The sequence below is a fragment of the Mytilus californianus genome, unplaced genomic scaffold (genome assembly GCF_021869535.1).
Source record: "Mytilus californianus isolate M0D057914Y unplaced genomic scaffold, xbMytCali1.0.p SCAF_15, whole genome shotgun sequence".
NCBI lineage: Eukaryota > Metazoa > Mollusca > Bivalvia > Mytilida > Mytilidae > Mytilus > Mytilus californianus.
In genome coordinates, this window is record NW_026262637.1 from 21,056,955 (window position 1) to 21,123,064 (window position 66,110).

The 66,110-nt window shown below is 32.3% G+C and overlaps 2 protein-coding genes and 1 long non-coding RNA gene across 3 annotated transcripts; 2 read left to right on the forward strand and 1 right to left on the reverse strand.

The window, feature by feature from the left end:
- The first annotated feature begins 3,882 nt into the window (after positions 1 to 3,882).
- On the forward strand, positions 3,883 to 7,607 carry LOC127725910 (uncharacterized). Its single transcript, XR_007993270.1, has 3 exons — positions 3,883 to 4,089; positions 4,683 to 4,777; positions 6,808 to 7,607. It is a non-coding gene; the product is annotated as an uncharacterized LOC127725910 (long non-coding RNA).
- Positions 7,608 to 32,929: 25,322 nt separating this feature from the next.
- Positions 32,930 to 42,974, forward strand: LOC127725911 (fibropellin-3-like). The gene is made up of 5 exons (XM_052233226.1): positions 32,930 to 33,072; positions 34,492 to 34,605; positions 35,807 to 35,920; positions 37,233 to 37,346; positions 42,500 to 42,974. The coding sequence occupies exons 1-5, from the start codon at positions 33,018 to 33,020 to the stop codon at positions 42,628 to 42,630; spliced, it is 528 nt and encodes a 175-aa protein (XP_052089186.1). The 5' UTR covers positions 32,930 to 33,017; the 3' UTR covers positions 42,631 to 42,974.
- Positions 42,975 to 46,496: 3,522 nt separating this feature from the next.
- Positions 46,497 to 54,303, reverse strand: LOC127725913 (CD209 antigen-like protein C). The gene is made up of 5 exons (XM_052233227.1): positions 54,215 to 54,303; positions 53,487 to 53,578; positions 52,068 to 52,152; positions 48,550 to 48,766; positions 46,497 to 46,633 (listed from the first exon to the last, which is right to left on the reverse strand). The coding sequence occupies exons 1-5, from the start codon at positions 54,258 to 54,260 to the stop codon at positions 46,621 to 46,623; spliced, it is 453 nt and encodes a 150-aa protein (XP_052089187.1). The 5' UTR covers positions 54,261 to 54,303; the 3' UTR covers positions 46,497 to 46,620.
- Between the last annotated feature and the right edge of the window lie 11,807 nt (positions 54,304 to 66,110).

The following is a 66,110-nucleotide window of genomic DNA, read 5'->3' on the forward strand; positions in this document are numbered from 1 at the left end:
ATAAAAAAAAATAATTACCGCTTCCGCAAATGTTTGGGCCGCATGCCGCTCCAAAATTAGTTTCTCCTTGAAATTTTTTTTTCACATAGACTTTTTTCTTGTGCATATATTGCTTCTGTCGATTCAAACGCACGTGTGATAAATCGATTTGTAAATAAAAGGTCAAAAATCGGAATGTCAACATGTAGTGTTGTCAGCTCATTGCCATGGACAAGTAGTTATTGAACTCACAGTTATCCGAAATGCATCTCGTTTTATTATTGAAGACCAGTTCTAGGAGGCAAAAATTAAAAATCTTTCGTTAGATGACCACAATCACATTAATATTTTTACTCTGACTTCCAACAGCTGTTTTGCCAGACAAGCTGGGGCCGAGGGACCACGGCCCCAGCTTGTCTGGCAAAACAGCCGTTGGACGTCAGAGTAATCTCGGACTATATTTGATAGAACCATCATCATCTCCTTAATGAAATTAATATTAAATTCCCATGAACTTTTAAAAATATCACAGAATTATCTTATTTTGATGAAACCCTACATTCCCTTGTTAGTCTTTTGGCATGCAAGCAGATCTCTTTTGTAAGGGTAAATTTAAGAGTTCAAACATGGTGGTATTGGGATTGGCATGCTCAACATAATTTGTGATGTGTTATCAACCACTTCTAGTCAAGTTAAAAGAGTTTTAAATGCACTGCATCTTTTAGGAGCAAAAGGAAAGAGTATATTTTGCTAAGTCAGAATAATCCATGTGAATGTGGTGACAGGTATTTTAAAGAGATATTTTAATACATTGAGATCTATATGCATATCAATATAACTATCTTACTCATCATGCTCATGATGTTGTTGAAATATTCACATCACTCATTATGTTGATCCTAAATATGGATAAATAGTTCCAACTGGATGTCAAGCAGCCAATAAACAATCATTACCATATAATGAAACATCAAAAAATATTGTGCATGGGCATTTTTTGGGATACATACACATATTTTGATTTATTCAACATATGTCAAAAGTAAAATCACAAAAATACTGGACTCCGAGGAAAATTCAAAAAGGAAAGTCCCAAATCAAATGGCAAAATGTCATGTATCCTACTTACATAATTCCTCTTGTTAAACTGCATCTGTAGTGCTTTCTTAATATAAACACATGTATGGATTTAAATGAAAATCCATGCAGACAAAGCTTATTCGACGAAAATAATCAACTGAACCACAGCGTGACAAGAAAGTCGGGTATGGTACAGGCACCAATACATCAAATTATATGCATTAGAGCATGTTTCTCCTTGTTTTTCCATGAAGGAACCCAGTTGTAACATGGAAAAGTAAATTCTGAATCGCAAAATAAAAAAAAATTATACCACTCGCTTCACTTGTAGAGCACTCGCCATATTTCCCTGCAATACTATTACATTAACATGTTCTTGTCTTGTATATGCATTCAATTTGCCACTGAACGTTAAACTGTCACCCGTCATCAAATTTGTCATCATAAAAGTATATGCCTTAAAAGTATAACGTTTTTGACAGCACAAATTATTTTTGTATCATAAATAAATAATTGAATTACAAAATATTCATGAAATATAAATATGATGTGAACTTTTGAGCTTTCATGGTAAAAAAAATTTGAAAAGGGATGGTATGATATCATTTTAAAAAAAATCTCAAATGAAGTTATTCAGAAAGCTCTCTACCATTGTGTCTACCGTGGATGCCGAATAAAAAGATTGATAAATATCGAAACAACGATTTCGCTTACAGAAAGAAAGAAAAAAACACCTGAAAGTGACGTCAAAGATGTGACACTAGACTTCCGTGGGAAAGTTTCCTTTAAACTTTTAATTAAAGGAAAGATATCTCTCAAATAATTTTATGACCGATTCCAAATGATCTTAATTGCATAAAGAAGTTATTTGAATGTCTCTTATTTATTGTACACTATAAATTTATATATATGAACTTTGATTCAATGTTTCCAGGCGTTGTTTTACGTCAGCCGAAAAATATTCGACAATGATCATGACAATTAAAATAAAATATTAAATCAATTCGAAATACTATAATCTTATCTGCAATCATGGTCCAATTATCAAATAGAATATTTTATATACGATGTAATTTGGAAAACTGTGGTCATATATTTTATTTGAAAGAAGTTGTCGATCAAAACTATTAGAAAATAGTTAACAAACATTATATATATATATATGTTTTCAATTTAGACTTATATTTATATATATATATATGTATATAATTGCGGTTTTTATCCAACGCAATCATAGGTTTGAACGTTGTTTTCAATTTAGACTTGTTTATATTTTTTCGTTTGGGCTTGTATTATATTTGCCTTCGGGTTTATATGATCCGTTCATCCTATTTCGACTCTTTCAAAATTCAAGAGTCTATCCTAAATTGAGGTAAATCATATGGCCTTCCAAATACCGTTTCGATTCCTAACATCACTGAAGAGACATTAATTGTCGAAATCCGGATATGGTGTACAAATTTTTGCACCTCATGTTTGCGGTATATGAGGTCTTTTCCGCAAGTTTATTGTTTTCTGTTTGGTAATAAATGAATAATAAGATCTGTTTATTTGGCAATCGCCAATGGCAGTCAGCAGGGTTTAAGAACATCAGTTGTTCGACCTGCTAGTCAAATGCGTTTTGTTAAAATATACTTTTTCACTCTTTTGGTCTTTTGGAAAATGTTGTTTGTGCTCTATTTAGACCCCTCTACCATGAAATTTGTTTTGCATGCACGCGGTTTTTATCCAACGCAATCATAGGTATGAACGTTGTTTTCAATTTAGACTTGTATATATATATATATATATAACAATTAATTGAAATTGGCTTCAGAGTTTAATAAAAGAAATGATTTTGCGTGCGTACTAAAAACAGATGTTATAATTTTGTTTCAAGTTTTTGCCCGTGTGCATAATGTCAGTTAAGACTGAAATTACATTTTAAAATAGAACGAATATTTTTCTATCCAATATTAGCAAGGAATTATAGATAGATGGATAATTTTGGTCACCGAGAGGTCAAGCTTTGCAAACTTGAGCAAAAAGTGCAAAGATTTAGGGAAAATTAATAAACAGCGCAACCTCCGACCATCAAAGTTTAGGCATGTGATTTTCGTGTTAAAAAATGTTGGAAATTTTCACCCAGACAATTCATCAGTTGTTTCAATGTTAGAAACACCCCGTTGGTGCTGTTACATATCTACAGGGTACAATTCGGAAAAGTTTAAAGAATATTTTCCAGTCAAACTTAATTAAATATTTTTGGAGCACATGTTTTGGGGTCAAACAGAGCATACCTTTTGTATTAATTGTTAATTGTTTCTCGTCCTTAATATGCATGAAATATTTGTCACTGGGTGACACTCAATCAATCAATCTACGATCAATAGCATAATCAATAAGAATTAGTATAAATTTTTGTATAACTTTTCGAGTACTTAAGTAAAGGCCTTTTTAGGTTAAAAATCTTACAATTGACTTTTTCGTCAGTTTGAATATGGTACACGTTCACATCATTCCTCGATTTCAAGGTAATATGTTAGTACGGTTAAAATATCACTTAAATGAACATGTAAAAGCTGTACTACTAGCAATTGTAGTTAATCCTTTGCCTTCGAATTTCGTAAATTTGTGTAGGAACCAATCAAATTGGACTAAAATCTATTTGTTTAATATTTGATCAAATGTCCCACCTGTGACAACGGTTATAACCATAGGATGGACGGTTCAATGAATCAATTAAAGGGATAACAATGACATTTTTTTTTCCATCTAACCCACGATACAAATTTTTCTCTTACGCAATTTTTGGTGTTGGAATTCAGAAAAAAAAACCCAGATCAGAAAAGGGTGCAATATATATCTTTAAAATCATTATTTCCCACATCACAGTACGACTTGTCGTTGATGAGACAATTAGATCAAATATTGATTCTGGTTGATATAAATTGTTTGTTTATGTAAAAGACAATGTATAATCGGAAATGAAGATCACGTTACTACTAATAACCATCATTGGACATGCTTTATGTTCGTTTAATTGTACGGGTAAGGTCTTTGAAATGTTTCTGTCTATTTACAAATTGTCACGATATCTTCAAAAACGTCATATTTTATTTTAATACTCATTTAAACACAATTTTATTTACATTCGTTTATTTGTTTGTTTACACTGTATATTAAGTTATTTTGTTCTTGCTATTAAAAAATCCATATATGAAATGCAATCCCTATATTATTTTACCTTTAAAGATCACTGAATAGTAGAATTATCTTTGAACATGTTTTATTATTACATTCGTTTTTTTTTAAACTTTAATCAGTCTGATTTAAATCAGCTGGTAATCAGAGCCAAACAAACATGCAACTGAATACACTTTATCAGATTAAAGGTAAAATAAATTTCAATCCTGGTATCTATGATGAGTTTAATTGCAACGGTAAAACAGAACTAAAATAAAAGTTTGTGACATTTAGCAGAGTACGATATTATCGATTATGTTGTTATAATAAACGATGGGGGCATAGGTGACATTCACAAATATTATTTTATTTTGATAATTTACTCTAAACAATTATACAATTAGACCTCAAAATGCAAACATGAAGAGTATTTCTTAAGATTTTTTTGACATTTTCAGACTTTGCACATCGTTTTCGCTCAGACAGCTTCCCAGTACTCATGAAAGATTTTATTGGAACTCACAGTAGAGGAATGTTAGCCATCAAATGTGCAGTAAGTTTGACATAAATTATTAAAAAGCAAGGTAAAATCGGTTCATTACATTTGGGCGCATTATTACGTTTGCGCGCAACTTTGGATTACATTTGCGCGCATTGAATTTCATATCACAAGTAAACACAGGTAAATTTAGGTAAACACATGCAAATTATAGGCTTTTGGATATCTATTTATCTATTATTTTTCAGTGCTGAATATTTGAAGCAAACTGTTTTAAGAAAATTAATTCGGTCAACTTCTCCACTCTGATATTTTCGTGACCCATCGGAAACTAATTTAAAAGATTTTTCCCTCCGTTTGTTTCTTGCAACCGGAACTCCATGTTGTGGGTTGACGCAGCTTAACAATCCGACTTAACTTGTTTACTAAAGCGATCACTATTCACTAAGTCAGTAAAATTAGGAAACAGGATAATAACCACACTTCAATAGGCCTTATCACTCTTTCCATATCAAAATCAGTTGAAATAAAACATCCAAAAATTTATTTCAGCTCTCTTCTTCCATTTCCACCCAATAAAAACTAAGAAACGTATGCGGAAGGGAAAGAAAAAAAAGAAGCAAAAATATACTTTAATTAAAGGGAACTATATCAACGAAAAGCGGGATCATTAATTGTGGTCTGGGGCCAATATACATATAATTTCTCATGATCACTTAATATTTTTTTAAGAATTCAACATGAAAAATATGTAATAAGTATTATCATCAATATGATCAAAGTTAACAACTAACGACATATTTATTATGAATTATCGTTATTTTTACCTGTTTTACCTGTTTTACCTGTAAAATGAATGCAGGCAAATGTTATAAAAAGCTTCGTGCAAAAGTAAACAAATTTAATACCCAAATGCGCGCAAATGTAATCATTGCATATAAATACAACGAAAGACAGCCTCTGACGAGGTTCCTGACTTCAGACACGCGGTTGTTTTTTAAACTAGTTTACTTGTATATCATTCAAATATTATTTATTTTTCACATCTCTTTCGCTATTATATGTAATATCAGGAACATATATATTGACATACTGTTCACAGGTAATATCAATAAAACATCTCCTCGTTTATCCACTACCTATATAGATGTAATTGTATAATTCCGACTTCACTGCGCATGATACATACTTCTGATTTTTTTTTCGCCAAGTACGCACGTGTTGCATATCTTATTTTCGTTATTAATAAGGGTTGCTAGTTAACAGTCCGGTAAGTGTATCATTCCGGAATTTGAAAGGCTCATTCCTTGTCCGGTTTGGTAATTACTATCTCCATTGTTTATTGTCAATGCGGGTAGCAGACGTTATTTTTATTGAGAGCAATATATTACAACAAAACTCATTTATTCGTGTTTATTTGTGTCCTTCATACATAAAAGTCATCCAAGGATACAGCATGGAGGTCCCTTATATTTATGTGAGATTGAGACATTTTGCAGGGCTAGGATCTTTATTCATTTTTTTAACACGTGATTTTGAAAAAAAAAGACAAAACTTTTCAAGATCGCTATTTTAGACATCTATACCTAATAAAAGTTCGTAAAACCAAACAAATAATGATATTAGAATACCATGTGATACCCTCATGTCAATGTCGTTTAACACCTCCCCGTAGCAAAATAAAGAAAAAAATGCTGAACATTTATGATCTTTAGCAACAGTTAAAACCAAAAGTCGTGACTACCTTAGCTGGCTTTCTATTGTAGTGAGCACATTTTGATAGAGCTTTCCAAATTATATGCCGTCTTTAATTTCCTTGATAAAGTAAGTGGTCTTCCTGTTGGTAACTGTACTGTACAGGTATTTTACTCTGTGTTTGCCTTGTACGGCTTTGGCTTAAATAGACAAAGGGTGTGTTTTGTGCATGTAAACCTGGTTTAACCCCACCGCATTTTGTCGTTGTATGAAGTCAAAACATATTTTTTGTTCAGTTTTGTTGATTCCTGTTAATCTTTTTATGTATTGTTATTTATTTCTCAATGACTATAAACGTAATTAATATGATATCATTATTTTGTTTACAGATGAGAACTCTTCGAGATGACATACAGAAACAAAATTTTGCAGACTATCGAAGAACAATTTTTTAACTGAACGACTTGTAATGACAAAACAGTTAGCCTATTTTAGAACTCAGTTTATATGACACGTTTTAGTTGTACGATTTCAGTTAGTTAGTTGACTTAATAATAATACTTTTACAACTAAAGTTGTAATTCCGGTAGCAAAGTTGTCATGCGAAAGGATTCCTCTACTTTGTTTAGGACTTTTTTGTTTTTTACGGTTTATTTAGCTTCTTAAAGTGTTATGAGACAGGCAATCTATAGCATACGTTTATATTACAGTACAAATTAGAATTTAGTAGGATCCAGAATCCTTCTAGTACAAACTGGAATTCCAACATCTACTAGACGTAGAAATCGGAATTCTGTTTTATACTAATTAGAATCCTGTACAAATAAGAATTCTAAATTGTACTGTAACATCAATCTGAAGACACTAACAGAATCAAATATAAACAATATCAGGAATACATATTGAATGATTATGTCATGTGCAATTTGTCTTTCCACTTCTTTTTTTATACTTTGATATTTATGATGTGTTGTTATTGCTGTATCTGGTATTGTATAATATGACTTTGAGATGAAGAACAGTAATAAAAGCGCTGTTCCTTTGATTTTTGTTTGGTTTTTTTTGCTGTGCATGTACTGATTTTATGTCATGGATGGATACCCCATATCCTTTGTTTTTCTATTACAGTTTTGGTTATTGAACACTATTTATATTATATACAAATCCTTATAAAGATTAACATAAGCACAAGTTGTTTGTGTACTCATCTATTTTGCTAATATAAACCTTTATTATTATACAATTAATTAATTAATTCCAAGTTATGTTAAAATATTCAACTTTTTTTATGTCTACTTTTTATGTTGTCTGTACTCCCTCGCTTATCGCTCGTTTTGTTGCAGTCATAAATACCAGTAGTGAAATATTCTCAATATTATTAATAAGATTTCTGAGAAACTATTACCTGTCTCTTTTCATTTTATCTATTTTCAATTTAGATTTTTTTATTACCCCTTTCTAACTTTTTATTACATTAAAAAATAAAATTTAGATCATATAAAGAGGGTGAAGTAATACCTATTTTTGCATGATGAACTTGACTGAAAATAATGAGATTTCTATAAAAATTAATCTGTTATGATGCAAGTTATTTTTTTTTTTTTAAAGTTGAAAAATTTAGGAAATAATTTTAAATTGATGAGTTATCTCCATAGTGGATAGATGTTATTCCTTGTCCCGGTTTGGCTTTACTTTTTGGTCATTTTTGGTTTTTATCAACTGTTCTACAATATTTTGCCTTCGAGCATCACAGAAGATATATACAAATTGTCCAAATGCGCATACTTTAAAGTGATATTGGTACCGTTTATTTTATTAAAAGTAATTCTCTGTAACCACCAACCATTTCATATGGACCGGGGGGTTCGGCACGCATAGTCACCGATTTTCCTGAAACTTAGCCTGACCATAAAATTAAGTGAAAAAGAAAGAAAATGCCTCCCAAGTGTTGCTAGGCCACGGTTGCTATGGCAACCTAGTCAATGAGTTTTCCTGTACATTTTAGGGAATTTAGCATTGAAAAAACAACTTCTTTGCAGGCATTCTGAAGCCAGACCAGATTTTATTTAATGATATTTTTAAATGTTTTTCAGAAACATGATACTAAACAAACGTAAATCAATGTCATACTTAAATAATATTTTGGCTGAATATTGTCACAACCGCAGGAGCAGAGGTCATTTTTCATTGTATTTGTGAAGGCAAATTATACACATTTAGCATGAACAAAATATACAGTTTTGCATCCACCTCAATTTAAGTTGTGGTTATAAATATAGAGTATCAATGTTTCTAGTCAATAATTTGCAACAAAATATTTGGGATTCAGGGTGCTAGAATGGTTGCTATGGAAAGCAAATGTGTCATTTTTGTCTTTTTTCTTCAGAAATTCGACCATGCTATTAAGATTACACGAAAACAATAATTACCATTGAATGACTATGATGTGAAACTATTGAGCATTATATGACATTCAATTTAACTCAAGGTCAAAGGTCATAGATGTCCTTGACCTTTGACCTTGCGTATATTAATTGGATTTTGTAAGGCAACATAATAGAATGATGCAAACAATACTTGAGGAAAATGTTCAGGATGATTAAAGTTACTATTTTGATTACATGGCAACAGTAAGAAGTCATTGTCTTGTAATAAGTGCTAAGCAACCACCCTTATTTGATTCAAAAGAACCTAGTAACCATATATGTTTTGATTCAGGACTGTATGGATTATTACAAAAACCCTACTTAAAAGGTCAGGGGTGAATGTTACCACACTAGCCCTTAGCAACTATTCATTTATTGTGTAATATTGCCATGCAACCATTTATTTATATTGGAAAAGTGCCTAGCAACAATATATTTTCAGTTTCATTGAGACAAAAAAAAAATGATATCAAACATGCAGGTTTCTTTAAATTAGTAATCCCTTGGAAGAACACACATTGTATGTTGAATTACACTGACTTAATTGTACACATGCATAATTCAAAATAATCAATTATATGGGAAATTCAATTTCAAAGTTGAAAGAAATAAGGGGTTGATTACAAATTCAAATACAAAAAAAAATGTGGTATGGTTGCCAATGAGACAACTCTCCACAAGAGACAAAATGTTATATTCAAGACAGGTCCTTTGAATCTACAAAAACAAGGCGAAACGAACAAAATTGCTTAGAGAACGACCAATTCATTTCTTTGGTGAAGGTTGGGCTTTTGAGCAAGAGGTTTTGCATAAACAGAATAATCGTTTTCACCCGTTTTAAGGCTGGATTACTTATTTCATTTTTTTTCGTCGACAAAAATATATTCTGTTGTGTACACAACTATTTCTTTTTTCAAATCGTATGTGCATCTGAATGTACCCGATAATTCATTTTCAGCATGTCTTCAAGTTGGTCAAAATTATTGATCTTCAGTTCTAGACACCACTACATTCATTTCATTCAATGTAGAATAGTTCTTCCATAGCTAATAGAGCTGGGACTTACATGAATAATTCAGTCTCTTGGTCACAGGTTGTCTATTCCTTTTTTTTTATAATTTCAAAGACTACTAACTAATTTTATTTTTTAAAGTAACCATTAATTTATTAAAATGCTTATTGTATTTCGATGCTATGCGAATACAAGTCTTTAATGGTGATCTATAATATATAGTGTGCAAATGATTACTTGTTTTACTTAGAAATAAAATCTTCATACTATAACGATAAAATATTAATATAATTTGCACTAGAATGGACATGTATATGTTCTGTATTTTTTTGTTGTGAATATTATCTTTTATTTCAAATCACCTGGATACATAAACCCTAAGCAGTCCAGGACAGCTGACAGAGGGGTCCTTGCTTTTATTTTACATATCTCATTTGCCAGGGAAAATACAAATGGATCGAAAAAAATACTCTCAACATAATCACGGTAGGTATAGTGTCCGGCTAGGATCGTGGTTTTTCGAGTGAATCTGTCCATTTTTTTCGAGTGTAGATCGGGCTTTTTTGAGTGATAAAACATGCGATCAGGTCAATTAACTGCTAATTCGTAATTATAATAGTTTTTTACTTGACTACCCATCTTATTTTGAATACTATACATGTTTTGAGTAACAAAGAAGCACAATTTCCTTGTATTTGACCATTAAATTCAGTGTTTGTTATTGTCCGGGCTTTTTCGAGAGTAACTGTGAAACCGTCCGGGTTTTTAAACAAATGGTCCGGGTTTTTTAACGAAAATTTTAATAAGAAAAAAGGTATTCTTGACTTTAAAAAATGACTTTTCTAGTTTATAAATGTAATTTAATGAATGAAAATATCATATATTCTCAATAAATCACCAAAACCAGGGACAGTCTATACTAACTTAGTTAGTATAGACTGTCCCTGCCAAAACATATTACTACTTTGATCAAAATTAACCTTTTTCAATTTAATGCAAATTTTCTGTTCGGAAAACGTTCTACCACAACATTCCAGTATTAAATTAGAAATTATTGGATCCTTTATAAAAAGGTCTTTAGAACATAGTGCAGGTGACTCATAACCTTTAATTTCAACTTCATCTTATGATATTTTTGTTGTCACAGTTAATAATATTTTTCGTGGTGAACCTCGGAGTTTTTATACGGTACGTATTATGGTATACCGTTGTCCGTCCATCGTCAGCATGTCGGACAATAACTCAAAAACGCTGTAAACAATTTAAATGAAACTTCGGTGAATTGTTTATATCTATTGAGGTATCCTCCCTTTCGAATTTTATAAATTTTAGATTTTACGTTTCCGAGTTACGGGATTTTATTAAACAAACTAGAGGCTCTAAAGAGTCTGTGTCGCTCACCTTGGTCTATGTGCTGCAGTGCTTACTAAACAAAGGACACTCTTCTACATTAAAAACAAGAATAGAATTCATGACAAAATTCTCTGTGTTGGTGATAGTGACTTGTTTGTAGATCTTGCTTTACTGAACATTCTTGCTGTTTACAGTTATCTCTATCTATAATGAACTTGGTCCATACGTTTCAGAGGAAAAGATTTTTGTAAAAAATGTTTGCGTTGCACATGATCCGCTATCCTTAACATTTAAATACAGTTATTAAGCTGCTCAGATTGTGATCTGTTCAACAGCAATTAAAACTCTAGACGTATATATCCGAGCATCACGGGATGACACAATGTAAAAGTTAACGGACAACGACGGAACCCAAGTGACGAGAAAAGCTCACTTGATCCCTTTACCAGGTGAGCTAAAATTGGGTGATTTTACAATTTTCGGACAATATTTCTAAAGTGCTTTGAGGAGTTTTCATGAAACTTTGGTGACTGCTTTATATAGATTAGGGTTACCTCCCTTTTAGTTTTTTTTTTAATTGAGAAATTATTTATAGGTTTCATAACGAGTGAGAATGGATATCGCTTGATATCATCTTGAGTTATTTAATTTCAATATAATAATAAACGAAGCTCCGGCGAGTTTATTATTACTAATCGAATTAAATAACGAGAGGAAATTACTTACTTACTTACTTGAATTAAAAAACGAGAGTTGATATCAAGCGATACCCCATTCTCACAAGTTGTTAACCGTATTTGTCTTATGGTCAACACTCTCATTGTCTCAAACTAAAAATTCTGCAAATCGTTGGTCTAGTATTTTGCACATGAAATGTACATCGTCGTAACCTTTGATGGTCATCAATGACCTTACGAATAGCCAATGGAAATGCCGTAATGTCGTGTTATCATGCTGTATAAGCAAATCAAATTAACGCAGATTTTCGTATCACTTTTTCGTATCACACTCCGTGCAGTGTGATATGAGAAATGTTTATTCGTGAAAGAAATATATAATAAGCCACAACCATAAGAGAATGAACTTTATTCTTTGAAAACGCGAAGGGCGTATCATGCGCCAATGGCGCAGCTATTTATTAAAAAACGGAGTAAGAAACCTACTGGACAGCAGAGAAGAATCAGAAAAATGCATTGTTTTTGTTAGACGTATTTCTATTTGTATCAATCTGATGAGTTAAGCCTTTTTCAACTGATTTTTATAGTTCGTACTTATGTTGTACAGTTACACCACTGTCCCAGGTTAGGGTTGGGATCCCGTTAACATGTTTAACCCCGTCACATTCTGTATGTATATGTCTGTCCCAAGTCAGGAGCCTGTAATTCAGTGGTTGTCGTTTGTTGATGTGTTACACATTTATTTTTTCGTTTATTTTTTGTACATAAATTAGGCCGTTAGTTTCTCGTTTGAATTGTTTTACATTTGTCATTTCGGGCCTTTTATAGCTGACTATGCGGTATGGGCTTTGCTCATTGTTGTTGAAGGCCGTACGGTGACCTATAGATGTTAATTTTTGTGTCATTTGGTCTCTTGTGGAGAGTTGTCTCATTGGCAATCATACCACATCTTCGTTTTTATGTGTAATAAAAAATATTCTACTTCAAGAGGTCTGCCCCCCTGCCCCCACAAAAAAAACTTCATTAATAACAACAACAAAAAACATTCACACACTTAATCCGACCAGTTTTTATTCCCATTGACAATAAAATCTGAATTAAATTTCATATATAGTTAACAATGAAATGGATAATTCATCAGCTTAATTCACTATTTGTACGTACGTCTCAATCCAAATTGTCTATTCTTCCATTATATTATTGACATCATGAATATATACTGTACATGTAATTTATAAGATGTGACAAACAACAATATATACAAATGACTGATAATTTTTTATTAAGTGTAAGTGTTAGTACACCTTTATCAAACTGATGAATGCATTGGTTTCGTGACTTAAAAAGTACATAATGTGAACCCTTTTTATTGTTTTTAAACGTAAATACACTGACACATAACATTCTAAGCTATAGCTTTGTATAATCACTCGATAAAACACGGACGCAATCGAAAAAGCCCGGACTGCTCTCGAAAAACCCGAACACATAGAAATGAATTTAGTCTCAAAATGTCGTTTTCAATGCAACAACAAGAATTTTTGTAAAGTGTCTGTATATCTAGGGATATATTGATTCCATGTATGCATTTCCATCGACATTTGCATTGGTATGTGTATAAAAATGGCTTTATTCTGTTTTTTGGAATAAAAGCATTGTAAGTCTAAATTCAACTTTTTTAACGAAAAATAATGTCGGATTGATAATATCTTTTTATCTCAAATACTAACACACCTTGTATATCCTTGTATATTAAACTCAAGCTTCTATATCACGTCCTGTCAGAAAGGAAGTCTGTTTGTTTACATTTTTGATCATATTCACTCGAAAAAAAGTGGTCACACTCGAAAAAGCCCGATCAAATCACTCGAAAAACCACGATCCTAGCCGGACACTATACCTACCGTGATAATATATTCAATAAAAACCACCATCTGTTTTCAATTAGTTACAGTATTCTACACACCTTGAAATCTTGCATTATCATATAAATTTATCCTTTTCAAATACAATTATAAAAATATATATCCTGGTCTTTTTTTTTCTTTCTAACCATTTGCACTGTTTAAAGTTCAAATCCTATCTCGTGTAAATAAAAGACATCCAATTATGAAAATTATGAAATCTTTTGTTGTTTAAATTGAGTTAAGATAAAGCAAGGACAGACACAAATTGTTTTGATTACTAATATACGTTTTTAATTGGCGCGGTGTTATTTAAAAAAACATTGGAGATGTTAGATATTTTTTTATGCTTTTGATTTTTTACAAATTTTCAACCAAATTCTCTGCTTCCTAAATATAAAGCACGGAGTGAAGCAACAACATTTTGTTTGAAAATTTTGTTCTCAAGATACATTACACGTTCAACAGAGGAGGAGGATACCAAAAGGATATTGAAACTGATAAGTCGGAAACGAACTAACAATGACAAGGTTAAAAATGAAAAACAAGCAAAAGTCTACAAAACACAACAAAACACAACAAAGAAAACTAAAAACGGAGCAGCACGAACCACGCTAAAAACCGGGGGCTATTTTAGGTGACCGGAAGGGTAAGCAAATCCTGCTCCACATGAGTCACCCGTCGTGTTGCTCATGTAAGTATAAATTTGGTGCCAAATTTTTCCGGTAAGAGGACGGCATTGTGATTACGATTATTGGAACATATCAGTCAGTCATTATTGAGATATTAACTAATGAGCCATGCATTTTAAACTATCGAACTGTATCTGAAATACAGCGTTTTACTTTTTTTCATCTCGATGATTCTAATGAAGTTTTGTCTTCCAGTGGACTGTTACCGTGTTACTAGCACGATAAAATATCCAGCTCAGTGTGTTGGTATAGTACAATACGGGTTAATATTCATATCACATCCTTATTTTCACGTCCTGAATATGCAATTAAATTTGCTACTGGGCGTTATACAGCCATTCGTCTTCACATGATGTCGCTATGATGAAACATTAGTCCGGGAAAGCAAAAAGTCACTTCATTTTAAAATGATCAAAATTATATAAATAAAATAAAATTGTCATTCCTTCAAATTCAATTTCCAACTGTATTTTCAACTGATTTTTATAGTTTGTTCTTATGTTGTACTGTTTCACCACTGTCCCAGGTTAGGGGATGGTTGGCGCCTTCAAACTAGGTCAATCCCGCCACATTCTGTATGTGTCTGTCCCAAGTCAGGAGCCTGTTGTCGTTTGTTGCTGTATATCATATTTGTTTTTTTCGTTCATTATTTTGTACATAAATCAGTCCGTTAGTGTTATCGTTTGAATTGTTTTACATTTGTCATTTCGGGACCTTTGATAGCTGACTATGCGGTATGGGATTTATTGTTGAAGACCGTCCAGTGTCTCATAGTTGTTTATTTTTGTGTCATTTGGTCTCTTGTGGAGAGTTTTCTCATTGGTAAGCACACCACGTCTTCTTATTTCTATATGTATTATTCCTTGACAGGTGTCAAGGTTTGTTTTCTTTTCTTTAGAAGTTTTCTAGTACTACTAAACTTAAATAAATATTATTGTCCAAATAACGATGACGAACGAACCGAATAACATATAACAATGTCAACTCAATAAAAAAATATAAATAAAAAATGAGATAATCTGCGTGTCTTTGGATCGTTAAACAGATAACATCTATTATCATAAGGCATTAAATAAGTTACATAACAAACTAATACTGTATTGAAACAGAATACAACGAAATCACTTAATCATCATGACATATAAGAATTTTATACCTCTCCTACTTTGATGAATTATATTTTTCTCGCTTTTGGAAATTCATACTCATAAGTCGAAAATAAACTGACAACGCCATGACAATTAAAAAAAAAGGAAAAAACCAAAAGATAAAACACACTATAGAAAACTAAAGACTGAGCAACACGAACCCCATCAAAAAAGGTGGGGGGGGGGGATGGGGGGGGGGGGGTCCCACTGAGGTGGTCCGGAAGAGTAAGCAAATCCTGCTCCACATGTGGCAACCGTCGTGTTGCTCATGTAAACAAAACAAAACGGTGATAAGTCTAATTCGGTACATCACATTCGGGATTATGGTTATGACGTTTGGAAGATATTCGTCGTCATCTGTGAAACTAATATTCCATAACGGTCAACCAGCTCGGAATGGAGTCAGTAAAGAGATATAGTTTGTATAACAAATACACTTTTTGTATGTGATCTGATTGATTAGATTTAGTTCGTTTTTATTTTAAATCCAATCAAATTGCTATGCCAGCCATGGAAATTCCATGGAAACTTTTGGACCTGTAATAGAATAACATAAACTTACATGTTTTGTAGAAATATATCAATATTAACAGAACTTCTTTTTAGATGTAGATAGTATCTTGTTTTTTGTCCAGTTAATGAATTTAAAACGTTACAAGGTACATGTACATATATAGTATATACCAGTACTTGTAATATCATCAAAAGTTCTAATAAATGGAATGTTTTGAAGTGTTCAAGGATCTGCGAGTAAAATCAAATTCCTCGATGAACATATGATATACATAGATATAAAAAATATACAAGACTGACGAGGTTGCTGATTTAAATTGTTTACTGACACATAGTTTAATTTAAGAAATGATATAAGAAATCAGATGCCACTGTTATTTAAGGAATGACTGTAATATTTTTTCTGTCTATGAAGAAATAACATAAAAAATGTGGTGCACACTGAATAACACGCGTAGCGGGTTATTTTAAAGTGTGCACCACATTTTTTATGTTATTTCGAATAGACAGAAAAATGATTACAGTCATTTCTTATAATTTAATTCTTAATTCCATTTTAAACCGTAGTAAATCATGGTCACATGACAAAATTATGTCTATGAGCTGATAAACAAAACGACGTCAGCCAATCAGGAGACGCGTTACATCCAAAATTAAATTATTACTAAATGTAAATGCAAATGGCAAATGATAAATATTCTGAATTTAATGATTGCATAGATGAAGCTGTTATTCACTCAATTGTTGTTAGACTTGAAAAAATAGATACTGATCAGATAGATAATATAGTTGTCAATTCAATAGTTGATGAATGTAATTCTTTAATCTTACAAGCTGCATCAAAATGTAATTAGTTATCTGGGAAAAAAATGTCACTAGAAAGGTTAATAAACCTTTAAAGAAAACAAAAGGTTAAGAAACCATTGTTCAATGGAGATTGTGACGAAAAACGCAAATTGTATCATAGGACAAAATGTCATAACTGGAGGTTTAAAACTGAGGAAAGCAAAATAAATTTAACAAGGTGTAACAAGAGTACAAACAGTGTTATGTAATCAATATATATTGTATAATGAAAGTTAAATTAAGAAGTTAAGAAAGAGCATATAGGTCTCAGCTAAATAGAATATTGTAAATAAAGTGTTTCTTTTTTTTAAGGAACATTTTAAGAAATTGAACTCTGTCAAAGATGAAAATGATGATACGCTTGAAAATATTGATGTAGACAATTTAAGAAGTTTATCTTTTGAACTGAATCGAACTGTATCGGAAAATGAGGGGAGACAGTTTATTAAAGGGTTGACAAGTTATAAAGCCTGTGGAAATGGTTTTGTTATTGGTGAATGTTTGTAGCATTCTGCTGATAAAATGTTCCCAGTTTTTGTTTCTTTGTTTAATATTGATTTTGATTATGGTACTATACCAGACTCTTGGTCTGAAGGTATTATTGTACCAATATATAAAAGTAAAGGAGACCCCGCAAGTCCTGATAATTACCGGGGCATTACAGTTCTTAGTTGTTTTGGTAAATTATTCACGTATGTGCTGAATAATAGACTTAATTGTTATCTAGATACTTTTAATGTTCTCTGCGAAGAGCAAGCAGGCGTTAGAAAGCATTATTGTACTACTGATCACATTTTTGATATGAACTGTTTGATTGATCTTAACCTGAGATGTAACAAACCTTTATTTTGTGCTTTTGTTGACTACCGAAAACTCTTGGACTCAGTGGATATATGTGTATTATAGAGCAAGTTACTACAACAATGTTTTGATAGTAAAATAGTAAAACTTATTCACAGAATGTATAAAAATACCAAATCTTGTGTACCTTTAAGTTGTAAAACCTCCAGTTTTTTAAGTAATGTTGGCGTGCGCCAAGGAGAACATTTATCACCTGTACTATTTTATTGTTTTGAAATGATCTGGTTGAATTTTTGTCACATTCTTATAGTGGTTTGTCCAATGTTTACAATCCTGCTCATATTTTCCTTGATAACGATAAAATTGCTGTATATTTTGAATTGTATCTATCTGTTACTCTATACTGACGATACTGTAATCCTAGCAGAGTCTGACTCTGAATTTCAAGTTGCCTTGAATCCAATGTATTTGCATTGCATATGTTGGAAATAAGAAGCAAATGTGGCTAAGACTAAGATAGTAATTTTTAGAAAACGTACTTTAAAACTGAATGGCAACTTTGCATTTACTTATGATTATTTTACATATCGTGAAATAATATTTGCTTCAAATGGCTCATTCTTAATAATAAAGATTAGTTTGTCAAGCTAGAAAGGCTATGTTCAGTAAAAAGTAGAAACTGAATTTACCTATTGATATTCAGCTTGAGATGTTAAATGCAATGGTTTTACCTATTTTAATGTATGGTTGTTAGATTTGGAGTGTTAGTAATAACAGTATAATATAATAATTCTGTCTGCAATTTATAAATATATATTAGTTTAATGTAAACCAAATTGTATCATGTATGGTGAACTAGGAAGATTTCCTATTCATATTTTTTCCATCAAAATCAGAATGGTTGCCTTTTGGAAAAAAGATATTTGTAATAAGCAAGATACAATTGCTGCTACTTTGCATAAGTTATTATATAACATGCATATAAAAAAATAATTCTAAATGGATTGTTTGTATTAAAAAAAACGAATAATTGTGGTCTTTCAGAGTACTGGCTGTCACAAAGTGTAGCAAAAAATGTAATTGTATCAAATCTAGTCAAACAAACCCAAGATCTGCAAAGTATATCAACAAGAATCATTATCAGTCACTTTAACACGGTTTAATTACAAAAGGGAATCTTGTCACAAAATGTAATAACCTGAACAAGGATTTAAACTATAAATCATTGTAACCAAAAATGTTGATTAAAGTAGAAATTTTGCTTGCTACATTCTTCAATTATAGGTCACGGAAAAGTTCTTACAACGGTTCTTAAACATGCAACGAATATATTAATACCGGTACATATTTCAACTTTCCAAATTCGATCAAATGAACTGTTTTATATATGCACCTTGAAACGTCGAACTGAAGCTCCTTGAGCTTGACTTAAAGGGGTGAAGTTTTATCAATGTAACAATATAAAGAAAAACTATATTATATATTTCTCCGATTATAATCAACGGAAAATATCAACTGAGAATTTAATAAAGATTTTGGCTTAAAAAACTGAATCCCAATGTAAATAGCAGGTGGATATACGAAGTGCTTTATATAAAATAAATTGGTTTAAGGATGTTCGTTTCTTTTGTTTATGACATTTTGTCAGAAATTATGAATCCTCTGGTTTTATTCGTATGGTACCATTAAAAAGTTTACCCGCTTACCCCTTTTTTCTTTTCATAATCATATTACATATAGTTCGAAAAGCCAGTTTTGAAAATCTTATTACATATAGTTATTGCTTCATAGTTTTTGTTAGAAAAAATGTTAAATGTATGAAAACTCTATAGAGAACCATTTCTCGCCAAATTTTCAATGGCTTATATTTAAAAAAACAAGGGCGTTTTGTTTTGTTTTTTCTTATAGTTTTTTTTAGAAAGCTTGTTATCTTGAAACAAACAGAAGCAAACAACCTTAATATATTTGTACATCAGAAGTTGGTATAAAGTTTAAGATACCTTTACATGCTACTGGATCTTCATCAGATTTATCCCTGCACTCATAAAATCCATCACAAACGTTGACAATCTTTATACACTGATAATTGTCTGCACACTTTGTCTCGCCAGTTTCACAAATTCTAGCTGTAATTCACATATACATGTTTATCGTCACAATACAACACATTATTCAAACAGCATCAATTATCAAAGTAATCCTCTACATTCAAAACACGAACTCTTAAACTAATCCTCGTTTTAAATGAAGTGTTTCATATGGAACGCCACAGCTGTCTTATGTGGAACTCTGATATTAATTTATGTTGTTTTATTATTACTTGATGATATTTTGTCTTCACTTAATATGGTTTTGACATTACGTAATGATGTTTTGATATAACTCAATATGGAATAGTCATTACTTAATGATATTTCGATATTACACGATATGGTTTCGTATTGACTTGATATAGTTTTGTCATTACTCAATATGGTTTTGTCATTACTCGATGTGGTTTCACCATTATTTAATGTGGTTGTGTCATTAGTCAATGTGGTTTTAACATTACTTGATGTGAATGTGACTTAACGTTATGTAGTTGTTTCATTACATGATGTGGTTTTGTTATTTTGTAATGATGATTTGCCTATTCTTTATATGGTTTTAACATTACGTAATGATGTTTCAAAATTTGACGATTTTACACTACATGATGTGTTTGTTTCATTATTTGATGTGGTCCTGTCATTCTTTGATGTGGTTATCCCATTACTTGATGAGGTAAAATCACGTGACCAATTCGGAACAAAATATGTTCTATTTTTTAACAGATTTCAATATATCATTTGTTTAATGTGCTTTGGATGGGTATCGCTATCCATTGAGTTAAAGTTCAAATTAAAGTTCGAGTGGTTGTTCAGAGATATTTGGTATGAAAAAGGGGAACGGCAGACAATAATAAGAAAAAAAGTATTAAAAAGTTTACAGTATTTCGGACATAATTGGGATATCCCCAAACCACTTGGTCTTGTTGTTTTTATCCTAAGTTCTCAAACGGAAGCAGTATTTTTGTAATAAATTTGTAAAATATTCCACGGAACCCTGTGTCTCGCCTGATATTGCTGCTGTAAGTGTAAAAGCGTCATGTTGATCGACTGTACATTTATCTATACATTTATCGGTAAAAACAAAATTAAAAAAAATGTTTACAAATTTATCATGTCAAAACAGTTTAATTCGGTTTTATTTAACTAAAACAAAACTGTATGTCTTTCAACAATAAGCAAAACCTATAGCCTATAGTAAGGTATAAAAGGTCCCGAAATGAAAAATGTAAAAAACTAGAAACCTAACGATCTATAGATAGATAGATAGATAGGTAGATACTTTATTCTCTAAAAACTAATTACAAGTTTACAAAGAAACATACAATATAAATACAGATACAATAGTTGAGGGAAACAAATACAGTATGATATTCTAAAAGTACAAAATTATGATGGCATACATGTTTAGTAACATGTATAATGAAAGGTTAAACTCAATAAAAATTTTAAAAAAATGGAGATGGAGACGCCGACGCCACTATCGACGACGAAATATAGGTTTGTTGTGTCTCACTGCCGCTACATTGATGTCGCAGGCTCGACACAAATCAAAAGACTTGAACTTTATTGTTAACAAATGAAACACTTCAAATCAACTCACACTAAAGTTACAAGGAAACGGGGGAGGGGGGCTCGGACTTAGCGACAAAGCATAAATACTATAAAATAAGAATTCTCCGATTTTTTTTAGCGAACTTATATGAATATCAATCTTTTATTTGTAATGAATTGAATTCCCTGATCTACCTCGCACTAATTGAAAAATAAACTTTTTGGAATATCTGTTTTACATGTGACGACGGACATGTTCCAATGGTCGTAACCATAATACCGTCATCTTTTCCTTGCACGTGAACTACCAAATAAAACCAAATCACTGGGTTTGTACTTTCTCGAATAACACGACGGGTGCCTTTCTGGAGCATCCGAGATCACCCCGATGGATTTATATTACCCAGTCATACCGATCTATTGAGTCAGCCAAATGAAATTGTTTTGTATGCCACCGCAACTGAAAGTTGGGGGCATATTGTTTTACCCCTGTCCGTCCGTACGTACGTCTGTCCGTCCAATTATGGATATATAGTTATTCCGCATAACTCCTCCTACAGTTTGAATCCTAGGAAGTTTTCTCTTTACTGTCTGTTTGTACATATATTGAAGGTGTGTATGTGGTCAGGGTTTAATGTTTATTAATATTTGCTCTTTTGGGAGATAGTTGAACTTTTTTTGTAATTTTTTGGGAAATTTACTTGCATAAGGAGAGCGTTTCCAGATAACTCCTCCTACATTTTGAATGCTAGGAAGTTTTCACTCTGCTGGCTGTTTGCACAATTATTGAAGGTGTGCATGTGGTCAGGGTTTTTATTTTTATTATCTTTTGCTCTTTTGGGAGATAATTGAACTTAAACTCCGCCACGTGCACTATCTTTATGTACCTGCCCCAAGTCAGGAGCATGAAGTTCAATTGTTGTCGTTGTATAAATGTGTGTCATTTTTTTATGTGGATTGATTACATATAAATAAGACCGTTTGTTTTGTCGTTTGAATTTTTTCACATGGTGCATAGTGGCCTTTTGTAGCTGACCTAACTTTACGGTGTGTTGAAGGCTGTACGGTTGCCTATATATGATTTCTTACAACAACTGCATTTAAACTCTGGTGAATAGTTGTCTCAATGTCAATCACACCACATCTAACTTTATTTCAACTTCTACATGTATGTTGCGTTTTGTATACTGTAACATTGTTTATCTTTTGTACGCATACCCAGGAGCCCTCTTTTCGGAAGCCCGAGCAAAAGTCCTTGTTCCGCGAATTTAATTACGAACTCATATAAGATAGCTCGAATTTCAACTCAAAATCTTAATTAATCTGAATGAGACTTAAATTCGAATCTTACTCAAACTCAAAAAGTGACTCAAATTTAATGTTGTAACTAAAACTCTACCTTTAAATGTGACTCAAACTCGAAGTGCAACTCGAAACTCAATGCTAACTAAAACTTTAATTCTAATAATGACTTGAATTCGAAATCGAAGACTAACTCAAAGTATAACTCAAACAGTAACCCGAACTTTAATTTGAACTCTAATTCGATGGATGGCCACACTAATCCAAGGCACATACAACTTAGAAATCTATCTAAAAATAGAACAGGTTTTTCCGAATTGGTCACGTGATTTTACCTCATCAAGTAATGGGATAACCACATCAAATAATGAAATAAACACATCATGTAGTGTAAAATCGTCAAATTTTGAAACATCATTACGTCATGTTAAAACCATATAAAGAATAGGCAAATCATCATTACAAAATAAAAAAAAAACACATCATGTAATGAGACAACTACATAGCGTTAAGTCACATTCACATCAAGTAATGTTAAAACCACATTTACTAATGACACAACCACATTAAATAATGGTGAAACCAAATCGAGTAATTACAAAACCATATTGAGTAATGACAAAACTATATCAAATCAATACGAAACCATATCGTGTAATATCGAAATATCATTAAGTAATGACTATTCCATATTGAGTTATATCAAAACATCATTACGTAATGTCAAAACCATATTAAGTAAAAACAAAATATCATCAAGTAATAATAAAACAACATAAAGTAATATCAGAGTTCCACATAAGACAGCTGTGGCGTTCCATAGTTTCAGAATGTTGAGTACTTGTATATTACTCGGCATATTGAATGTTTGACAACACTATGTTCATCCTAGACTTCATTCATTACTAGAAAAATACCATTTTTTTCGGAAAATGCCTGTAAAAAGTCAGAAATATAACACGAAGTCCCACTTTCCGTTTTAACTCACCTTGGATTTCGGGTTTTTATTAATAAATGTTTTCCTTCAATATATCACATATGCAATGGTGCGTAGGAATCCTAATTTAGCTTTTACTGAACACCAAGAAGTAGCCCTATTTATATTGTTGGGGCTCTTGCTGTTTACCAACCAGCTATTTTAGGAACAAGCAGTTCAAAATTGAGATATTCCTGCGTAGGAACAGGCATTTTTCGAAGAGAATGGTTGGTTAAACCTGGTTTAATATAATATAGTTAGCTAAACCTCCGATGAGTGGCTGCAATTTTCTTGTTGTGGAAAATCAACATATACTGTAATTTGCAATAAGTCATTTCCGTGCCTCTTAATGAGTTTTTTTTTAAAAAATTATTGAATGTGAATAATATATAAAAATAAAATAACTCAACTACCATTTTTTTCTTCAAAATATGGATTTTTTTCATAAACTCAGACATGAAAACACGATAATTTTTCACTCATGCAAACAGCTGTTGATTGTACGTGACCTTTTTTGGGTAAGTATGTGAAAAGCTGGACGAGGAAAGCGTACGGCAATGACAAAGGCAATTGCACGTGCAAATTATTCCTAATCTTCAAGCGAGTTGAATTGGTATAAAAGGCACAGAACCGTTCAATTGAATGAAGTCGTTAAATTGTTTCCCGAACCATCTACGATATGCCAAGTATAGACACAGCTAAGGATCTAATAGACCCAAGACCATACTTAATGACCCCTATTTTCATTGTTCGTTGTTCAAAAATATAGTTCCCTTTAATTATAGTGCATTTTTTCTTTCTTTTTTTTTCTTTCCCTTTCATCGTCATTGGTCGTCTCCAGGCTGTTGAATCACAGAACACAGTCGCTGAGACGACAACATGAACTCGCAAGAATTCGATGGTGAAATAAAATAAGTCAGGAAACTGGAAAATTGCAGCCGAGACTGGTTCAACGCCGGAAGCAGAGGTTCGAGAGGAACAACGTCCCTGAGGTCAACTTTTTTTCCCAAAGGAAGAGGGATGATGTTGGATGCCATATCCTACGCCCGAAAAAAAATTCAACTGGTGGACATCTCCGGCCTTAACGCCGCCAGACACTGCCATGAGTCTTTGATATCATTCATGTTGTCTGCAATGAACCTCCGTAGGAAAATTTACTGGACATACTGTACAACAATGCTCCGCTGCACACAGCTATTAATACTTATGACTTTCTTGATAACAAGAACCTATCAGAAGTCCCTAGGCCATCAAAATCACCAGATACGAATCCAATAGAACAATGTGTGGATTATTTTGATAAACACGCGTGAAGTCGTTATCCAGCGCAGCACATTCTACAACAGCTACAACAGTATTTTAAGCAACGTGGGAAAGAATTTCGTAGAATCGTATTTGTCGATTGATCGAGGTTATGCCGAGACGCCGTTGGCTGTGTTTCAGGCTAATTGTGGCCATAACAGAAATTGCATTTGATGTCAGGTCATCTTGTTTCAGAGATCAATTATTCCTTTATTTAATGGAAATCATGCATTGTCATTGGATATCATTACTTTTGTATATCACAGGATGAATTGTTTTATATATTCAATGTGATAATTATAACAGTTCAGGTTCTAAAAATCTTCACCTGGAACACCCAAAGCCGAACATGTGAAAGCTAAGGATTTTTAAGAACCGAATCAGTTAATGATGTTCAAATGATATGTCAAAATAACAAACTTTTTAAAAGACTGTTATAAATTGATAGTATATAAATAACGTAACTTAAATAGAAGAAAAAAACGAAAGGTTCGCGTTCTTGTTTTTTGAGATATAATAGATTAAAAAAATGGCGGGAAATGATTCTCTCTCGTTTTACCATACATTAAACATTGGCACCTTTTTCTTTTAAAACTGTGAACAAATAACAAGGATTTTAAAAGATTTTCAAAAATGGGTGTTTAAACTATATGCAATAAAATTATGAAAAGAAAAGTAGGAGTTAGCGGACAAAATATGTATTGGCACTACATGGATTAAACAAAATGATTCCGAATATCTGCCAAAAAATAAAATAAAAAAAAACAGTAGCGAGCATCCTTTGAGAGATATATGACCCCCCAAAAAAGACCTTAAAATAATAGCCAAATACATCATAGATCAACTGTTTCTTAATAATTTCTAAATTTATAAACGGATAATTTGAAAAAAAGTTTGTTATAAATCATATCAGTATCAAAGTACTGACTACTGAGTTGATTATACCCTTTGGAACTGATAGTCAACCAGTAGCAGTATTTGTTGTTTGCATTGGAAACCATTTCAAATAAATCGTTTTGGTACGTAAGTAATATATTATCATTGGATTTTAGTATCCATACACAGGATTAACTGTTTTTCATAAATGTAAAAGAGGGACGAAAGATACCAGAGGGACAGTCAAACTCATATACTTAACCTACTTAAGAGAAGAAAAAAATTTAAGTGTTCCCATGTAAATCATTTTCATTAAAAACCATGCGCTGTTTTTGGCAATCAAGCATTTGAATGCCTATAGAAGAGCTTTTTGTTAATCTTGCATAACAGTGTACTTATTTCGTAACTTAAACTGAGATTATGAACCTTCTTAGGCTATAAGTACTTTTCACAGTATATTTTTGTCATCAAGTGGGATACATATAACAGTACAGATTATAAACGTTTTTGTTCACATTGTTCAGGAGCGCCAATCTATCTTCTTGGTAAAAGAATGATATGCCGTCATTGGATATTTTTACATTTTGTGCCACAGGATAAGTACCGATTATCAGGTTGTCTGCATATAAATATTGTTAAATATCATCTACGAGTGACTATATGAAGGTTTTTGTCGAGTGAGCGCATCGAACGAATTCAAAAAGGCTTCATATTGTGTCGAGCAGCTTATATTTTACAATATAAATATGATGAAAATCTGATAATCGATTGATCGGATTGTATTTGCGTATTTTGCCTGACATAAACCAGCTCGAATATCAAAGTCGGTTCATTCATTATGACATCGGTGATATGTCAGGTACAAAGTTATTAAGACCAGGTTAACGTACTTGGCGTCACAGCGCCTTGATATGCAATTTTATGAAGAGATAAACAGAGTGATACAGATATTGGGAACACCAATAAACTTTTTTTCATAAAATGGGATAAATTAAAGAGAAAATATATTTAAATTTTTTCCATATTTAAGAGTGCCCATTTCCATCTTTTTATTGACAATCATCCACCGTTATTTGTAAATTTGTCCTATTGTGCCTCAGGATGAGATGCTTTTTTTAAAATGGGAATGTTGCATGTGCTTTAAGGAATAACACCACTTATTCATAGCCTAATTGATTTCTATGTCAAATTCTGCAAATTCAAGCAGTCATAGCATTTTTTTCATAAATTAAAACAAAGTGGCAGTCATTTCATGTTAAAACTTTACCTTATCCTGATTTGTGCCGAACACTTTAACATACCTTTAATTGCATATTAGAGCGCTCTGGTTCCCGGAAGTTTAGTAGTACAAAAACGGGTACTTCTGATCTGAGGAACAGGGCAAATAGGCCCTCCTATTTTAAATTCATATGGTTTTTTTATTGTTCAAAAGAAACTTTTAAAAAGGGTTCTGCTGTCGTCCCGAGCCCTGAAGTTTTCATTTGATACCAAATTACCCAAATATTTTACTTATTGACAAAATAACAGCTATGCTTAAGAACTATTTTGTTTCAAATATATACTACTTCCTTGTTCTTGCTGACCGGGTCCGAATCAGTGGAGTAAATAAACTTAATCTTTTGTTTATGTTGAAGACGAGTGCAATTATTGTTTTCATATAAATCGAGATCATGAACTTTCATTGGCTATACGTACTTTCTGTACCTAAATTAAAAAGAATAGCTACTTGATGTGTTTTCCATTATTTAAAAGTGTCCATTTGTCTTCTTTTTATTAACAATCATCAACCGTTATTTAAAATTTCAAATTTAATTCCCTCCGAAGGAGTTATTTTCATAATATGTGAATAATATGGATATGGATAAAATACACTTATAACTTTTGTTTGTGTTAATGAAAAGTACCAATATTTCTATATCTAATGAAAAGTATGTACACTTATCGGAATTAAGTATTTTTTGTATCTCAGTATTGTTTTTTTTATTTGAAAACTTGAAAAATGTAATAGTTCAGAAAATAAAGTGTTTGATGAAATAAGCCTGCTTAGTTATTTTTTGGGGAATAAATTGTTTATTTTGTTTTCTCCTAACACACTGTACGATTTAGTACTTAATTTTAAATTTGCAAAATAAAGGAAACAGCAGTATACCGCTGTTCAATAGTCATAATTCGATTAAGCAAAAACAAATCCAGGTAACAAACTAAAACCGAGGGAAACACATTAACTATAACAGAAATACAACGGAACAACAGAAACACTGAACTACAACAAAAGCAAACGCCAACATACATAGAAACGAACTGTACATACATAGAAACGAACTGTACATACATAGAAACGAAATGTACATACGTGTTATCTTCAATTTTGGTAATATTGGTGTAACATGTGTAAGTTAGTTTAATCGGGATGAATAATTTAATCTGTTCATTTTTTTAATGGCTTTGTTTCTTCTTTGTACTTTCTAATTCGTTTATGGATAATTCTAGGAGATTTTAGTGATCGCGATTCTTTTTTTTATTTCAAATTTTCTTTTTTTGGAATAGGGGGGAGTGGGGGGGGGGGGGGGGGTGGTGGGTGGGGGGCTAAACAGTTTTTTTTCTATCTTAAAAACTACCCTTTTATCAAGGAAATCGAGATCATTTAAGAAGGTGAAACTATAGTTGTATTTCCTTTTCACGAACATATTTTTCCACGTGGATAAAATTCTTTATTTCGGCAGCCATCTTAAAATCTTAAAAGAATTGAGCGAAATTACTATTCCGTAATATACAAAATATCAGCTGTGACGTATAAAAAATCCATACGTCAAGATGGATCAATCAGTCGTAACTTCCCGATCAGATAAAGATTGCCATCATGAGATTGAACAAAAGTATTAACAAACATACCGAACTGCCAAGGTAAATTGAAAAAGGTGAAAGTCCATAAAACCTAAAAATATCAAATGTTCGACTATATAACCCAGTGGAACGAAGGAATACAACTGTCATATTCCTGACTTGGTACAGACATTTTCCTAAGACAATGGTGGTTTAAACATGTCTTTATAGCTAACTAAACCTCCTACTTGTATGGCAGTTGTTTATAGTACCGCTATTCTGACAAAATTGTGTGAGCAACCAAAACAGACATTAGTGGTAAATGTAAAAAAAATGGGAACCAGCAGGCCAAACTGTGCTACCTAACATTACAGACTTACAATACAACTAACTTAAAAATCCAAACAAACACACCAGACAATTTGACAAAGACGCCAACACCAACACAAAAATAGTCGATAGTACAAACAAAAACAAACACGCCAACAAAAAACAATATGTAGTTGATAGTAGATACAGAAAATTAAACATAATTTTACGATAAAGTACAAATGAAATAAATGAAAAAAACAAGGGTCAAGAAAGTTGAAACATACTATAAAAACCTCAAGCGTGGGAATCGCATCTCTGGACCCACCCGATTCAGGAACGCCAAAATTCGGACAGATGAACTTGACTGCTCGAAGACGTTTTTGTTCATCAGAAATGCATTATACATCCGATATATACGTTTCTGTAAAAATTATTCACAACCTTCATAGACTCAGGAAGATTTAAAGCTTGTCAGATTGTATTGACATCTGTTTATTGTTGAAGACTGTATGCTCTCCTCTAGATGTCGTTTGGTCACGACTTGGTAAAGGAACTATACCATTACTTACTATTGCGCATTTTTGTTTTGCATCTTTCTGCAAGAGAAGTCGGGAAATTCTCATTTATTTCATTTTAAAGCTCTTTTCCAACGCCGGTGTTACGTAATGCGTGTTTTCGCGACTTTTTATGACTGCAAAAGGACCGGAAAATACTTTCCACATTTACAGAAGATGTAGCAATTAGAGACATTTTTCACATCTATTAGTGCAGTAAAATATTTGAAGTTTGAAAACAAAAACGAAGAAAATTCTACATATTTACAAATCATTTTTATATTTTGATAATCTTGACAACAAAAAACTAAATGTTATTTTTTAAACTGACCGCAATCTTAATAATGACCAGAAGAACATCTTTTGCATATATGTCTATAAAAATGGATGAGTGATATTTCAACGAACAAAGACAACATTTACTCTTCATTAGAATTATCAGCACAATGCTGTGAGCCATGATAGTGGTGAATCTTATGGATACAATTATAAATCCGATTTTCATTTAGTATTATCATCCGGCTATACATAGTCTTTTCGAAGAAAAATTTGTATCAACATTATAATGGATTCAAAGCTTAAGTGTAAGTCAATCTTATTTATAACCGCGTATAACTGTTTAACACAAATGTTGCCATGATAACTGACAGAGGAGTGTTTTAAGCATGTAAATAAATAAATGTATTGAACATAAGAAACTTGATTTCTACATCAGTAGCAGGGTTTCCGCAATAATAATTGTGGCGATTAAAATTCATCATTTGCGAAAGAATTTGGCGAAAGAAATATATATAACGATTTAATTTCATCCATCTTTTTTATTTATTTTGTTTCGGGTTTCTCGGACTTTACCTGACTTTACCTGACAATACTCGGAATTCACCTTGAACTCGTTAAGATTTTGACAGAAAATCAATAATCAGCTGATTGTATTTACTGTCTGTACATCTCAGTTTACCGACCATATTCTGGTCCTGCCCACTAGGTCGTGATTCAGCGGCTGAATTAATAATCAATGTTGGTGTCCATCAGATTGCTTTTTTTTTATTTTATTTTATGCCGACAGGAGAGACATAACACTATGTCAACAGTTCATATGAAATATATGACCAAAAACATCACAAGTGATTTTGTATGTCCATGTAGTGTACTTGTTCGATATCTATATTATTATACCGAATTGATCATTTATTTTCATCTGTTGCTACACATATGTATCTTCAACTAACCTGCACTTTACATGTATGTTGAAGAATATTTATTGTCATCCTGTGTTGTGCAAAATCATATTTATTTTCAGTTCTTACTAGGCAGTTATTCCTTTTCAAAATCCTCCTGCTCCCCCTCCCTTTCAACTCAAAAAATCAAATGGTTGTTCCCTCAGAAATAATATTGTTAGTTTGTAATCTTCAACATATCAAGTTAAGAAGTATTATGTAGATATAGATTTTGTTATTTTTTGTGGGGATGAAAAGAAATGATGTAAATAGTAAATTTGAGTTATACTAACCTAGGCCAATGGAAAGTAAAATGCTTCTTGTCGTGAAGACATGTCGGACCTGTTGCTCCTTCAAACGGTGGTTTTGCGTTCTAGAAATGTTGCTGTGAACTGCTAAACTGGGCGATATTAAACGTATTACCGTTCGCTGTCTACTGTACTCCCGATTGTTTAGTTCAAGCAATTCAAGTAAATAGTTTCCACAAATTACAATATTATCAATATCATGACAGGACACAACAGGCAATCCAAATCTGAGATCAACATTATCATCTCATCCCAATGAATTTCTTTTACACTCATTCAGTAAAAAGTATTGGTAGCAGATAGCTTTCTGCCATATTATTTTCACTGAACACTTTTTTACCTCTGCACTGCAGAGTTCTAAATAGACCAAAGGGAGATAATTCGTTTAGTGAGGAATATTGCACAATGATATTTTTTTAGAAATTAATTTCACACATTTCTAGGTAGATTCCCCATAATTTTTTTGGATTTTTGATAAAAACAAGACTGAAATTAATTGTTCTTGTGTTTCTTTATAACAGATGTAGCCGCAAAAGTTCACAACACTACACCAAATATTGTATTTTTTTTTTAAATCCCAACTTTCTCCCCTGTTACCATGGTACCAACCAATATATATATACCTGTTGACATTATTTTTCTGATCAGGCTACTAGGATTTACATCTCAGCCCATTTTCAGAAAGATCGGTGACTATGTGTACCAAAAAAGTGTAAATGGTTACAGAGAATGGGTAATAACTAACATAACTCAGAAAAAGGAAGAATATTATTAATGCAAAATATTTAAGTTCGGAAGACTGTTATAAGTATTATGGCAATACTCAGACGCAACACAGTATCATGATAGTTTGTAGGTAACACAAATTACACTTTTTCATGCGTCCGAACCGCTTTATTTTATTAACTCTATCTGGAATGCTCGAATCTAACAATTTGAAACATTTGGACATACTTGATTTATTGTTTTATTGAAACTTTTTTCAACATCACCTTATTTTGTTTAGATTAGATAAGATGTACGTTTCTAAAAGTCAAGGTTATGCATGTATTATTTTTGCAGCATTTGTTACCAGCATTTGAAAAAAAATACTGACATAATTATCATAATTATGCTTTGATGTGATTTTATGTAATGTATTCACGACTGATTCATATTGTTTTTGATAAATCGTCCTTAATTTTCATGCATTAAACATAATCTGGATTGTTACCAAAAAAAAACAGTGGCAACATATTGCAGAGTAGGTTCTGGTTGCACGTCGTACAAATATTTAAAAGGCGCATACAGAGGCTGTGTCATTTTAAGGTGCAATTCACTTGACGACAGAGGATGTTGCAAAAAGTCGTTTTAATCTATCTTGCTTTCAGTGGTAAGTATTTTAACAATGATGGCAGAAAATGCTTTTGAGGTTTTGGAAAACTAGAAAATGTGTGAGCAAAGTAAAAATAGGAAAAGATATTTTGACAATCCAAAGAGCCCAAAAAAGTATTTGGAGTGTTCAAATGATAAGAAATAGAAGAACTAATTCATTTGGTTTTGAAATAAAACAATCGCATTGTTGACGGCTTTTTTCGGTACGAAAACAAAACGGTTGTTTAAAAGCAATAATACATGTATAATATAATAATAAGTGTTTATTGTTGTTTGTCTGTGTTTTTATGTATATTTTTTTCCGGTGTATGCTTATGTTTATTTTTTTCAGAAATATTTCTACGTAGTACTTTTATAGGAATACTCTTGTCTTGCTGGTTGATGTGGTCTGTTGTACTGGCTACTATCATTAATAATTCATGTTTTTTTGTAATGTATTATTGTTTACATAAAATATAATATATTTCCTCCTTTCAGTGGTGAACATTGGAAATGTATTTTCACAAAGAAGCCATAACAAACTTAGACGTTCAGATGGTTCAATGCCTAACCTAAAACAAAGGATAACGGGACTTGAAATACAACAACGATACTTAGGTAAAGTAAATTATAATATGATTTGTATGATTATGAATCCACAATGATAATTGGTCACAAACAATTGTGATATATAAGGCAATTTCTAAAATGTTGAACAATCTAATTTTCATAATATATTTTCGAAGACCGACTAATTATTTATAACTCAGATATGGTAAAATGTCTTCTGAATCCATCAATTAAAAAAATAAAACAACACTTTATAAATGTCGTTCGTCCGAAGCGCTTTCCTGTGTTTACCTTTATCAGAAACGCTCAAAGATGCATATTTAAAAGCCAAGGATGTATAAGAACCGAAACAGTTGAAGAGCTGTATGAATAAAAAGGACCCGAAAAAATAGCTGAATCCATATAAGGTCAACTTACCCTGAGGGAGTAAAAACCTTTGATTCTTATAATTTCTTAATCTTAAATGGAAAATTTAAGAAAGGTTTATAATAAATCATGTCAGTACCGAGGTACTGATTACTGAGATGATGATACCCTCGATGACCATGGGGGACGAAATGTCAACCAGGATTTTAATGAATGAAGTGGTCGTAAAAACTCATTAAAGTACCTAGCTTAAATGTAAGTTAGCAAATAGTCCGTTTGATTAGTTCTACATACATGTAAGCCTCTTTCATGATGTTATAATCAACCCAGTTGAAAAGCCAAATCAAGGGCGAAGTTGAACAGCATCGTAAATAAAAAGTTAAAAAAGTTCTGACAAATCTGTCTTAAGCAATTCATGACTATATTTTGAAAAAAAGATATACCAAAATAAACACATCAATTGTATGTCTTGTTAAGACGCAAGGGGCTGAATAACCTCGGAACCAAAACCTTCATAACCTACGGTTTCGAACCACACTGTGTCTAAAGTACCTCGACAAAAACATTGTACTCGATAGCTAATATCTAATAACCATTACGGACAACCTAAAAACCGAGACAATGTGGGAAATGGGATTTCTGTTTATTTATTTGTCACATGTATTGTTGTATGATGTCAGAGGAATGAAATTATCGGTATTTATTTCAATAGGAAATCAAGCTAACTCATTCCATCTAATGTAATAAATCATAGTAATTGTATTTATATTCTACAATTTGATACAGTTATCAAATTAATACACAGAAATTTAACATTGTCTATGTCTTTAGGTGGTCCGTCATCGTAATGATATTAGAAACTATAGAGTACAAATATGTTTTACCGGGGCATTTGAGATACAGTCCCCCAGTGGTTGTGAATGATAACAAAAGTTATCAGGCCTATAATTTAGTACGCCAGAAAAATCAGGAATTGCTCTTGAATCAAAACAGTTGGCTAAATCAATAACGAAGTTGAAGAGCATCGTAAACCAATGTTTCTATAATAAAAGATTTTTTCAGCGTTTGGAATAATTTGTTTTGCTTTTTTACGTTTTTCAGATTACAATCCATGTCTTCCAAATCCATGTCAAAACGACGCATTTTGTGAAAGTAAAGAGTATGATTACAATTGCAAATGTAAACAAGGTTACAAAGGAAAGAACTGTGAAAAAGGTAAAATCTGTTTAAATGGACCAAATTGCTTATATCTACGACATTTGAACTCTGCTTGATAGTTGTCCCATTGGAAATCATACCACATCTTATTATCTTTAAATCTATTAATACTGAACTGGATATTCTATTTCAATCACATCATCGATCATTTGGACAGTAATTCTTAGTTTCAGTAGTTTAGTAAAAGGTTGATAATTTCCCGGAAGCCTCGAAAATCGAGTGTCTAGGTCTTATATCAGTCACAACAACAAATCATTAATTACAATAATCATTGGAAAGTTATATTGTAAATATTTTTTTAGAATTCCTAGTGTCTTATTGGTGATTATACACATTTAATAGGTAAATAATCCGCGACAAATTGAACTGTTAAAATTCCTTTCCCTTATGTGTTAAGAATCTAGCAAGTCTATTGCTACGTTATGTCATGAATTTTAAAATTCATAAATCAGGTCAGTCGCGAAATTCCGAACACTTTTGAGAAAGGAAATGTATTTTCCTGATAAGTCCAGAAGAAAATACGGCAATCTTATTGATATCATTGTACACATAATACTTAACTAAGATTTATAATATATCATATTAATTTCTTTTTACTCTGTTACACATTATTTATTAGCAAAACTGTATATTGTGTACTAACAAGTACTAACCTTATCACTGAAATGCTATATACTAACGTTAACGAGGCCGGGATAAGGTACCGGTACTTTATGTATCTCTAACAAATGTACATTTCAAATAAAATTATATAGAATTTAAAAAAAAAAAAAAAAAAAAAAAAATAATAATAATACGTTTGATACCTAACCAAACAGACAACAATATTAAGAACGGATATCACAAGTTACAATAACACACAGTGGGTATATCATATACATGTACATTAAACCCCAAAAGAAGATTTGAAATAGCAAAGAAGACATAGACTAAAGATTTAGTATATCACATGCACATGCAATATCACTCTTTGGTTAGAGGAATTCAACATTAGAAATCATAACTATAATGTTTCATTTGTGTATGATTAAGGTTTTATCCAGGAAATAAAAATCATTTGGAAACATTCAGGTTTCTCTTAATACAGGGATTTATGACACATTAGTCAGAATTTGCTAAATATTTGATATCTTGTCAGTGTTTAAGACATTTTATGATAAAAGAGAAGAAATTTTTCACTGTTTTATTTTTATTTCAGCTATAGACCAATGTTTTCCAAATCCTTGTAAACACGAAGCTGTATGTTGGAATAAAGTAAATGATTACGATTGTATATGTAAACCTGGTTACCAAGGAAGGAACTGTGATATAGGTTATTCTTATTATCAAATTTGTAATCGCAAACAGAAATATTTTTTCTAATTGGTTGTTTTTTGCTCTAGATCATCCCCAATGAGAAATGGTTCGGAATCCACCAGTTACAAAATGTTATTTGTACGACATATGATCCATACCTTAAATATATATGTAAGAGTCAAATTTATGTCCTTCTTCAAATCTGTACCCTTTCACTCAAATATGTTTCCCGTGACGTCATGGAAGTAAGATATGTAGCCATTGTTATTTTTTAAATCTGTATATTTTAAAGACTTTTTAAAACGTAATGCAGGGAACCCAAATCTCTCCACGTTGCATTGGTTTCACCTTCAATCTTTTTGAACATAAAAACTGGAAAACACAAAGGACATAAAGGGACAGTGCTAATATTTATATCATAGATTTGCACGCTTTCATTTGTGTTTTTTTTTCCCGTGGAAAAAAAATCACCAAGATATCAGGCTTTCAATTTGGTACCAAAGACCCATCAGTGACGCTCGGATCAAAAAAGTTAAAATGCCCAATAAAGTACGAAATAGGGCCAAAAATTCCGAACGGTTTTGCTGAATACAGTTTAAGCCAACATCAAGCTATGTTTTTAAGAAGTGCTAGCAAACCATTTACCATTACTGAAACGTTATAGTCCTACTTTTATCAAAGTAATGACAGAATTAATTATTTAAAGGTGAACATTCAGGTTTCAACCAAGGATGCTTATTTCCGACATTTATGATGCAAAATAGGACAGGGCATGACTTGGTAAATAAAGGCAACAGTAGGACATGAATTTGATAAAAGTACTCATTTTTGAGGCTGGCCATAGATTTGACTGTTCCGCATATTTGAAAACTATTTCAAATTGCTAAACAGCTACTTTTTTATATATAAATTTAGATATAATCATACATAAATTTGATTTATTGTCCTTGTTTGGCATTACTATTGATCCTCTTTAGTTATATCAACACTTCAATGGTTGTAATAAGTTTTAGATTTACAAAATGATTTGTTTCGAGCATGACCAAAGGGACATTATTTGTCTAAAAACGCTTTCAGATCAATAAAATAGGGACCAGTTAATGTTATTGAAATTGGAAAACTTATAAAATAAATAAGGATGTTTTCATAATTGCCAGGTGTTTGAAAAGAGTAACAATTAAGAACAACCGACAAAAACAAAATCTTTCTTTTGAAAAGAAGCGTACGAAAGGAGTCGTTTTGACGTATACCCTAGAATGAAAACAGTTGGAAGGCTTAGATTTGCTCAATTTTCAAAATAATTTGTTTTGCTTGTTTATATATTTCAGTTAACAATCAATGTCTTCCAAATCCATGTCAAAACGACGCTTTTTGTGAAAGTAACGTGAATGATTACATTTGCATATGTAAACAAGGTTACAAAGGGAAAAACTGTGAAAAAGGTAAATTCTGTTTAATGGACCAAATTGCTTATATCCACCTCAAGTGAACTCTGGTGGATAGTTGTCTGATTATCAATAATACTACATCTCACTTTTTATATTAGTTAATACTGTACATGATATTCTATTTGCGTCAAACCATTTTGACGTTCAAGTTTAATTTAGTCAATCAGTATATAGTTGATAATGTTCATGAAGCCTCGATAACCGAGTGTATAGGTCTTATTAATCTACTATATATCATTCTCTACAACATAACATTAATGGCAATAGTCATTTGAAACTTATTTTTTTTAGAATTCCTAGTTGGTGATTATCCACATCTAATAAGTAGTTGTTTTGCGACAAATTGAACTGCTACATTTCCTCTTTTTTTTTATATGTTGAGAGTCTAGCCAGTCTACTTTTACGTATTAACTTGTAAAAATCATTAAGCAGGTAAGTAGCAAGATTCCGTACATTTTTGAGAAAGGAAATGTGGTGTCTTGACTGATCGAGCAGTAAAGATTGCAACTAAGTGACATTGAACACTTAGTACGATTGATACCTAAACAAACAGACAAAAAAAAATATTACGTTCCAATATCAAAAGTTCCAATAACAAATAGTAGGTATAGCAGATACTTTCAAACCCGAAAGAAAATTTCACACAACATAGCGTAAGATAATTTAGTAGACGTAAACTTAAGATTTAGTATATCACATGGCAATATTACTCGTTGGTAAGGGGTATATCAACATTCGACACGATGATTATAATGTTTAATTTGTATATGTTGAAGGGTTTCTCCGGAAAATTGAAATCAGTCAAAACACTCAAGTTTCTTTTACCACAGGGATATAAGAATAAGAATAATAATAAGAATATTTATTGAATCCAATTAAAGGGCCCTTTTCCGAGCATATATATATATATAAATAGTATTAATTATACAGTAATTGTTAAGATTTATTACATCAAAAATAAATGATTAGATAACTATACTCCATACCAGATGGTGTTTGAAAATAAATAAAATAGAATATTAACCCGCTCTAATACATAAAAAAATAAACAACATCACTACTAAATGTATATTTAGTTTCTGGAATGCAAATTTTCTCTTTTTTCAAAACAAGTACTAATAAACCTTGACACTGACATATTAACATTTTCAGACTAACAGGACATCAACCAAATAACTGTTTGTACTTTGAAATATAAGGGAATTTTTACATTGAATACATGCTTCATTAAGAATAAAATTCCTTTCCTTTTCGTATACAGTGCTTTCCATTAAAAAATGAAACTCGTCTGCAACCTGCATATTTTTACACTGCCCGCAAAATCTTTTATTTTTGTCGATTTTTTTATATCGACCTTTCTCAATATATTTAAACATTTACTCAATCCTGATTGACTAGTAGAAAAAAGCACAACATCATCGGCATACATTAAACAATTAAGTTTTGTACTTCCTATTTCAGCTGGTACACAGTAATCATCAAAAATACACTGCAAATCATTGACAAATATCTTGAAAAGATTGGGACTTAAATATCCCCTTGTCTAACTCCAATGTTAGCTTTAAGTTTATCTGTTAATTTATCATGTAATCTAACATGTAAAATAGTATTATTATACATGTTCTTAATAATATTATAAAAATAACCCCTATCCCAATGGTTTGGAGTTTTAACAACAAGGTTTCATGCACTACATAATCAAAAGCTTTCCTAAAATCAACAAAACACGTGTATAAGTAAGTTTTGTTTGCTATACACTTTTCAATTAGAGTCCTCAAAATAAACATATGATCTACTGTTCTTGAATTTTTCTGAAAACCAATCAGTGATTCAGAAATTACATTAAACTTGGTCAAATAACTATAAAATCTATTATTAAGAATGGTATTAAACAATTTTCCTATACAACTTATAATAGCAATACCTCTATAATCAGAAGGATCACATTTTGAACCTGATTTAAATATTGGTATAATATACCCTATTTTCCAATGTTTTGGATAAAAACCAGTTAATAATATACTATTGAACAGTTTTACATGACATGGAAGCAAAATTAACTCAGTACATTTGAGCATTTCGTTTGAAATGCATTCTAATCCAGTAGATTTACCATTTTTTTATGCATGTATTGGCTTTGTTACTTCCTTTGACATTAGTCAAAATTTGCAAAAGATTTGATATCTTGTCAATGTTTTAGATATTTTTCACTGTTTTATTATTATTTCAGCTATAGACCAATGTTTTCCAAATCCTTGTAAACACGAAGCTGTATGTTGGAATAAAGTAAATGATTACGATTGTTTATGTAAGCCTGGTTTCCAAGGAAGGAACTGTGAAATAGGTTATTCTTATTATCAAATTTGTAATCGCAAACAGAAATATTTTATCTAATTAGTTGTTTTTTGCTCTAGATCATCCCCAATGCGAAGTGGTTCGAATCCACCAGTTGCAAAATGTTATTTGTACGACATATGATCCATATCTAAATATATATGTAAGAGTCAAATCTATGTCCTTGCTCAAATCTGTTCCCTTTCACTCAAATCTGTTTCCCGTGACATCATGGAAGTTAGAAATGTAGCCATTGTTTTTTTTAAATCTGTATATTTTAAAGACTTTTAAAATGTAATGCAGGGAACCCAAATCTGTCCACGTTGCATTGGTTTCACCTTCAGTCTTTTCGAACATAAAAACCGGAAAACACAAAGGGACAGTGCTAAAAGCTCAAAACAAATTGAGATCTTTATTTCTAACTGCCTCATTTTCTCTCATTTTTCTGCTGACTTATTGGTATCGGTTACTTTAATTATCATCATACAATGTATTCGATACAATGAAGAATGATAACAAACATGTATAATATCATAGATTTGCACGCTTTTATCTGTGGTTTTTTCCCGTGGAAAAAAAATCACCAAGATATCAGGCTTTCAATTTGGTACCAAAGACCCATCAGTGACGCTCGGATCAAAAAGGTTAAAATGCCCAATAAAGTACGTAATAGGGCCAAACATTCCGAACGGTTTTGCTAACTACAGTTTAAGTCAACATCAAGCTATGTTTTTTAGGGAGTGCTAGCAAACCATTGACCATTACTGACACGTTATAGTCCTACTTTTATCAAAGTCATGACAGAATTAATGATTGAAAGCTGAACATTCAGGTTTCAACCAAGGATGCTTATTTCCGACATTTATGATACAAAATAGGACAGGGCATGACTTGGTAAATAAAGGCAACAGAAGGACATGAGTTTGATAAAAGTACACAGTTTTGAGGCTGGACATAGATTTGACTGTTCCACATATATGAAAACTATTTCCAATTGCTACACAGCTACTTTAATTTAGATATAATCATACATAAATTTGATTTATTGTCCTTATTTGGCATTACTATTTATCTTCTTCAGTTATATCAACAAGTCAATGGTTGCATTAAGTTTTAGATTTACGAAATGATTTGTTTCGAGCATAACCAAAGAGACGCTTTCAGATCAATAAAATAGGGACCAGTTAATGTTATTGAAATTGGAAAACTTATAAAATAAATACGGATGTTTTCATAATTGCCAGGTGTTTGAAAAGAGTAACAATTAAGAACAACCGATGTCAGCAACAAAAACCAAATTCATTTTTTTGAAAAGAAGCGTATGAAAGGAGTCATTGATGTTTACCATAGAATCAAAACAGTTGGGAGGCTTAATCAATAACGAAGTTGAAGAGCATCGTAAAAAAAGGCAACAGTAGTATACCGCTGTTCAGTAGTCATAAATCGATTAGGAGAAAACAAATCCGGGTTACAAACTAAAACCAAGGGAAACACATCAACTATAAGAGAAAAACGATGGAACAACAGAAACACTGAACTGCAACAAAAACCAACGCCAACATACATAGAAACGGACTATTTGATAACAACTGCCATGTTCCTGACTTGGTACAGGACATTTTAAGAAAAAATGGTGGGTTGAACCTGGTTTTATGGCTAGCCAAACCTCCCGCTTATATGGCAATGGCAACGTAGAACCAATATACGTTCCAATAATATTAGATTTGCTCAGTTTTTAAAATAATTTGTTTTGCTTGTTTATATATTTCAGTTAACACTAAATGTCTTCCAAATCCATGTCAAAACGACGCTTTTTGTGAAAGTAATGTGAATGATTACAATTGCATATGTAAACAAGGTTACAAAGGAAAAAACTGTGAAAAAGGTAAATTATGTTTAATGGACCAAATTGCTTATATTCACCTCAAGTGAACTCTGGTGGATAGTTGTCTGATTATCAATAATACTACATCTCACTTTTTATATAAGTTAATACTGCACATGATATTCTATTTGCGCCAAACCATTTTGACGTTCAAGTTTAATTTAGTCGATCAGTATATAGTTGATAATTTTCCAGAAGCCTCGATAACTGACTGTGTAGATCTTATTAATCTACTATATATCATGTTCTACAACATAACATTAATGGCAATAGTCATTTGAAACTTATTTGTTTTAGAATTCCTAGTTGGTGATTATCCACATCTAATAAGTAGTTGTTCTGCGACAAATTGAACTGCTACATTTCCTCTTTTTTTTATATGTTGAGAGGCTAGCCAGTCTACTTTTACGTATTAACTTGTAAAAATCATTAAGCAGGTAAGTAGAAAGATTCCGTACATTTTTGAGAAAGGAAATGTGGTGTCTTGACTGATCGAGCAGTAAAGATTGCAACTAAGTGACATTGAACACTTAGTACGATTGATACCTAAACAAACAGACAAAAATATTACGTTCCAATATTATTTTCCAATAACAAATAGTAGGTATAGCAGATACTTTCAAACCCAAAAGAAAATTTCACACAACATAGTGTAAGATAATTTAGTAGACGTAAACTAATGATTTCGTATTTCACATGGCAATATTACTCTTAGGAAGGGGTATGGCAACATTCGAAACGTTTAATTTGTGTATGTTGAAGGTTTTCGCCAGAAAATTAAAATCAGTCATAACACTCAAGTTTCTCTTAATACAGGAAATTTCTGACACATAAGTCAGAATTTGTTAAATATTTGATATCTTGTCAGTGTTTTCGATGTTTTATGTTAAAATAGAAGATATTTTTCACTGTTTTATTTTTATTTCAGCTATAGACCAATGTTTTCCAAATCCTTGTAAACACGAAGCTGTATGTTGGAATAAAGTAAATGATTACGATTGTATATGTAAACCTGGTTACCAAGGAAGGAACTGTGAAATTGGATATTCGTATTATTAAATTTATTATCGCAAAAAAAAATATTCTTCAAATTGTTAGTATGGCTTTCTTCATCTTTTGTTTCTCAATAATACCCAATGAGAAATGGTTCGGAATCAACCAGTTAAAAATATTATTTGTTCGACATATAATATATATTTTAAATAATGTAAGAGTAAAATCTATGTCTATCCTAAAATCTGTGTCCTATGACGTCATGAAACACATATATGTGGCTCATTGTTTTACAAATCTGTGTTTTTATAGACTCGTTCGCTATGCCCGTGTCTGTTGTGGCGTTTTTGATTTCGATGAACGTATTACTGGTAAATTATTAAGTCAGGGATTTCGTTACCACAAATTACTTAAAACCTTTACTATATTCTTCCATATATACATAGATTTGGTGTGGAAGTTTGGTTGCACCTGTAGAAAAGTTTTTCAAACGGGATAGCATATCGTAATTTTTACGGGCCCGGAAATTTAGATACGATCCGGGTTAACGTATCGATCAATTAAATAAACTTATTCCAAAAGGTTATCATTTCAAAACTGTAATTAGATCTTTGAAAATTGTTTTTACTGGTGTTAATATTGATTTTGTTATCAGTAAATTGAAATTAAACTTAATATTATGTTTTATATATGTCGTGTTCATTTTATTATTTTGTACACGTTATTACTTGTACACACATTTTGTACATGTAATTACTTGTATGATGTCATACAAGTAATTACTTGTACAATTTTTATTGAGAAAAGGATAATAACTTGTACAAATCATTATTCTACCTTGGACTATTTGATGTTCACAACAAATCAGTACATTGACCTGGTAGATCTAATTAACCTGTCAGTGATATTTACTACTCATACTAAGCCTACAAAATCCAAACAGTTTGAAAGTGGTGATAGTGGTGGCACGGTAGTAATTCCTGGCCCATAGAGATAATGGTAGCCTTTTTTAGAATTTTCACCACTTTCTTACACTGCCTCCCCCTGCTACACCTGATTCATACCTCAGTTTGGGAAAGTATGTTCAGTAGATACTGTATTTTTTTGTCCAATCACACTGTTCAGATACATTGACTTAAGTACACAAAAGAGCAACCTTAATTCCGGAATGTAAATACTACCGTGCCACCTTAATGACACCTTCTTTACCGGAATTTATTTTTATTTATCTGGATAATATTTTTAAGTTTGATTTTATGTCCGTAATGTTATCCTTTTATTGTAGCATATATCTTTTTTGTCAGTTTTTGTTCGATTCCGTTATTTCTTCCAATCAGAGTAAATATTTGTGACATCATGTATGCCGTTACCATAGCGAAGCGTCCTTTATAAATGGATCACAAACAGAAATTATACTGACTGCGTCAGAAAAAAAACAGAAAAACAAACACAAAATAAATTTCAAAAATACATCTGCTGAATCATGTCTTCTAAGCAAAAATAAACAAACAAATAAATAAGAAAAAATAATAATAAAAGACAAAACCAAATAACAAACCCAAAGAAAGGAGTTTTTGTATAAAACAGAAGGAAGAAACAAATATAACTCAAATATAGGGAGTTGTACAAGTTATTATCTTTTTCTAATCAAAAATTGTACAAGTAATTACTTGTACAATTATATTTGTACAAGTAATAGTTTGTATGATGGCTTCATACAATTAATTACTCGTACAAAGTTGTTGTACAAGTAATAACTTGTACAAAATAATAACATGTACACGACATATACATTCATGGCTCTACAATCTTTCGATACCTGTATCTTGGCATTGCACAAGGTCATGTTCTTCTCTGATTGTTAATGACGTCTTTACACTAAATCCATTGGATGTTGGAAGTGTACTGATTGATATTTTAGTCTTAGATGCATGATCTTTTTATTAGTTGTTACTAGCTGTCAATTACTGCGAGTACTCTCAGATCTGTACGGTTGAAGTGATGTATAAATACACTGCCTAGTCCGGTCTGTATTTTGTTAAATGTCTTTCTGCTTTGTATAGATCTGATGAAACAAGCCCTTTCAACTGATTTTTATAATTCATTCTTATGTTGTACTTTTACACCCCTATCCCAGGTTAGGGGAGGGTTGGCGCCTTCAAAATAGTTTAACCCCGCCAAATTCTGTGTGTGCCTGTCCCAAGTCAGGATCCTGGAATTCACTGGTTGACGTTTGTTGCTGTATATCATATTTGTTTTTCGTTCATTGTTTTGTACACAAATCAGGCCGTTAGTTTTCTCGTTTGAATTGTTTTACGTTTTTCATTATGGGGTCTTTTATAGCTGAATATGCGGTACGGGTTTTGCGCATTGTTGAAGGCCATACAGTGACCTATAGTTGTAAACTTCTATGTCATTTGGTCTCTTATAGAGAGTCATCTCATTGGTAATCATACCACATCTCCTTATTTTTATGTTTACCCTGTAATACAAGGAATTCACATTTGTGCACTTTAGTTTCACCTTCAGTTATTTTACCATTGGCCATCAAGGTTTTCTAACTTTTTTACGAACTATCAGGAAGACTCTCATTTATCGAAAGGAACTGACTTTGTAAAATTGTCCGTCTTCCTAGATTTAGTTACTTCAGTTTCACACTGAAAACTCTGAAATAAAATTTACGACAAAAGACACCTATTGTTGATTTTTTCCTTTTTTGGACGGTAATCTTCGTTTGGTCCTTTCTAACAGTGTATATATTTCCAAACTCATTCGCTTTGCCCGTATATGCACATGTAGTGACGTTTAAGATTTCAATGAACGTAATCTTTGTATAACCGGAAAGTTATTACGTTAGGCTTTTCGTTACCACTAACTATATAACACCTTTACTAAATTCTTCCATAGATACAAAGATTAGGATTGAAAGTTTGGCTGTACTTAATTTTTACGTTGTTACGCTGCTGTTGTTTATAGAGCCTATAAATTAACATAAGATCAATGTAAATTAATATTCTTAGACTTATTCTGAAAGGCAAGCAATTTAACACTGTGGTAGGATTTTTTTGTTAATATTGTCTTCATCGGTTCTGGCATTAAGTATGGCTATACAGTTATGAACCCTTTTGTCCTACATCCTGTCGAAACTTATATTTTGTCATTGCATAAGGTCATGCTTTTCTCCGACTATTTTGACGACTTTACACTAAATTTATTGGATGTCTACTGATCGAATTGGGGAAACATGGTTTATTTATGACATGAAATAGGCTTTTAACTAGTTTTCAGTAACTGCAATTACTCGTGGGTTTGTCTCTTTGTTAGAGTTATATGAGTGCATGGTGGCAGTCTGATGAGTAATGAATCAAGTCTTTGCCAACTTATATTTTCAAAGTTTGTTATGTTGTTATGTTACACCACAGTCCGTTGGTGAAGAATTACTACTACGGGTGTTGGGGGGGGGGGGGGGGGGCGGGGGGGGACGACTACCTTGACTACCCATGAGAGCGTACACAAAATTTGTATACCCGGGACCGCCACATAACATTTGATTGTGTCTGTCGCAGGTAAGGAACCTGTAATTCAGTAGTTGTCATTTTTCGTTGCCTACCTTTACTATTTTTCTTGTTTGTTTTTTTCATCTGGAATCGGGGTCGTTTGTTTCCTCTTATGAATTGTTTCACATTTTGTGACGCCGGGCCTTTTATAGCTTATAACACGATATGGAGCTCATTGTAAAGGGTCTTACAGTGCCCTACAGTTGTTAACATTATCGTCCGTTTTGATGCTTCAGCCCACTGTTCACCAATTTATCTTAACAGTACAAAAGGTTAGGTAAAACCAATGTACACATATATCATTATATTCACTACCCTCATCATCATTTCATCATTATTCGAAAATAATAACCCTTTAGTTGGAAATGTGAATACATTTTAGTTTAATGATATCAGCCCATCAAGTTTTATTGGAACAATATAAATTTACATATTGGACAAGTCTCTGTTCTTTTAATTACTGTAGTAGTTGACCTCATGGAAAGCCATCTATTTTATTTCATCGGGATTTCCTGAAAAACATTTCATCTTGATTATACTCATTATATTCAGTGCTACATAAACAAGGACTAACTGAAACTTTCAGAGTATAGATTAGTCTTTATACTTTGCTCATTAATCGGAATACACAATTTGTGCTCGGATCACCAAATCCAGTATTTTGTTTGATTGATATCCGAGTATGGGTATGCGTATGCTAATCGCTTTCAAAACCTAAAAAAACGCGTATTATTATAAGTGCGGACAGTATAAAGTGTAGCTACAGTACAAAGTGTGTTTTAATGAATTGGGTAATTTATAAAAAAGACAATAGCAAACCGAGATAATAATATCGGCATAGTAAACAGTGTATAAAAATATAATAAGCAAGTTATTAGTCTTAAACTTTGAAATACTGATAGTCAAAACAAAATAATAAATGATATCCAAAGTCATTAGTCCAAATGGTATCTTCTTTCAAATCATTTAAAGTCGAACGTTTTGGCCAAAGGCTTTTTCAAGGTTTGCCACTATAAAATACACATATTGCTTGAACAAGACATGTGGTCGAAATGTTTGACTTGAGCTGATGTAAAAAAAAATAACGATTGGGATCAAAAAGTCTATGCATTCTTCGCTAATATCTAACTTTCCTATTAAAACATTTTAGCCCAGTAATCTAACGTCACAGTGACATTAATCAAAAATACAATTAATTGAAAATAAATAATAAAAAGTTAAAAAGCCTTTTAAAAATCAAAACAAATAACGATATTCATTGTACAAACAGCAAACACAAAAAAAAAAACATTCCTTAATTCGAACTCCATTTGACACAAGGAGAGTTATTGTCTCTTTTGGAAGATATACAGCTATGTTTTGCCTGTGAAACTCTTCGTTCTTTTCGGTGTTATCTATCGTCATTGCGCTTACACACAAAAATAGTATGTGCCATTAATCAAAAAGACAATAAATAATAACAAAAGTAGAAGAACAACAAACAAACAAAATTAAAACATTGCGCAATTCTCCTGAAAGAAATACATAAACATCTTTGAATGCGACCCTCTTTGTTCTTTCCGATGTTTGATACGCTAATTTTCCACAAATTTACTGTTCTGCAAACGCTATAATCTTTCAAAGCACTAAGGTGTTTCTACTTCATGGCAAAAGCAAGCTTAATACCATTTCGTAGTTTGGTTTTCATTGTTCTTCAGCTTTTTAATGAATTTCTCCTTACCTTGTTTTACTTGTAGTGCATCTAATGTGTGGTATAATTGATTGATGATTGATTGGTGTTTGATATAAAAAAAAATAAGAAGATGTGGTATGATTGCCAATGAGACGATTCTACGCCAGAGACCAAATGACAAAGAATATAACAATGCAACTTTCAGCACTATTGTGCTATTTCGTGACGGTCAGTTTTTATTGGTGGAGGAAGCCGGAGTGCATGGAGAGTTCCACCGCATAGACCTTCGGTAAGAAAACTGACAAACCTGGTCAATAAAGATTGGAGTCGAGCGCACCTGCCACGTGCGGGATTCGAACCCACAACCTCAGTGTTGACAGGCTAGTGATAAAGTAGTTTGACTACTTAGACTCGGCCACCGAGGCCTAGAAATGTGTTTTATGAAGATGAAACGCGTGTCTCGCGCATTTAATTGTAAGTATGAAATTTCTGATGATTGTTTTAAAGAAAATAAAGCTTTTACAGATAAATAACTGCAATCATTCGTGTGACACCTGATAACGATCAACCCATATGTGAATTCCAGGGTTAAGCGTTTGGACACATGTTGTGATGACTGTAGATTAAGCATGGCTGTAAACTCATTACTCTCATTATAGTAGTAACTAGGTGCATTTACGAGTATTCTTTCATTACTATAACGTTTAATAACAAATGTTGTTCTGTTTAAGTAAATTAATGATAACATATACATACTTTTTACAAAGGTATTGTTCGGTATGGTCACAAGGTATATCGTTCCATCCCATGCCTGTTTGTTTAACAACAGAACAATCTTCACCGGTTCCAGAATTATTTGGTTCGTAGTCATTCCAAAGTGAAAATGTTAGATTTGAGCCATCAGAAACCCAAAGCCATTGACCCTCATTTAAAATATCGCTTGCACCAATCCATAGTATATCAATGGTCTGTGCTGATGAATGTAAAAGTTCGTATTGTGTAATACATAGGTGTACACATATCACTAATCCAATATAACTATGGAAAAGCAATATCCGTATGAAATCTTTTCGTATTATTTTCATTGTTTGTTATCGGTTTTCGTGTTTAATACTAATATGATGAGTCAAACCCTTTCATAATATAGAAACTATGTAGAAACTTAGGTCCCAACCCCCTCATGCAAATATGGATTTGGCTATTATCTTTAGCTTCCTATTAATCATATAGCTCTTTATATGTTTCAGTACCTACACATGGGTTCCTCGTGGTAAATCTAAAAAACGGCTTCGAACGCTTTAAATTTATAAAGAGTTTTTCTTATTTTTCCAACTGATTTTTAACAGTAAGTTTTTTATATTGTGTTGTTACACTAATGTCCCAGGAAAGAGGAGGGTTGAACGCGCGTTCACTAACGCTTTAAAACCCGTAACATTATGTTTTTAAAGATGATAATAAAGCTAAAGAAATTAATTTTAAATTATGAAGTTATTATTACAGTAGTTCCTGCGCTTCTGCAGAACTTTTACATATTTTAAAAGATATCAATAAAAAAAGTGGAAATACTACGGAAGCCCATTTAGGACCTCCTAAAAATATATATTTGAATTCAAAATCACGAATTTAAATCGTTATCACGAATTGAAGAATTCGTTATTACAGATTAAATTCGTGATAACGAATTTCCGGAATTAGTTATTACAGTTTTTGTAATTCGTTATCACAATTTTTTGTAATTCGAGATAACGGATCAAAATCGTAATAACGAATTTTATAAATCGTGATAACGAATTGTATAAATCGTTATAACGGATTGAGTTCGTTATCACGAATTCGTAGAATTTGTTATCACTTTTTTTTGGTAATTCGTGATAACGGATTAAAATCGTCATAATGAATTTCATAAATGGTTATAACGGATTAAATTCGTTATATTAAATTCGTAGAAATAGTTATAACGAATTTAATCCGTTATCACAAATTATACAATTTGTTATAACGATTTTAAACCGTTATCACGAATTACAATAATCTGTGATCACGAATTTAATCCGTAATCACGAATTACAAAAAAAAAGCTGTGATAACAATTTACACAAATTCGTGAGAACGATTTTAATCCGTAATAACGAATTATAAAGTTCGTTATCACAAATTACAAAAAATTGTGATAACGAATTTAATCCGTTACTACGAATTACAAAAACTGTTATAACTAATTCCATAAATTCGTGATAACGAATTAAATCTGTGATAACGAATTAAATATGTGATAACGAATTCTAGAATTCGTGATAACAATTTAAATTCGTTATATCGAATTCAAATTATATTTTCTGGAGGTCCTAAATGGGCTTCCGTAAAATACATACTCCTGTTTGAAATGTTGGAAATTGCATAACAATTAGACATTAAAAAGTTTATCAAATCCAAAACAAATTGTTCTTTTATACAGAATATCAGAAAATCATCCGCAAAAATAATTAAAAGGCTGAGTGTTCTTTGTAAAGAAGTGAGATCAAATTGACCATGAAATCTTCATATATTATGCAAATCATGTTCTAATTAATAAAACAAAATCGACAAACTAGATGTTATTGAACAACTGAAAGTTTTGAGGAACTTTATAAATTATCACGATTTCAAGTTATTAATTTAAAAACGAAATAGAAATTTTAAATGGCAATAACCAAACAGACGGTTATAGTAAAAGGAAAGGTTGCCAACCATTATGGCAAAAAACACCAGAAATAAAGACAGGAAAAGTTTATTGACTCAGTAATCCTTCCTCCAGATTGGAAGTACTAGTGAATCTCATATATCCAGATGAAATTAGAATAAACTAAAGGAATACTACCATGACAATACAATAACTGGATAGTTTTCTTAAAGTTACTACACCACACAAACTGGAATTTATTACTTATGCTATGCTAGAGCATTTAGCTGAACTAAGAAAAACTACTCTGTCAAAGCCATAAAAAAGAACAATTGAATTCATCAATTAATTTTATGTAAATATACCGTTTATAAAAATGTTGATTTTTTCAAAACGCCCGTATGTTTTTTTCTCATCTCCAGGCAAAGATTGCCTTACCCATATTCTTCAACTTCGTAATTTATTTGGCCTTCAACCCATTCGAGTGCCACTTATGAGCCTTGTAAAGACGAAACACGTGTCTAGCGTTCCAAATTATCAGCCTGGTATCTTGATTAGTTTTCACATTGTTTTATGAATTAGTTAGTCGTTGCAGTTTTTCCTTTTCTAAATTTAATAGAGATCGAAACAACTCTGTCAAAGATCCTGTTTTATGTCCTCTGGTATATTATAAGGTATGGCCTGGCTTGCCAATAACGTTTTTTGTTATCATAATTTGAAATCGAAAGACGCTTATATAGCAGGATATAGGTAACCTGTCAATATGCCTAGTCAAGTTTGGAGATCCAGCGTTTCTAATTGTGTTTAATCTAGAGTAGGTCTATTTGTAAAGGAACTTGTGTATAAATGTACCTGTAAACTCTCTTCAAACCTGGCCGTAAACACAAACATTACACAAACATGTCTGCCAACTGTTATACTGTTATACACACATATTATATAACTATTAGCTAATAAACTGATTGTACTAAAAGACTCAAGTTAAGTTATATTATTATAACTCAAAACCAATAAAAATAGGGAAATGAAATCATGAACTTCGACATTGATGGTATCCTATAGAAACAAAAAATGTGTTGTCCTTTTAAGGTCTAGGTGTTATCGACAGGTATAATACAGTCTCTGTTAGTTTTTTCCTTGTGTGAACACTAAACAAACCAGTAATATCACTTCTAGATACTGTAGAAGACAATGAGTCGACGTTTCATGTTTTTGTTGATTTTTGTATACTAGTATATAGTTTGAATGCTGTATCATTACAGGATGCCTGTATAAAATGTAAATTCTAAACATTTCCAAATGGTTATTGTTAGAGAGATATAATTATAAACACCTGTCAATCGCAGCATCTTAATATATAATATATTTCAATAATGAAATAAATGGCACGATTTGGTTCTGAATTTCTAATTTTGTCTAAATGTAAGTTTTTGTTTTTGCAATAGTCTTAATATATGTCGTAGCTATCACAATATCATCCGAGTCAACACAATTTAATGCGGTTTCTACAGAATGATTTAGTATCCCCAGTATTCCTTATTAAAGCAATTGCAGCAGCAATGGTAAATCGGGGATACGATATACCTCTGAGTTGTTAGTTCTTTTTCATAATTACCTGTCAGAAAAGTAGACACGATCCAGCTGTTTTCTACTTCATTTTCTACCTTTATTAAATTTGAGTTTCTGTCTTTACAATCTTCCTGCAATAAGATAATTAGCATTAGAATCTTGATCATACTGTTAAAGTCGTCGGATATGAACAGTTACTTTTAATCCACCGTTTTCTACATAAGGAAATGCATGTACCAAATCAGGAATATGACAGAAGATAAAAGTATTACAATATTTTTTTTATGAAAAGGGCTTTCAAAATATTGTAGAAAAGTAAAACAACTTAATTTCGTACATATTCACTCGTTTTACTTGTGAATGACAGACATAATGTACATCAATAGTCGATTCTTTCAAAAGAGCACATCTAAGAGTAGCATAATAGATTGTGTTTTAATGAAAACAAGGATAAATATGTGATTAAGATCATGCTATCAATCTCAATATTCGATAATATGACAGTTTGATTCGATTGGTTGTTTTTTTTTTCTTCATATAAATTTGCGTTTGGCATTGCTTAGTATTGTTTGAATTGTTTCAAATTTTGTCATATAGGAGCCTTTAATAACTTACTACACGATATGAGTTTTGCTCATTGTGGAAGGCCATTCGACGAACTAGTTGTTTACATCCTCGTCCCTTGGTCTCTGATGGATAGTTGTCTTATTATTGCAATCATACCAGATCTCCTTATTTTTACATAATGTATTTCTGTAGTTTTTCTGAATAATTTTGTGTGTTTTTGTGTGTGCATCACACAAGATCATGTCTTCGGTACCGTTCACGTCATGGCTTTATGAAATCTCTCATGAAGTACAGCAATCGGTCTAAAGTATAGAGCGGCATAATGTCATATCATCTTGTTGAGTACTTTAAGTTTGCTCTTATTAACTACCAGCGTTCTTTATTACGATATAATTTGTTGATAACGTTGTGTTTTTGCTATTTTTATTAAAGCGATTTCAGAGTAATTTTTTTTTCCTGTTCATATTTGTATTATATCTTCTTTAATGTTCGGTTTGTAACTCCACTGAACGAGATCACAAAAGAGGGAATGAGGTCTAAAACAACTAGTTTAACCAAGCCCTTATATCTTTTTTATTGTAATTTACGATAATTTTGAGTTGATTGCAGATCTTTGATTGTTTCCGTTAAATTTATTCACAAATTTTATAGACTCGGGATGTTTTGAAAATTGACATATTGTTCAGATACATGTCTATTGTTGAAGACTGTGTTATTGCTGCTGGATGTCGTGCGGTTATTTTTGTCGTTGGGTTAATGTCTCACTGACGTTTACCCCAGATATGTTTTATTTATATTGCTGTGTTCTAAGTCAGTAGTCAGACAGCAAATTTGGTATATAAAATGTGATTGATATATACTAACCATTTCGTATAAATATAGAAATATATACAGGTACCTGTGCACTTTGCCAAGATTTCTGTATGTTCCGAAAGTTATAACAAAATCCACCAAAATACAGCCAGTCATCTTCACAATAAGAACTCTTATCTAAAATGTCAAATATTAATCTTAACTTAAAGGTTGTAGTCTATTAATGTTTATTAATGGGGACCAGCAACGACCACTGACGAGATTAAGAATTTGAAATAGGTACAATAACCAGTACATTCTTTAGATCACTTCATTATATAGTAGTTGTGATACAGTTGAACTGTATTGAATTTGCTACATGTATTGCCATTTCCTTTTCTAAATTTAAAGAGAGGATGAAGCTCATATTACATTTTAAATATGTCTTTCTTTCTTCTCTAAATTTGTATATTACATTTACATATTAAAAGTGAGATATATATAAACTGAGATATAAAGTAATCGTCAAAACCACAGTCATCCAAACCGCACACGAAAAAAACACAAATCATTAGACCATCAAACTAGGAAGTTTTAAATCTGACGGAATTTGACGCGCACTTTTCCAAGTCAGAAATTTCGTCAGTGGTTGTCTAATGTCATTTTTTATCGTTTTGTTTCTTGGCAGATCTTTTGTTGTTTCTGTTTTCTTTATTTGCAACGTTTAGATTAACTCATATGGCAATTCTTAAAAAAAAGTTCTAATAGCTTAATGTAAAACGATTTTAACTATATTAAACCCGGACTTAACATATTTGTCAAGTAAATACTTACAATCTTTAATACAAACACTGTTCCCTCGCGACACAGTTTGACACATTTCTCCGGATTTGCACGGCTTATCAAAACATGGATCGCAAAAACTGTTCTGAAACCAAAGAAATATATTGGTAACATGTATATAAGTTTGTATATGAAGACAAGCATTACAGAGTAAGAAAACATTTCCAACTTGAATAATTAGGGGATTACCGTTTGGTTTTCTGGGAAATAGGCCGAGGAAGATTTTTTTACTATTGATTTTCTTCTGCTGCTACGCATGCCTATAATTTGATTTTTTTTTAATTTTGTTCACAACTGATTCCTGCATTTTGTGTTCCAGAATATTCATTTCCATCCTGTCTTATGCAATGTTAATATTACTTTCATATCTTACCAGGCTTGGATATTCATTTTCAATATCTCCCTGGCTCCCTCCCCCCACGAAAATCAAATGGTCGTACCCCTATGTAAATGTTGATGAATAATTTAGATTACTTTTCATATTCTGATCGGTGTTGCCAATAACAAAGAATTGATAACGCAAATTTGCAGGTCTAACCTTGTTGGACTAAATTACAGACGAACTATGTATAAATTGTGTTGGTATCGAATTGAGAGTAGAAACGGGGAATGTGTCTTAGAGGCAACAACCCGGTAAAAGAGCAGAAAACAGCCCAAGGCCACCAATGGGTCTTCAACCCAGCGATGAAATCCCGCACCCGGAATCGGGCTTCAGCTGCATCCTAAACAATATTGTATACTAGTTCAGCGAAATGGACGAAAAGGTATCCCTGTATAACTTATGGTTATCCGATGGAGAAAGTCTGTCGTCGTGTATGGACCTATATAATAAAATCATATGAATGTGCCTGCAAGTTGAGTAAAACTATCATCCTTCACGACAGACAAAAAAAGTTGATTTGCAAGGTATACCATTTACTTACCACAATATATCATGTACTGTGTTACAACCCTAGATAAAGCCAATGAGGAAAGGTATTACTCGACTAACGAAAGCTACATTTTCATAAAGCCTAGTTGGCAGAGTATAGTCTAGGGCGCTTGTCACACAGTCCAGGTTGTGTTGCCACGGTGGCACAGAGCAGGGGTTGAATTCCAGTCAGGGTAGAACAGCTATCGCTTTGCAGGTCTAACATTGTGGGACTAAATTTCAAACCTGATTAAACTATGGCTATACAATGGATAAAGTATGTCGTGCATTTGTCACATATATAGATGTATATATAAGTTATATGTACTAGAACACACCCACGACAGTGAGGGTCCATGACTGATTTAAAGTACCTACGCCTTGTTTTTAGCATGGATCGTTAATATTCGTATTGTCATCTGATAAAGTCATGCTGATTATAAGGTGCACAGTTTTCTCTTCTTTCAAAATCATTCTGTTTGAACCCGTCGACCCGGAACTTGCTAATTATTGGTAATATTAATTATGTGGAAAACAAAAAGGCCTGGAATGATGTAATTTTAATCTACACCATTGTCCTGTATTAGTTATATATATAAAGTTGAATTCTTTGATTCGTCGTTTTTAAGTCATGCCGGCTAACAAATTGGAAAGTACCTTACGCCTTATTTTTAGCCTGGATTTTTAGTATTCGTATTGTCATCTAAAAAAGTCATGCTGATTTTAAGGTGCACAGCTTTTTATGCTTTCAAAATATTTCTGTTTGAACCGGTCCTGGTTTTCTTACTACAACCGGAAACTACATGTATGTTGTTTTGCATTGTTCTTATTGTTTTGGGGAAGGTTAACTTTCTAGTAGTAAGACCCGTCACTGCTAGGCTGTGATACTGGGTAGGAAAATGCTCACATTAAATCTGTACCGATACCGTGTAGTAAATGTCCTCCTTTACATCATAACCCATGGTGGTGCTCCTAATAAAGGAGGAAGATACAGAACATACATACATGTGACATAATACTATTGGTATCGGTATCGGATTCGACCCGGAACTTGTTTATTATTGGTAATATCAATTATGTGGAAAACAAAAGGGCCTGGAATGGTGTAATTTTTAATCTACACCATTGTCCTATATTAGTTATATATACAATTGAATTCTTTGAATCGTTGTTTCCGTCATGCCGGCTAACAAATCGGAGCTCGTTATTTTAGTAGTAAAGATACTAGAACACACCCGCGACATCGAGGGTCCGTGACTAAATCAAAGTACATACGCCTTATTTTTAGCCTGGATTTATTGTATTCGCATTGTCATCTGATAAAGTCATGCTGATTATAAGGTGCACAGTTTTCTCTGCTTTCAAAATCTTTCTGTTTGAACCCGTCCTGGTTTTCTCATTACAACCGGAAACTACATGTGACAATTATTGGTAATATTATTTATGTGGAAAACAAAAGGCCTGGCATGGTGTCATTTTTTAAACAACGCCATTGTCCTATGTTAGTTATATATAAAGTTGAATTCTTTGATTCTTCGTTTTTATGTCATACTGGATAACCAATTGGATCTCGTTATTTTAGTAGTATACTAGAACACAACCGCGATATCGCGGGTCCATGGATGAATTAAAGTATCTACGCCTAATTTTTAGCACGGATTTTTAGTATTCGTATTGACATCTGATAAAGTCATGCTGATTATAAGGTGCACTGTTTTCTCTGCTTTTAAAATCTTTTTGTTTGAACCCGTCCTAGTTTTCTTACTTGTTTTTATATTTTGCATTTTTTATATTTTGAGGGAGAGCGAATCAGGTGAGTGTATGTTCGTATGTTTTATTGCATTATTCTTATTGTTTTGGGGGAAGGTTAACTTTCTGGTACTAAGACCCGCCACGGCGAGGCTGGAAAACTGTTTAGGCAAATGATCACATTTTTTATATTTTGAGGATGAGCGAATCAGGTGATTGTAATTTCGTATGTTTTATGGCATTGTACTTATTGTTTTTGGGGAAGGTTAGTTTTCTGGTAGTAAGACCCGTCACGACCAGGCTGGGAAACTGGGTAGGCAAATGCTCACATTAAATCTGTACCGAGTCAGTGTGTTAAATGTCCTCCTTTCACAATATAACCCATTGTGGTGCTCCTATCAAAGGAGGAAGATACATAACATACATACATGGAACGGGGACCCAGTTATTTCCCCCATTGAAACGCATTGAAAATCATAGTAAATAAATGGGGTGCTGTCCAATAAATAATTTTGATAGCCACCTTGGGACTTCTGTTTCACGTTAGGCATTTGTTTCGAAGTTTCTAAGTGCAATCTCAGTGCCTCATGACCGGCATTCCGTTGCACAATTTTGTTTTGATTGACAACAGGGTAGGTCGGTCTACTTCCGGGGAAGAATAAAGGCTAGAATTTAGGCAATTTACTCTATGTACCGACGCCAGATTACATTTAAATCAATCAAAATTTGTACAGAAATTCAAGCTAGAAAGCCTACCCATTCAATGAAAACTACATTCAGTTACAGAACTTGTGTAATAATAAAACTACACCATTTTTAATAAAAGTTATATATTTTTTTTAAGAACTACATTCGTGGGTACCGGACTGGTTGCCGTAACTGGGATCCTATTCCTGTCAGACTTTATTTTTTTTTCCAGACTTAAAACTGCACTTTTAAAATAAAGATATACATCTCAGTAGTTATTGTGCAAAGTTTCAATAGATTTGATCCAACAGTTACAGAGTTATTGATCCTTATCTATGACATCTCAAATACCAGAAAATTGATCGGATAAAATCATAAATTCATGAAGAAAATATGCTTAAAATCAGCAAAACTTTTTTATTTTAAAAGATATTTACATTCTGTAAATTGCACATGGTAGATCAATTCATTCTTGATATGGAAATCTAGTTAAAAAAAAAATTCTGCTGAAAAAAAATTAATTATAATTATTTTTTTAATTAAAAAAAAAATCTTATAAGAATTACATATGCAAAGAAGCATACCCCATAACAAGGGTATAAATCATGAGACTTAGTCTTCAAACAGTCAGCTAAGTTCATTTAATATACAATGGAAAAGGCTAGATGCAGAGAAGTTCTCACTTGTAGCTAAAACCAGTCAAGACGGCACCTCCTACAGTTTAACAAATGTCAAGGGGAATCCTGGATCTGCCTGAATGCTTAATGCTACTGTGCGTTGTTATACTTGTGACTGCTCTAAATGTCCCACTAGTTCATACGTGTGTGGTGGTGGACACTCAAACTGTTGGTGGTTCATAGGAGATCCATGTACTTGGGTCCAAACAAGTTAACCAACCTGAATATGGATAACAAGGACAAGTTAATAATGCAGGAACTTTTAAAAATGAAACTTAGCGAAGAAGCATTAATGAAAATGAAATTTAATCATAACACTCAAAAAGGTGAATCTGTTAACAGAGCACTAAGTGTTTCCTTACCAAAGAATATGAACTTTTCTAGAAATTTGAAGGGAGGGAGGGCATCATCAATAATTCACACTTTGAATAATGGTACAGCTTATTCCTTGTGACAAAAAGCAGAATGTATTGGTTTTAAAATCTCAAAAGGTTCATTAAAACACTTCGACCACATGTAAAGGGAGTGTGAACGGAACAAAGTAAACCAAAATACTCCAGAAAGGAAAAAGAAAAATTTACAACGCAGCGGATAGAAGACTAAGGTTCATGTGGAAGAAAAGGATCGAAGTAAATATACAGATAGATATAAAAAAGGGCAACCTGATCCAAAACTAGATGCTGCATTTGTAAAAGCATAATGGACGATCATTCATATGGTAGAGTAATACCTGCTAAGAAGAATATACCTACCAGAAGCTGTTCTTCAAAAGTTCCAAAATCAAGGAAGATATAGCTGCATTCATCTACTGCTGAAAAAGATACAGACAAAATTAACGGTCCTTTTAAGGACCACCAAAATCTTTAAAAAGGAGTCTAAAATTGTTGTACATTCAGTTAAAATTGTTTATATAAGCTATAGCCCTACCCCTTATATATCTTCCAAAAAAATCCAGGCCCCAATCTTTAAAATTGGAGAGCCCCTGGCAAAATTTTCTAAGTTTTACAAAATATTCTGTCGTTATTTATGTGATGCGGCTCTTCAGTAATGTGAGCCGCATTCCCACACAAACTTTTATGACACATAAAATGGCATAAAGTGTTTTATTTAATATTCAAAACTTAACAAAAACTAATTAAAAACCATAAAACTGAATCTATGGGCTTTTTTCTTTTTCCAGGTCCCAGAAATAGGATACCGGAAAGAAATAAGCCCATATTTTCCATCTTTTGTTGTCCCCTGATCCCATATAAGACATTTGTTATTTCTTGCCAGGTGGCTCTTTTCTAATATTCTTTGCTGATATTTTTCGAAAAATCCCTCCATTTTAACTTACAAGTGTATGAATACATAATACCATCAAAATGACCTTACTGTAACCCCTTTTGAAACTTTAAATTGAAAAACAAACTTTTAAAAAATTTCATAAATTTAAATTTCAATTTAATTTAAAAAGTTTAATTCAAATTTTAAAAATAATTACACCATTGTTTTCCTTATTGAATTTTGAAGTTTCTAGCCAAATTTCATCTATGTAACTCTACAAATAAGCTTACAATTGCAGATTGAAGTGTTCAAAATATGCCCTCTGACAGGAACGGGGACCCAGTTATTTCCCCCATTGAAACGCATTGAAAATCATAGTAAATAAATGGGGTGCTGTCCAATAAATAATTTTGATAGCCACCTTGGGACTTCTGTTTCACGTTAGGCATTTGTTTCGAAGTTTCTAAGTGCAATCTCAGTGCCTCATGACCGGCATTCCGTTGCACAATTTTGTTTTGATTGACAACAGGGTAGGTCGGTCTACTTCCGGGGAAGAATAAAGGCTAGAATTTAGGCAATTTACTCTATGTACCGACGCCAGATTACATTTAAATCAATCAAAATTTGTACAGAAATTCAAGCTAGAAAGCCTACCCATTCAATGAAAACTACATTCAGTTACAGAACTTGTGTAATAATAAAACTACACCATTTTTAATAAAAGTTATATATTTTTTTTAAGAACTACATTCGTGGGTACCGGACTGGTTGCCGTAACTGGGATCCTATTCCACATACTACAACCGGAAACTCCATATACTATTGGTATCGGTTTCGGATTCGACTCGGAACTTGTTAATTATTGGTAATGTTAATTATGTGGAAACAAAAGGGCCAGGAATGGTGTAATTTTTAATCTATACCATTGTCCTATATTAGTTATATATAAAGTTGAATTCTTTGATACGTAGTTTTTACGTCATGCCGGCTAACAAATTGGACCTCGTCATTTAGTAGTATGGATACTAGAACACACTCGCGACATCGTGGGTCCGTGACTAAATTAAAGTAAATACGCATTATTTTCAGCCTGGATTTTTAGTTTTCGCATTGTCATTTGATAAAGTCATGCTGACTATAAGTGCACAGTTTTCTCTACTTTCAAAATCTTTGTTTTAATCCGTCCTGGTTTTCTTACAACAACCGGAAACTAGTTGTAGATATATTATTTTGGTCAATGATTGAATTTAGTAGTGTCAATACCTGTATAATGACGAAGTTCAGGTGTGGTTATGACCCGTGTATATAGCAAATCCCAAATACATCGTTTGGTGGTACGCCTGACAGGCGGAACGTGCATATTAGGTAACAGGTAACAGTTACTATTGGTATCGGTATCGGATTCAATCCGGAACTTGTTAATTATTGGTGATATTAATTATGTGTAAAACAAAATGGCCTGGAATGGTGTAATTCTTAATCAACACCATTGTCCTATATTAGTTATATATAAAGTTGAATTCTTTGATTCGCCGTTTTTACGTCATGCCGGCTAACAAATTGGACCAATATAGATATTACTTTTTGTATACATAAACGTTAAGACTGCTGATGTAAACATGCATATGAAGTGGATGGAGAACACCTCGTAAGTTGTAATAGCTCATGTTTCATCCTCTTGCGCAATGTTACAGTAAAAATATATATTAAATGTTCAACCTTTCAAGCAAAAATAGAATATCTCAATCGAGCGTTTGCCAATGCCCTGTTCTGTCAATCTTCTGTCATGTATGTAAAAATATTGAACAATATGATTGTACACATTCATTGTAGTGTGTGTTGGCATGACTTACTAATATTATATGTTGTGTAGTAAAAAGCTTCGAATGTAGACGTTTTCTCCATGGGTTTATTTTCAATTTTTTGATCTGTACAAAATGTCACTACGTTATTTTTGCCTTCCGCAAAATGCCAATCTGTATAATTTTGAGTGCAGTATCCTGCATTCGTCCAAGTCTACATTTAAAATGTCTATTTGTAGTTTCTAGTTATGAAGAGACATAGCATACAAGTATACATTTAGCAAGTTCTAAATTTCCAAGTCGATCCAATTCTGCTGCATTCCTTGATTTGAAAATGATAGAGAGCACAATTGAAAAAAGTTTGTTAAAATTTACAAATTCGTCGTATAAGAGATTTATTATTAATACGTTGAAAACACCAACTAATTCAACGCTACCGGCGCCACGGCATCATTCTGTAGTTAGAATAATTTATTTATACTACTACATCATCCCCAGTGACCAGTTCATATGGAACGCCATGACTGCCTTATGTTGATGATCAGCATTATATGCAGTGGTCACCACATTATATGCAGTGCTCACACCATTATATGCAGTTGTCACACCATTATTTGCAGTGCTCACAACATTATATGCAGTGCTCACAACATTATATGCAGTTGTCACACCATTATATGCAGTGCTCACAACATTATATGCAGTGCTCACAACATTATATGAAGTGGTCACAACATTATACGCAGTGGTCCAAACATTATATGCAGGTGTCGGGACATTATATGCAGTGGTCACAACATTATACCTTTTTCGTTGATGAAGGTGATGATCAGTGATGGTGATGATGATGATTGATGTATGTGATGGTGGTGGTTCATTCGGTAAACTTCGGAATTTTTTATCGGAAATTACCGAATACTGTCATAATTGATAGTGCCCCGCAAACAAATTGAAACAGTTGTTGAAGTCATGTTATCAAGGCGATTCGACTGAAAACTATATCAGAAAAAAATAACGCCTGCTATTGTCTGCAATTGGACAGACATAATTTTATTTATTTATTTGAAGTTCATTCTGAGGAAAAGATGAAACTAAGAGGTGAACGAATGAACTAGTTCTATTCGTCGTAAGAAATACGCATGGCATAATGTGAGTTAAATAATGAAAATTTTAGTTAATGAAATATCGAAGGAAAATGTGTAAGATATATGCCTCGAGTTCATTTCTTACTGAAGAACTTTAGCAAGGTGCCACTTTACAGTGCGGACGCATTGAAATTATTAAACGTGTTGTTTTCAATTTTTTATAGTCAGTACTCAGTTTTAAAAAGCTTAATTACATTTTAAATAAAATAGTCAGCTTTCTATAAGACCTAGCCATATTACGCTAGCTTATATATGTCTTGATAGAGTCATTATTTGGCATCGATTTTCAGAATTTAGCATTTTTACATGAAGAAGTATCTAAAAGATCTATATGGAAAATGCGGTTTAAAGCATTTCATTGTAGGTGTTTAACATAACTTTACATCAATTATTCTAATTTTTTTACAAGCTTTTTAGCACGTCAAGCAGTTTGTCTTCTAAATATAAGCAGCAGCCTTATATAGAGATATTGACTTTCATAAAAAAATTTACCCATTCAAGACCCAGTTTAACATTTTCATTTATAGTTATCATCTCTTATGAAAACTGAGTTTGTGGGGGGGGGGGGGGGGGGGTGAATAAAACGTTTACTACGTTTGTTCGTCAATCTGCACGGTTAATATATGAAAAAAAGTGGTATGCTTGCCAATGAAACAACTTTCCACAAGAGACCAAATGACACAGAAATTAACAACCATAGGTCACAGTACGGCCTTCAACAATGAGCAAAGCCCATACCGCGTAGTCAGCTATAGAAGGCCCTGAAATGATAAACGTAAAACATTCCAAACGAGAAAACTAACGGCCTAATTTATGTACAAACAAACGAACGAAAAACAAACATGTAACACATCAACAAACGACAACCACTGAAATACAGGCTCCTGACTTGGGACAGACACATACATACAGAATATGGCGGGTTTTAACATGTTAGCGGGATCCCAACCCTCCCTCTAACCTGGGACAGTGGTGTAACAGAACAACATAAGAAGTAACTATGAAAATCAGTTGAAAAAGACTCAACTCATCAGATGGATACAAATATAAATACATCTAACAAAAAAACAGAGTGGACTTGGCCGGGTACTTGTATATCCCAACAACAAAAAGACACTAAGTACTGATCTGAGAGTACTCGCAGTTACTGACAGCTAGTTCAAAGCCACTAACAACTAATAAAAAAATCATGCATCTAAGTTTTGCATTTAGGTAAAGATTGAAACAAACTGTGATTAAAAAAAGAATGATTTACTATTATTGGATAGTAACGATTGTCCATGAAAAAAAGTAATCTTGACCTAATTAATTCTGGTTACGATACATTAAGTCATAGAAGAATGATATCTTTTAGATCGCACTTCTTTGATAACAATGGACCTTGAAAAAAGTTGGTCGCCTCGACCTATATTTTACGCACGATTGGTTAATTCTGATTACAATTTGTGTTAAGGTCCAGATGATAGCAACAACACATAAAAGAGGAATGCTATTTGTTACTGAGCACTTCTTTGATTTTATTGAAGGTCCGCACAAAATTTTTGTAACCATATCAGAAGCACAAAAAAAAACGACACTCGTTATTATGTCAATATATAATTGTAATATAATTATATTAATGGAGAACTACTAGTTTTGTTTTACTGTGAATTCTTCTCGTTGTTGTTATTTGCGTTCTAATTCTTCTCACATGAAAGCTTGTCTATAGTCTGGGGATTTCTGTTATTTTTGCTAACATTTTTTTTCCATATCCCATGTTAGGATCAATGTAAGAGGTTGAAAATTTCATATCTGAATATTTTTCGTTATCTGGAAAGTTACTTTTGACGATGGATCTTGATTGTTTCTGTGGGGCTTCTTTCTCTTGTATATGGATCACTCACGGGGTAAAATTGGAAAATTGTCGAAACTTATTTTACTTTTATTATGTATAGCATAGTCCGAATTATATACTTAAAAGGATTAAAATTCACAAAAATTGCTGTGCCATGCCTTTTAAAATAATATTGAAAATCGTATATGTTTAAGTAAAAATCTATTTCGAATAACATCGCTGACCAACATTAATAAAAAAAAAAAAAATACAATGAACAGTATACTTCTGACAGATATTTGGTTCTCCTTGAAAAATACTGGGTCATAACATATCTAAATTGCAGTCCCGAGTAATCTGAAGATATTTATTAAGAGTTAAATGATCAGAAATGCACAATTATATATGTGTATAAATACATATGTTTTAATACGACCGCAAAAAATTAAACAAAAAATGGTCGTATATTGCTATCACGTTGTCATCGTCGTCGTCGTCGTCAGCGTCATCCGAAGACAGATGGTTTCCGGATAATAACTTTTGTACAAGTAAATAGAAATCAATAAAATTTTAACACAAGGTTCATAACCACTAAAGAAAGGTTGGGAGTGATTTTGGGGGTTATGGTCTCAACTGTTTAGGAATACATGTAAGGGGCAAAAAAAAAGGGGGCCCAAATAAACATTTTTGTAGTTTCCAGACATTAACTTGTGTTTAAGTGTATGGATCTCTCTGAAATTATACCACAAGTTTCCAAACCACAACGGGATGGTTAGGATTGGCTTGGGGGGAGGGGTTATGACTCAAACCGTTTAGGAATTAGAGGCAAAAAAAGAGGGAAAAACAAGGGTTTCTTGGTTGATGGCCAATTAAGACAATTTGAAACCAGTGTAAAAGAGGGACGAAAGATACCAGAGGGACAGTCAAAGGAAGGAAGGCAATCCAAATATATTGAGGTAATCCAAACATAATGTTTGATTACCTCCCTTACACTACTTTAAAATTATGTGTAAAGAAATTTTTTTCTCTAATTTTTGTGCTATTTTCACATTTCCTGACCGGTGTGAGAAAAATATTTCTCTAATTCTTCGTCAATTTATCCCTTTCTGCACCCGTTGTATAAAAAAATTTAATCAACGTGTGGTTCGTTTGATCTCAGTTCTTCATTGGTTAAAATCCGATTATGACGTCGAATTTTCTTGCTTTCCTCTGAATTTCCTATTGTGACGGCATGAAAAAAGGCGACCATGCCTGATGACGTCATATAGAAAGATCACATCTTTTTGCAGATCATTCGAAAAGAAGGAATAAATTTGCCTGCGTATTGTTTGAAAATCATTAGAGAAACAGATTCCACCACCAAATCTCGTGTAATACGATATTTATCCACTCTCGACAGTTAAATTTTACATATTTAAAACGCTCGGCGAGCCTCGCGTTTAAAATTTGAAAATTTAACTGTCTCGAGTGGATAAATATCGTATCACACTCGATGCAGTGGTAGAATCTATATTTCTCATATCAGATTTCAGATATTAAAAAGAAAATTTCTTCATATATTTTTTTTTTTGAAAAAAAAGTGGGGGATACATTTTTCTTTTCTTTTTCGGGTTGGGGTCAATATGAAACAGCATAGTATATTGCACAATATAAAAAAAAGGGCCCTGGGTATTTATTTTTTTTTTTGGGAGGGGGTGGGGCAATTCGCAACAGTGTAGTGCAAAAGCAAAAAATTAAGTATAAATTCAAATTATATAACCAATTCTAAGTTCTTTGACTACAGTTAATCTGTGTCAGAAACCTATTATGTGTCAAATATTTAATTACAATCCAAATTC

What these genes read in the sequence shown, in the direction of transcription:
- LOC127725911 (XM_052233226.1), top strand. Translation starts at nt 33,018, where the DNA reads ATGCCTAACCTAAAACAAAGGATAACGGGACTTGAAATACAACAACGA. An exon ending in AGGAAGGAACTGTGATATAG is followed by an intron (nt 35,921 to 37,232) that starts GTTATTCTTATT and finishes TATATATTTCAG; the next exon opens with TTAACAATCAATGTCTTCCA. An exon ending in AGGGAAAAACTGTGAAAAAG is followed by an intron (nt 37,347 to 42,499) that starts GTAAATTCTGTT and finishes TTTTTATTTCAG; the next exon opens with CTATAGACCAATGTTTTCCA.
- LOC127725913 (XM_052233227.1), bottom strand. Translation starts at nt 54,260, where the DNA reads ATGTGTCAAACTGTGTCGCGAGGGAACAGTGTTTGTATTAAAGATT. An exon ending in AATCTTGGCAAAGTGCACAG is followed by an intron (nt 52,153 to 53,486) that starts GTACCTGTATAT and finishes ATCTTATTGCAG; the next exon opens with GAAGATTGTAAAGACAGAAA. An exon ending in CGTGTCTACTTTTCTGACAG is followed by an intron (nt 48,767 to 52,067) that starts GTAATTATGAAA and finishes TACATTCATCAG; the next exon opens with CACAGACCATTGATATACTA.